The sequence below is a fragment of the Dermacentor variabilis genome, chromosome 8 (assembly GCF_050947875.1).
Source record: "Dermacentor variabilis isolate Ectoservices chromosome 8, ASM5094787v1, whole genome shotgun sequence".
Lineage (NCBI taxonomy): Eukaryota > Metazoa > Arthropoda > Arachnida > Ixodida > Ixodidae > Dermacentor > Dermacentor variabilis.
This window is the reverse complement of record NC_134575.1, coordinates 13,480,774-13,541,262: the sequence shown is the minus strand read 5'-3', so window position 1 is coordinate 13,541,262 and position 60,489 is coordinate 13,480,774. Positions and strand designations below refer to the sequence as shown.

The 60,489-nt window shown below is 46.1% G+C and overlaps 4 protein-coding genes and 1 long non-coding RNA gene across 5 annotated transcripts; 3 read left to right on the top strand and 2 right to left on the bottom strand.

Annotated features, from left to right (window-relative positions):
• The first annotated feature begins 13,493 nt into the window (after positions 1 to 13,493).
• LOC142590880 (uncharacterized) lies at positions 13,494 to 16,085 on the top strand. The gene is made up of 2 exons (XM_075703279.1): positions 13,494 to 15,048; positions 15,554 to 16,085. The coding sequence occupies exons 1-2, from the start codon at positions 13,537 to 13,539 to the stop codon at positions 15,806 to 15,808; spliced, it is 1,767 nt and encodes a 588-aa protein (XP_075559394.1). The 5' UTR covers positions 13,494 to 13,536; the 3' UTR covers positions 15,809 to 16,085.
• Positions 16,086 to 20,044: 3,959 nt separating this feature from the next.
• Positions 20,045 to 24,422, top strand: LOC142589668 (uncharacterized). The gene is made up of 3 exons (XM_075701200.1): positions 20,045 to 20,297; positions 22,216 to 22,327; positions 24,063 to 24,422. Exons 1-3 carry the CDS (start codon positions 20,144 to 20,146, stop codon positions 24,157 to 24,159), a joined length of 363 nt encoding a protein of 120 aa, XP_075557315.1. The 5' UTR covers positions 20,045 to 20,143; the 3' UTR covers positions 24,160 to 24,422.
• Positions 24,423 to 27,669: 3,247 nt separating this feature from the next.
• On the bottom strand, positions 27,670 to 29,866 carry LOC142590879 (uncharacterized). The gene is made up of 2 exons (XM_075703278.1): positions 29,799 to 29,866; positions 27,670 to 28,247 (listed from the first exon to the last, which is right to left on the bottom strand). Coding segments are annotated over exons 1-2 (348 nt in total). The 5' UTR covers positions 29,800 to 29,866; the 3' UTR covers positions 27,670 to 27,900.
• Positions 29,867 to 41,551: 11,685 nt separating this feature from the next.
• LOC142590878 (uncharacterized) lies at positions 41,552 to 47,121 on the top strand. The gene is made up of 3 exons (XM_075703277.1): positions 41,552 to 42,129; positions 45,247 to 45,743; positions 46,629 to 47,121. Exons 2-3 carry the CDS (start codon positions 45,362 to 45,364, stop codon positions 47,093 to 47,095), a joined length of 849 nt encoding a protein of 282 aa, XP_075559392.1. The 5' UTR covers positions 41,552 to 42,129; positions 45,247 to 45,361; the 3' UTR covers positions 47,096 to 47,121.
• A 7,438-nt stretch (positions 47,122 to 54,559) lies between these two features.
• Positions 54,560 to 59,669, bottom strand: LOC142590877 (uncharacterized). The gene is made up of 2 exons (XR_012830248.1): positions 59,585 to 59,669; positions 54,560 to 55,080 (listed from the first exon to the last, which is right to left on the bottom strand). It is a non-coding gene; the product is annotated as an uncharacterized LOC142590877 (long non-coding RNA).
• Positions 59,670 to 60,489: the final 820 nt, after the last annotated feature.

The window sequence follows — 60,489 nt, the reverse complement described above, 5'->3', positions numbered from 1 at the left end:
GTGAAACTCAATAACAGGTACAAAATTAAGGTTATACAGGTCTACGCCCCTACATCCAGTCATGATGACCAGGTAGTCGAAAGCTTCTATGAAGACGTAGAATCGGCGATGGGTAAAGTCAAACGATATACACTATACTGATGGGCGACTTCAATGCCAAGGTAGGCAAGAAGCAGGCTGGAGACAAGGCAGTGGGGGAATATGGCATCGGAACTAGGAATAGCAGGGGAGAGTTATTAGTAGAGTTTGCGGAACAGAATAATATGCGGGTAATGAATACCTTCTTCCGCAAGCGCGATAGCCGAAAGTGGACGTGGAGGAGCCCGAACGGCGAGACTAGAAATGAAGTAGACTGCATACTCTGCGCTAACCCTGGTGTAATACAAGATGTGGACGTGCTCAGCAAGGTGCGCTGCAGTGACCATAGGACGGTAAGAATTCGAATTAGCCTAGACCTGAGGAGGAAACGGAAGAAACTGGTATATAAGAAGCCGATAAATCAGTTAGCGGTAAGAGGGAAAATAGACGAATTCCAGATCAAGCTACAGAACAGGTATTCGAACCGCTTTAACTCAGGAAGAAGACCTTAGTGTTGTAGCAATGAACGACAGTTTTGTGGGCATCATTAAGGAGTGTGCAATAGAAGTCGGTGGTAACTCCGTTAGACAGGATACCAGCAAGCTATCGCAGGAGACGAAAGGTCTGATCAAGAAACGCCAATGTATGAAAGCCTCTAACCCTACAGCTAGAATAGAACTGGCAGAACTTTCGAAGTTAATCAACAAGCGTAAGACAGCTGACATAAGGAAGTATAATATGGATAGAATTGAACAGGCTCTCAGGAACGGAGGAAGCCTAAAAGCAGCGAAGAAGAAACTAGGAATTGGCAATAATCAGATGTATGCGTTAAGAGACAAAGCCGGCAATATCATTAGTAATATGGATGAGATAGTTCAAGTGGCTGAGGAGTTCTGTAGAGATTTATACAGTACCAGTGGCACCCACGACGATAATGGAAGAGAGAATAGTCTAGAGAAATTCGAAATCCCACAGGTAACGCCGGAAGAAGTAAACAAAGCCTTGGGAGCTATGCGAAGGGGGAAGGCAGCTGGGGAGGATCAGGTAACAGCAGATTTGTTGAAGGATGGTGGGCAGATTGTTCTAGAGAAACTGGCCACCCTGTATACGCAATGCCTCATGACTTCGAGCGTACTGGAATCTTGGAAAAACGCTAACATAATCCTAATCCATAAGAAAGGGGACGCCAAAGACTTGAAAAATTATAGACCGATCAGCTTACTGTCCGTTGCCTACAAAGTATTTACTAAGGTAATTGCAAATAGAATCAGGAACACCTTGGACTTCCGTCAACCAAAGGACCAGTCAGGATTCCGTAAAGGCTACTCAACAATAGACCATATTCACACTATCAATCAGGTGATAGAAAAATGTGCGGAATATAACCAACCTTTATATATAGCTTTCATTAATTACGAGAAGGCGTTTGATTCAGTCGAAACCTCAGCAGTCATGGAGGCATTGTGGAATCAGGGTGTAGACGAGCCGTATGTAAAAATACTGAAAGATATCTATAGCGGCTCCACAACCACCGTAGTCCTCCATAAAGAAAGCAACAAAATCCCAATAAAGAAAGGCGTCAGGCAGGGAGATACGATCTCTCCAATGCTATTCACAGCGTGTTTACAGGAGGTATTCAGAGACCTGGATTGGGAAGAATTGGGGATAAGAGTTAATGGAGAATACCTAGGTAACATGCGATTCGCTGATGATATTGCCTTGCTTAGTAACTCAGGGGACCAACTGCAATGCATGCTCACTGACCTGGAGAGGCAAAGCCGAAGGGTGGGTCTAAAAATTTATCTGCAGAAAACTAAAGTAATGTTTAACAGTCTCGGAAGAGAACAGCAGTTTACGATAGGTAGTGAGGCACTGGAAGTGGTAAGGGAATACATCTATTTAGGACAGGTAGTGACTGCGGATCCGGATCATGAGACTGAAATAATCAGAAGAATAAGAATGTGCTGGGGTGCGTTTGGCAGGCATTCTCAGATCATGAACAGCAGATTGCCATTATCACTCAAGAGAAAGATTTATGACAGCTGTGTCTTACCAGTACTCACGTACGGGGCAGAAACCTGGAAGCTTACGAAAAGGGTTCTACTTAAATTGAGGACGACGCAATGAGCTATGAAAGAAGAATGATAGGTGTAACGTTAAGGGATAAGAAAAGGGCAGATTTGGTGAGGGAACAAACGCGAGTTAATGATATCTTAGTTGAAATCAAGAAAAATAAATGGGCGTGGGCAGGACACGTAATGAGGAGGGAAGATAACCGATGGTCATTAAGAGTTACCGAATGGATTCCAAGGGAAGGGAAGCGTAGCAGAGGGCGGCAGAAAGTTAGGTGGGCGGATTAGATTAAGAAGTTTGCAGGGACAACATGGCCACAATTATTACATGACCGGGGTAGTTGGAGAAGTATGGGAGATGCCTTTGCCCTGCAGTGGGCGTAACCAGGCTGATGATGATGATGATGATGATGATGATTATGATGATAATGATGATGCTCATATACGTATGGACATCGCAGTCGATAAAGTAATCTCTACCAGCGCGATAACCGTGCGATTGTCTTTGTGTGTGTGCGAGTGAGAGAGAGTGAGTTAACAAGGTTAGCCTTGACGGCTGTGCCAGCCATGCTCCTTACGTGCGTGACTCATGTTGTTGGTGTGATGGCAAGTGTCATTAAAGTATAGAACGGTCGTGGTCAGCGTAACGGAATGTATGGATGGACGGCCGTAGAAGGCAAACCCAGTTTCGGGTATTTAACTGCTGCCGCAGTAAAAAAAAAAAAGCAATAAATTTATAAATAAATAAATAATACCAATAATAAAGTGAGGCGGTAAAGAATATGACACTGTAATATAGAGATATGGCACACGTACATGCTAGTTATGACAGCTTACTACTCGCAGATTTTGTTCTGCTTAACCTGGCTGCCTTTCTTTTCTTCACCTATCTCAATTTAATAAGATCAGTTGGCTATAGCTAGAATTGTACGTTTTCAGATTAATCCAATAAAATCAGAAAAACACTCGACAACTAAAGAAACTAGAAACACTACTTCGATTATCCGAAAGACATTAAATTTTGAGGGACCCTCAGTTAATTGTGGTCACGCGACCACGCCGTGACGACATTTAAACAAAAAAAATCGCTGTATTAGGAATGCAGCCGCAGTGGGTATACATGGAAGATTTTGTTCGTGCTGCACAGGCTAGAGAAATGACGCAACCAATTGCACATTACGTTTATTCACGCATTAGAAAGCTCACGTGCCTAACTTATGTTACAGCCACAGTTCAGGTCTTATGGTCTGATTCTGCAGTCATGCCCGCTCTCTGTTTGTAGTGAGCCCGTTTGTTTTGTTATCCAGAGAGTGTTTAGTCATTAGGGTAAACAAATGACCTCACTACTGGTGGCAGCCGAGGCTGCCCTGCGCCGCGCGAGCCTGCCGTGCACTCGTATATGGTTGAGTCCCCTATCGGCCAGGTCTGTGAGCAGACGATGAGCAAAACGATAAGAAGGTGAAAGCAAGAGCCAACGTTTTGACAAGTGTACTTGTCTTCTTCAAGGTCTTGAAGAAGACAAGGCATTGAAGAAGACAAGTACACTTCTCGAAACGTTGGCTCCTGCTTACACCTTGTTCTCGTTTCGCTCATCGTCTTGAATTTCCATCTCCCGCCTTCCCCGTGTTTTCCCTAGGTCTGTGAGCAGCATCTTAATGCGGCATACGCGTACTGAGAACGGCATCGCGCCCTCTGCTCAGCCCACATAAAAAGCGCCAACAGTTACACTGGGTTTTTTTCCTCCATCCAGCGCGAACGTTGAAAGGGCGCTTCTTCAATGTTTCGTTCCGTTAACAGCAGAAGAACATGCCCCCGCAGTGACTGATATGAAACATTTTGACACCACCGATTTTGCACACGCCTTTGGTTATATCACTCACAATATATTATTTGATAACTAAAACCACTATTTCAGGCAAGGAAGTATTGAGAGCCCAATATGGTTTAATCTAGGCTTAAATGATAAAGTCAACACTTCACACGATGCTAAATTTATTATGTATGCAGACGACACCAGCATATAGATTCGTCTCAGCTTATTCCTGTATACTGACTATTTGACTTGACCAATATGGTGTTAGGATATGTAAGTCATTGGACGTATATTAACATGAAAATGACAAAGGCGGCAATGTTTTACCCCAGAAGCAAAGAAGCAACCATAGGACAATATCTCCTGTGAAGATCTGTGAAGGTCGAAATCGATTAAAGTATACAAATACTCGATGTTCATTTATTGTTACTTACGATGGGCTGACCACATAAATTATCTCGCAAGGAAGCTAAGTTCTTTAACAGGCATACTTAATCGAAACCGCTACGTCTTCCTGCAGAGTCTGTGGAATTAGCTGTTTGTAATCCACTATTTGCTCCTTACATAAGTAATTAGCATTTAGTTTGAGGAGCGGCAACTGAAACAAATCTTACATGTCTTCTCAAGTCACACACAAAAAGAAAAAGGTTTAGCGAGTTATTGCTAATTTACCAGCTTCAGCACCCGGTGCCCAGCCCTTCAAAAAGTTTGAAGTGTTTCAAGTAAATAAACTATACAGGTACAAACTTTCCTGTTTACACTCTCTTGACATTTCAAAATTACAACTACAAGATCCGACGTATCACACTTAGAAATGCTGATCAGGGAAAAATACCGCCCTCCCCCCCCCCTCCTTACACACACAAATGCACGCACACTTTTTTTTTTTTAATTAGGCTGTTTTTCTGGTACGAGGGAAGCTAAAACGCGAATAACGCTAGAAAAGACGTGAATGCCCGAATGTTATTGCTCCGTACGTAAAAGAAAGCACCGCCAGAAAAGGGACATGGGTGGAAGCTTGGCCTATAGTTGGTTGTTCATAATTAAAACCACTTAGCGCGAAGGAGGAAGACTACGAGAGACGACACATACAGCATCGAGAAAACAGACAGTATGACTATCATGCAACTTTCCGCGCATATTCATTCATTCATTCATTCATTCATTCATTCATTCATTCATTCATTCATTCATTCAGTCATTCATTCATTTATTCAACATACTGCAGCCACGAAGGGCTATCGCAGGTGTGGGGAGTAGAAAATACTGAGATAGCAAAGAAAAAAGAAAGCAAAACTAAGAAATTGCAGCGGAACCCATCTCACGATGACTTTCGACGGTAATGCGCCAGCACTGATATCAATATAGCGACACAACGTATTGCCTCCGTCGAAACGAGCTGTATGCATGAGGCGTGTACTGCAGCGAGACGATTCCTCTTTCGTTCTTCACTATATAAGAGCACTCGGCGCCATCTAGCGCCGCCGCCTTGAAGCCTACGCGTGGCCTCCATATACACTGCTTGGCGCGCCGGTGCGTGCGAACACTGAGAAACACTGGGACGCGCGAACCAATACATATAATCCCGAACTCTGCGTGTAAACATCGTCAGACCAAGCGACCAGCGACGAGGATTAATACACAGACAACAGTTCCAGAAAGGCCCCCACAGAAACACCACTCTTGTCTTGGAAGCGCCGTATCTGAACAGGGAACCTGGCAATATTTGGTCTCTGGCTACCTGCAAAAAAAGAAAAAAGCTGTCTTCGAGGATTCTTTCCGTGTGAAGAACTCTGGCGACGTTATCCAGTTCCTGGCTACCGGAGCTTCTTGCCCCATGTCTTTGTTTAGCACTGACGTAGAGGAGTTATTCTACACTCCTTGGAGCATGTCACTCTGCTGAAGTCTGTGCGAGACTGTGTGTGGAATAACAATGATGAACTGCGCTTCCAAGAAAAGTGTGGTGTTTCTGTGGGGGCCTTTCTGGAACTGCTTTCTGTGTATTCATCCTAGCGAACCCGGACAGGGGTTCTTGAATAAAGTTTATTCTCTCTCTCTCTCTCTCGGTGCTGGTCGCTTGGGCTGATGATGTTTAGACGCAGAGTATCGGGAGTATGTACTGGTTCCCGCGTCGCACTATTACTAATGAGTAGGATTGATCATGATGTTGCGGTTGTTTTGGAAGGTGTGGTGCTAAGAAATTCACGAGCCATTCCATCTCGTGAAGGTAGATGACCAGCGAATCTGTTTAGCGCACGACGAAGAGGTGACTCAGAATATTGAACAAAGGTACGAACATATTTATTGTCCTAATCTGTGGTCATCGATGCTATATAGGTACGCAAACACATTCGTTGTTGTTGTTAAAAACTTTATTTAAATAGAGGTGTTCGGGCCACGTAAGCCCCTGGGCCCCCGCACGACCGTACTCTACTCAAGTGTTTATGTTCCGTAGGTCCATAACACTGGCAGCCCGGCTGGTTGCGATGGTCTGCGTTGCCGGGTCCTCAGAGCGGAGCACGGTCTCCCAGTCCTCCCACGATGTCAGGTGCTCCAGGCCCCGCGGGGGAGGGTCCGCCGGGCAAAGCGAGAGGATGTGGATGGCGGATGCGAACGGTTCGGGACAGAGGGCGCAGGCGGGGGTGGGGAAAGAGGGATGGTAATGGGATAGGGTGACAGGGGAGGGGAGTGTGTGGGTCTGGAGTTGCCTCCAATGTATCGCATGTCTGTTGCCCAGGGATGGGTGAGGTGGGGGGTAGATCTGACGCGCTGCTCTATAAGCCTGCGTCAGATCGCTGAAAGAGTGCATGCGCTCCTTCGTGAATCCCGGATTGGAGGCCACCTGAGCCCGGTTAATAGAACCTCGGGCTAAAAGGTTGGCAGCCTCGTTTCCGGGATTCCCGGAGTGCGCAGGCACCCATATCAGCTCCACATGGCGGGGTGGGGGTGCAACGGGCGAGTCCAGTATGCAAAAAGCAGGAACATGGACTCGACCTCGTGCAAAATTTAGTATAGCTGTTTTTGAATCTGTTATTATGTACCGAGCTTCCGTATGGGTGATGGCAATGGCAATCGCAGCTTCCTCTGCAGCTTCTGGGGAAGTGTGTGGGGGGAGGGGTAGTGTGATGAGTGGGGAGAGGGAGGAGTCCACCACGGCGGCAACCGCTTGCTGTCCCATGCATGCGGCGTCCACCCATACGGCGTCCGGTTCGGGACCGTAATAGCGATGGAGCGCCTTAGCTCGAGCTCGGCGGCGCGCCTCGTGGTGTTGTGGGTGCATGTTCCTCGGGAGCGGCTTAATAAGCAGCTCCCGGTGGATGTGGCGTGGGGTGGCGAGTAGTGTAGGGTCGTTGGCCGGTATCCGGATCCCGAGGGAGTCCAGGATGTGCCGCCCAGTGGATGTTCGTGTCAGGCGAATGTATTGCGCCTGTCGGTGGGCTTCTACAAGTTCCCCGATTGTGTTGTGGAGGTCCAGGCCAAGTAGTCGGTCTGTGGGTGTATTAATGGGTAGTTTTAGTGCTACTTTGTACGCCTTGCGTATTAAGGCATCTAGGGAATTAGTATCGTGTCGGGATAAGTGTAAATATGGGGTTGTGTAAAGCACACGGCTGAGGACGAAGGCATGGATGAGGCGGCATAGGTCGCGCTCCTTCATGCTTCTGTGGTGGGCTGAAACCCGGCGAATGAGGTGTGAAATCGCACCTGCAATCTGCTTGAGTTTCTTCAGGGTGGTGGTGTTTTTACCATCACTCTGGATATGGAGTCCCAGTATGCGGAGGGTTTCAACCTCCGGCACTGGGCGTCCGTCCAGCTCGATCGTGATGGGGGAGCATGGGGAGCAGCGATTACGAGTTCTGATGAGTAGTAGTTCGGATTTTTCTGGGGAGCAAGAAAGACCGATACTGGAAGCATAATTTTGGGTCAGGGTGGCTGCAGACTGGAGAGTGTCCTCTATGCCGCCGTCACTGCCGTGAGTAGTCCATAGCGTGATGTCGTCGGCATAGAGGGTGTGTTTGAGATGGGGTATGATTGTCAATTGTCGGGCCAGGGCGATTAGGGTGATATTAAATAAAAAGGGGGACAGAACGGACCCTTGCGGGGTGGCAACACGCCGTAAAGTAAAAGAGAGGGAGGTGAGTGGACCAAAGTGTATCTGAGCCGTGCGGTCGGTCAGGAACGCTTGAATGTAGGTGTACGTACGTGCACCTACATTCAGTGGCGAGAGGGCAGTCATGATCGCATGGTGTTCTACGCGATCAAAGGCTTTGGAGAGGTCCAAATCCAAGAGTGCCTTTGTGTGACCCGGGATAAGGGGGTCAAAAATGCCGTGCGTAAGTTGTAGCATGGCATCCTGCGCGGATAAATGGGGGCGGAAGCCCACCATGCTTTGAGGGTAAAGGTCGTTTTCCGCCATGTGTTGTGTGAGTCTCGATAATAGTACATGCTCGAAAAGCTTTCCGAGGCATGAAGTTAGCGAGATCGGGCGAAGGTTTTGGAGTGTAAGTGGTTTGTTGGGTTTGGGTATGAAAATGACCTTCGCATGACGCCAGGACTGGGGGAGGGTGCCCTCCCTCCAACACTGGTTGAAGTAGTCCGTAATCTGTGTGATGGATTGATCATCCAGATTACGAAGCATAGATTTGGTTACCTGGTCGGCGCCACGTGCGGAGCTGGTACGGAGAGTCAGGAGGGCCGCTCTGACTCCCGTCTCCGTTATGTCCGTGTCGAGTGTTGGGTTGGGCTGCCCTGTGTAGGGAGGCAAGCGAGTCGGTGTGCCTGGGGAGGTGTAAGTTTTTTGAAGTGTGTCTATAAGGCTGTCAGGGTTGTCTATGTGTGCGTGGATGAGTCTTGTTACATGGTGTTGTGCTGCTGTTTTTGTCTGCGTCGGATCTATAAGGTGGCGGAGGAGTTGCCAGGCCCGCTTGGTGGACAGGTTCCCAGCAATGCCGCCGCATATCTGGCCCCAGTTGGACCGACAGAGCTCCTCAGAATGTTGTTGGATTTGGGTTTGCAGCGCGGCCAGCCGCTTTCTAAGTGTCCTGTTTAGCTTATTCCTCTTCCACTGTTCTAGGAGGTGTAGGAGTTGACGGACGACCTCGCCGCTGCCACCATTTGAAGGAGTTGACGGTCGTAGAGAGGAACTCGGTGAACAGGATTTATTTACATTATTTACATCTTAGACAAGACATACATCGACAGACTAGCGTGACTCCCATATGGAGCCCGCAAGACTAACATACTGCAAACAGCTTACGAGCACACAGCTCACGAGTACATTTCTAGCATGACAACGAGCACACACTATAGCAGCCGATAAACGCTGCTTATAAGCTCTTGGTCCCCCCCTTGATTCCCAGTGGACGGAAACGTTCGTCCAGTCATCGTTCGACGTCACCGTTCGACGTCACCGTAGATGACCCGCCCTTTCGGAGGAGGGCTCACAAACACGTGTTGCACAGGTTTCAGTGCCGCACACACACGCAGGTGTAAAGATCCGGAGCCGACGTCAGAGGGGCTTCGTAGAACTCTGCTTCGTCCCGGGTGGCGCGGCCGGGTACCACATTCCTGAGCTGACCCCGCGCCACGTGGGTGCCGGTTTATTCGCAGTTCTCTGAAGTGCGTCCCGTCCTGTTGGATAGGAACACGTGCAGCGGGCTGAAATAGCTGGCACGTTGTCACCCCGTACGGTCATTCCTAACAGAGGCTGTGATAGGCCTCCCAGAGGTGGGCCAATCGAGTGTCTAATGTAGGGGTTTCTGTAGGGGTTTAAATGAGTTTTGTGTTGCATTGGACGTCACCCTGGAGTGATTTCACCCAGGTGTCGATATCGGAAATAGGGGTGTCAGAGCGGGCCGCCCGAGTGGTGCGGAGAGAGTCCCAGTTTATGAGTTTGTGTGTCATGTAAGTGTGACGGGGTTGTTTGTATGGGACAGTGACCTGTATAATGTAATGATAGCTGCCTAGTGTGTATTGCGTTCTGGTCCAGGTGACGCCTCGGAGAGTGGGTCAGCACCAGGTCCGGACTGGTGTCCATGCTGACGCTATTTCCGATCCGAGTGGGCGTCAGGAAGTTGTTGTGTACGGTGAGGTGGAGGTTCTGGAGGAGCAGCCAGAGCCTGCGACCTCGGTGTGTTGTTGTTTTGTATCCACAGTCTGTATGTTGACTGTTGTAGTCTCCGCCGACTAACAGGGGGTGCCTTCCTGCCAGCCGGTGCACCGATCGAAGTAGGGACTCTAGAGACGCCATAGGGTGTGATGGGAGGTGATAAATGTTGACAATAAATATGGATGGTAACGTGTGTTTATGGTGTATGATTCGCGTATCACCTCTGTTATCAAATGTGTCCGCCACGTAAGACAATGAATGGCCCACACACTCGCAAATGCGGCTTCCCCATTACGACGACAGAAAAGAGAAATTCTACCTGCGCTGGAATGATGAGTGGCAATGGAGCCAGCTGTGGAAGACGACGACGACGACGAACGCGCGAGCAGGGGCGCACTAGCGAGCTTGCGCGGTTGGCGCAGAAAATTTTTACAGCGAAGCGCTAAACAACCGCGCCCCGGTGACAGACCGTCCGACGTGGTTCGGAACCAAGGACCGCATGATGGACTGCAACGAAATCACGAAGGCCTACCGCCTGGCTCGCAGAACTTTCCCACCCCCGCACCCAAGACAGAGTCGAGCAGAGGCGGTACTACTGAGACAGCTCCAGACCAGATCGCTACCGAGCCCAGGACTGATGCATCGCTTGTACCCAGAGACATATCCGACCGATAAGTGCAGAGTCTGCCGGAGGGAGACGGCAGATTACACGCAGATCTTGTGGGACTGCGTTAAAAATCCAGAAGAAGCAAAATCAAGAACGATCCCAGCACGGCTCGAGGCAGCCGCGAAGAGCTACGACCAAGACGAACAGCTCTGGGTCCTCGGGGCGCGCGAAAGGCAGGGACCCAGTGAGCCGGCAACGGCGAGTGGAGACCCGCGCCGAGTAACGGCGACTTCGTAGCCGTAGGCCCTCGTCAGGGCGCGCGAGCGCTCAACTGCAGGCACAAATAAAGTTGGCTCCAATCCAATACAGCGAAGCTATTTATGGCTAGGTTCCAGCGGATCTAGTCTCCGTGGACATACATCAACTATTTTTCATACGTGGGCCATCCCGAAGATAGCGCAATACCGGGTCGTCCCACGGTGGAGGTGAAGCAGGCGCTAAGCACTCCCCATACCTGGGCCGATCCCGAAGATAACGCAATGCCAGGCCGACCTGCGGCGGAGGTGTAGCAGGCGTTAAGCACTCCCCATACGTGGGCCGATCCCGAAGATAGTGCAATGCCAGGCCGACGCGCGGTGGAGATGAAGCAGGTGTTAAGCACTGCCCATACGTGGGCCGATCCCGAAGATAGTGCAATGCCGGGCCGACCCACAGCTGAGGTGCAGTTCGCCATTAAGTGGCCCATACACAGGTCGCTGATTATCCTTCTTCACAGAGTGGAAGGGCAATTAGTTTTTACAGCGAATCTGTTTATGTGGACCCTGAGCCGTCGATATCGGACTTCGCTAAATAGTGGCCACGTGACATACCGGGAAAGGAAAAGAAGTGCTCAACAGGGGGAAAGGACTATCCCTTTTCCCCCTTCGAGAATGCTATCTTAACGTGAATCTTATACGGTTGTCACACGGTGCATTTTCAGCGATCGAGCCAGATCGGCATCGAATAATTCGACGATTGCTTCCACCTTGCCGCGAAAGAAACAAATGTTATGCTGGCAGTTTGCAGCCAACGAACAGTGCCCAGAGATTGAAACGTGAAATTAGAAGCGCGTGGCTGCCGTCACTTCTTGCGCCAGCAAGAAGTGCTGGCAGCCACGTCAATCGTCGCACCAATCCGACCGATCTTCAAAGCGATTGAGGCGTCTCCAAACGTGCAATCTTAAAGCGATCTTCAAAATCTTCAAACGATTGCAGGCCCACCGCTACAGTGGTGGGCCTGCAATCGCTGCAATCTTAAAGCGATCTTCAAAATCTTCAAACAATGCAGTGGTGGGCCGCGCTGCAGCGGCATCTTTGGCCCGAGCTGCGCGCCAAAGATGCCGAGTTTAAACGGCCGCGCCGGGAGGCGATCCCGAAGTGCGTGCCCGAGACGCGGAAACACATCGGCAGCGACGGGAAGTTAAACTCAGTGTAACTAAAACATCTTCGCTGTTTGGCCATCTTCACGGACTGGAAGGGGCGGGGATTTTTTGGATCTAAATATCCTAATTTGCTGTGACTACACCTGTTGGTCGTATTCACCGAGGTCTGTGAAGCCCATTCTGGATTTCGGCTCTAGTCAATCGAAGTTAGTGAAGAAAGGTATGGCCACATCTTGTTTAGAAGCAGCGGTGCGCAATTCTTGCCCCCATCAAATGACTGAAGCTTTTTCTAATCAACTCGCTCAGGAAGTCAAATTATAACCATTAAGTACTCTGGCCTCTCTCAGTGAAAGATTACTGAGGAAGTAAAGATTTGAAGAATAAGGTGTCGTGACGTGAGCGGTTAACGTTAAAGAAACGTCAGTCGCCAATATTTCATACCTGCGCACCTTGTCTCACCGCATGAAAAAGTTGGGTAACCGTTTCGGTGTAAATGTTGTCTTTTCTGCAAGAAAAAAGTTGGGCCGCATCAGCGCAGCAGTAGAAAGAAAAGTTGCAGGTGATACACAGAAGCGGAGTGATGTGATGCCAAACACCGCGGCAGTGTGGTTGAGTGGGGAAAGGGTGTAGTGTGTCACATTCCGCTGTCCTGCGGGAAGTGGTACATCGGCCAAACTGGAAGACGTCTAAATAACAAATCAATTGGTCACAGAACTTCTTTGAAAGCGCAGCCGTCGTCTAACTTGTGCTTACATTGCAAAGAAGGCAAGTGCAAACCGTAGCTGAAAGAAACCAAGGTGCTGTCAAGACACAAAGATAGGACAGCGAAGGAGACAGCTGAAGCATTCTTTATTGATAAGTCCGGTGACATGCGCGTTGCTAGGCCGCCGGTGAGCCTGAACGAACTCGAGATTGATTATTTTTGCATGTCACTGGGCCAGGGTATACATACTCGTGCGTGTGTGTGTGTGTGTGTGTGTGTGTGTGTGTGTGTGTGTGTGTGTGTGTGTGTGTGTGTGTGTGTGTGTGTGTGCGTGCGTATGCGTGCGTATGTGTGCGTGCGTGTGTGTGCGTGTGTCTGTGTTTCCAACAAAATACTGTTACTAGTCTGTGCTTTTCTTTCTCGTCCCTGTGTGTTCGTGTCATTCTCTGTTGAATAAGAAGTGCTTAGGTGTCCTCGCATTTTTGAAAATCTATCCTCCTTTCTACCACTTTCGGGGTTTGAATACGTACGCGTATATGTCAACGACTGCGCAGAATGCGATATATTGTTCACCTGCACGCATATCTACTTTTGGCGTGAGCAACGCGTGGGTATAGCATCGTATCCTGAGCATCGTATGGAAAATACTAAAGACTAAAGAGCGAAGAAGAAGTAGAAGAACCGAAATGGCGACGCCAAGCAGCAACGAAGGCCCGACCCCAGGACAACCAACTAAGATGGCAAGCCCGACCGGGCCTGCAAGCACCCCGATGGCGTCTAGGGGAGAGAGAGCCGGAGGCGCTAAGGATGCCGGAACCACGCAGGCCAGCGATGCGCCTGCGCCCACTGTTCAACAGCCAGGCACCGCGGAACACCGCGCTGCAACAGTGCCCGACAACCCGAGTCCTGGCAGCGCCAGCAGCGCGATGAAGGTCCACAGAGCTACAGACGACGTCGCTACCGATGGGCCTACTGGTGCTACGTCGACGAGCCATCCGACGACGACAAGGGCTCCACTCGCCGGCGCCCCGACACCCGAGGCTACGGATCGGGGCATAGCGAAAGCGCAGTGCGCTGAGCGGCCGGGACCTGCGCATTCTGGGAAAGCTAGCCCTGTCAAGACGCCGGGCGCTGGCCAGATAACCACCGCTACGGTGACGTCGGGAGGAGCTAAAGGTCCTGACGCTACAGCTAGCGTCGGTGCCGCGACGGCGCCCGTCGGTGTTGGTGTCGTCACTGAGGGAGCAGCTAGCCGCGTAATCTCTCCCGTCGTTACCCCTCCTGCCTTGGCAACTCCCAGCACGACCACTCCCGAAGAGTCACCCCCCGGAGCGACACCGAGCGGAGTGGTGACGCCTCCAACCAGCACAACGCCTCCTACCGTAACATCTCACGTGACATCTTCCGACACTTCTGGTCCGAGCGCCACAGGTCAAAAGACACTCAATGGTGCAACGATGAAAAGCCCCACGGAACCTACCGCTGCGAAGGCACCAAGCCACGGGAAGAGTCCTGCTATGAACTATGGCACGGTGAAATCTGGTGCCACTACGCCTCCCAACCCTACACATACGAGTGCTGCAGCATTGGCCGGGCCCACGTCACCTCCTAAGGTATTTAATGTTACGGGACCCAACGACGCTAAGGTAATTAGCGACGCCACGCGTCCCGCAACTGCGGATCCTGGAAATCCGAAGAACGACGTGGTGGCGGCGCGTAGTGTCGCCGATTCCGGTGGCGCGGTAAGGGCGGCGACGGTCGAAGCGGTGTTCGGAGCTGCTGAGACCGTGTCTACAAGAGCCACAGGTGCGTTGACGCCCGCAGCTACAGCCGGTTCCGCAACGAAGCCTGGCCGTGGGACGACGCCTCCCAGTGCGGCGGACCTCGACACTGCGGGGCCCAGTGGAATGACGGCGGCCAGGAGGACGGAGCCCGGTGTTTCGCGACCAGTTGCTACTGCATCCTGCTACGACGGGCATGCCTCACGGCCTAGCTCTTCGAAGGCGCAACACACTCCCGCAACATCGGCACCGTCGGTGAAGAAATCGGCGGCTATCAAACGTATCCTCGAAGAACTGGAGGACGTTGTCCGTGACCCGCCGCCGTATTGCTCGGCCGCCCCCGTGGATTCCGACGATCTGTTCAAATGGCGCGCCGTCATAGTGGGTCCCGAGGGAACGCCTTATGAAGGAGGGCTCTTCCGCGTGGCGATTACTTTCCCCGATGACTATCCTAATAGTCCACCCAAGGTACCGTGCGATATAGATACATCTAGGCGTAGACAGACGTTGACGATAGGTCGATGTAAAGTCATAGATGCACATAATATCTATATGTATATGTAGATGTATATAATAGGCTATATAGACGTGAAATATTCGAGTAGAATGTCAATAACGTCGTTACAGGGGCAACTGGATCATAAACTTATAATGTTTAGAGGTAATAGGCTGGCGGGAAATGTGCGTACCATGCTAAAGTATAGATTGTGTAAAAGATCTTTTAGGTGGAAGCATTCTATGGGTGAACGGGTGGTGAGAAAGCTATCAGGCTATGTCGCAAACTTTTGCGTGTATGGGAGTTGTCTTTATAATGATAATAAAAAGATTATACATCCATAGCTTGCAGGTAAGAGCCGCTTATTGTGCAGATTATTCTCAAGCATGTTCTGTAAAGCTGTGAATGGTTCTTGAACACGAAGAGACGTCCAAACCAGATGAAAATAAATCGTTTCACATTTTGCCTCCTGCCTAGGTCACGTTCGTGACCAAAATCTACCATCCCAACGTGAGCACCGACGGCGACATCTCCCTCGACATCCTTCTATGGAACTGGTCGCCGCAGATGAGAATGGACCAAGTGCTGCTCTCCATTTGTTGCCTGATGCGGTCGCCGGATCTGCAAAACGCAGTCAACGAGTACGCGGCCCTCTACTACAAGGAGGAGCCAGACATGTACGAAATAATCGCCCGCGAGTGGACAGTGTCGCACGCGACGCCGGGTAATTAGTGGACTACAAGAGTTCGGCTGGACTGGGCGTACACTGCTAGCATTATTTTGTAATGCAGTGCAGTGGCGCTGCAGCTGAGTCGAGTGCTGTGCGATAAACGAAAGGTTCCGAAAACGTGGCCTCCGAGATTCGGCAACTCGCGTAATTGAGCGAGCCATGTAGGCTAGTGTCCGCCGCCACGTTTATCGCGCTGTCCCATGTGTTTCGGGGGAAATTTTTGGAAAGTCGAATGTTTGAATTGATGCCAAAGAAATAAACTTGCACTTGACTCTACAACTCATCGTTTCGATGCAAATGAAAGTGAAATAATGAAGTGTATTTGATATGTGCATGTGATAAGGGACTTTCGAGGTAAATAGGCTTTATTCTCCGCCCTGAATGATTTCGATACGTAATCAGCTGTGACAAATGATTACTCCGAGAGCAACTCATGCCCTCGAGCCTGCTGGCACTTAATAAAAACATAAAATGTATATTGATGTCTGTTCTAGACAAGCTGTTGTTTTATATCGTGAAAGCCCGTAAATGAACCAACGGAATGCGATATTTAAATGAGGCGTTCCGCGCTTATCTCTGGACTGGTCGTGCAGATAAGCTAGCAACCAAAGAGGTCGCGGGATCAAATCCCGGTCACGACGGTCGCATTTCGATGGATGCGAAATGCAAAAACGCCAGTGTTCTTGATTTAGGGGCACTTTAAACAACTCCAGATGATCAAAGTTAATCCGGAGTCCCTAACTACAGCGTGCCTTATAATCAGATTGTGGTTTTTGCACTTAAAACCCCCTCCCCTCCTAGCCGGTGCGGACAAGGTGCTGCTCGCCATCACTAATCCGATAAGAACCCCGGATATGAAAAACGTGTTTCAGATAAACGCGGCCAACCACTGCAAAGAGCGCGAGATGTACGATATGATCGCCCGTCAGTGGACCTAGATATGTGCGACGGCAGAGCCGGAAGAGAATGAACAGGGCTTGTGGGCCACCGGCTATTTAAGGACGTAGGCTCCTGCGTCCCTGCGTGGCTCGATATTGCGCGCTAATACTTTTGCTATCGAAGAGACATCTTCGGAGTGAGGCCGGCGAGGTTGGGCACCTCGGATGAATTGGTAAAAAAAAAAAGGATAAATGAATCGCGCGGGATCTTTAATGTCATGTTCGAGGCTGCCACTGCCTGACCATGCACGCAAAGCGACACGGTTCGTTGTGTGTTTCGTGGCGTCAATCGCAGAGAACTGTGCGGGGAGCGGGGGGCTATATAAATAAAGGCGAGGATGATCCCGCGAATGCATCCTATACTTGCGGTCGCGTTTACAGGTGACGTTCTAGAAAGAAGCCACCAACAACCCGCTGGCCCCTCCCCCTTCCTTCCAATTGAGGATAAATTGAAAATATGCAAACCCGAAATGACGACCATTCAGCCACGCACGCAAATAAACGCAGTCCTGCGCGGTAACCCGCAATTTAGGTGGTGTATAAGGTTCATGAAAGGAAGTGCCATTTTCCCCAACTGTGACACGAAGCTGCAAAGGAAACCGCATGCGGGTATCCCAGAGTGAAAGCTTCGTAGGTGAAGAAAAATTTGTTTTGGTCCGGCGATCGAACCGTCATGGGCCAACGCCTTTCCGTGGCGGTCGCTCTTCCATCGTAGCTTTTCTTAGTAGCGTCTTGCTACAGTCGGATGGACGACAATTCTCTGCCTTTCAGACACCGCTATCCTGGTCGAAACGCGTGCATTATGGCTTCCGCTTCTGGCCATTACTTCAAGGTACATTTCTAGGCGAGTTTGATAATCCCTCGGCCTAAAATAAACGCGCGCCGCCGCTGCCGCAGGAAACTGCGGGAACTGAATAGAAGAGGGCAAGCAGGGGATGGCGGAAGTCAAGACAAGACGAAGCGCTCACTTGCAACAAGATTTTATGGCAGCGTGGTGCGGATATATCGTATACAGACTGTAGCGCAGTTTGCGCACATGGTTTCAGCACGAATTAGGCTACCAGAATTCCGGGAACAGCGACATTTGTGATGTCGTTCCTAAGTTGCCTTGGACACTTTGAGCGTTTGTTTGATGCAGGTTTTAACGCTAACAGCCTTTTTAAGCATTGTCAGACTAGCTTTCTTTCCTTGCGTCTAACCGCTTTCGCGAAGCACCCAGAACGCAATGGAGCGCCGACGTTCTCGAAAAGTACACGCTGATATCTAAGTTCTGAGGGAATTTTTGGAAAAAGAACCCGTACACATGAATCGCTTCTGTCGGTCCGATGAAATGAATCTTCATTTCGATACACATATCGAATCATTTACGTCGAGAAAAAATTACGCAGATCCAACTCGCATCTTGGAGTTTATACGTGAAGCGAAGCTTTCGGGAGGCGTGAATGTGTGTTAGCGTATAGCGTGAAACGGATGTGCATTCTCGAGCACCCGTACTACGCAATGTGACACACACGCGGCGACTAATCTCAGCGATCTATAGTTGGCGTTGGCATGATAGAAGTACACCTGCGATCGTGGCCATTGCACTGGGTGGCAAGAACGATGGACAGACATGCCGAACCACCGCGGAGCAACGAAGAACATCTTCCAGGAAAGCGTGGCAGTTTGGGCGAGTTGGTATGTCATAACTGTTTAAGGCTAGTAGCGCCGCTCAGGACGAGCAAAAAAGGAAAGAGGTAGGGGTAATCACAGGGAGCGGAAAACAGGGTGAGCGCTCACCCTGTTTTCCGCTCCCTGTGATTACCCCTACCTCTTTCCTTTTTTGCTCGTCCTGAGCGGCGCTACTAGCCTTAAATCTTCCAGGAAGAAATCATACAAATACGCTGGATACACGAGCGTTATGGCAGGAAGCTCTTGGCTGGTTTGACCTCCTTGATTTGTGTTTAAGTTTGCCCGATTATTGTCTTGTGGTGTCTTTAGTGTAAGTGCTACACGGTTTTGCCTCCTTGTAATAACGATGAAAAGAACGTTCGATCGTGGGCTTAATGGCTAGAGCATCGTTTTCGTTTTTTTACGTGTGCTAGCTATTCGTCAAGACACAGCAGCAGCATCCAGCATCAGCACCCAGCAGCGTTGGTCAAGAAAATCCTGGAGGGTTCGCAAAGAAAGCTTCGCTTTAAAAGCAGCTAAACTTGTAATAGCGCGAATATCCGCTCGAGTGCTGTCCCACTCTGCTCGGGTAGCTCCCCGAGTGCTCTATAGACACGCACAGTGCGCTCGCTGCGTCCTTTCTAGGCGCCTGCGGATTTGCACAGACGCAGATCGAGGCGCGCATGAACTGACGGGTGCGTGTGGCGTCGAGTCGACTTCGCCCTATACGGTTCCGATTCCGAAGGTTCTGCAGTCTAAGAACGTGGGAGGTTCCGGTGGGTACGTGCCACTTGACTTGAGAGCCGATCTTCAACGAACCTCGCCTCCTTGCTTGACGCCAACTTGGAACGTGCCACTGAGTATGCGCGGACTTCGCGGTGGCGCCGCCAGATGGCGTAGCGCGTCAAGAGGGAAGCACGAGAGAGGAGCCTCATCTGCCGTGCACACCCCATATACGCATGACACGTTTCACTTATGTGCGTACTTGGATAGTCATCGTAGATGAGTACTGCAATATTTTGTTTTCTTCTTTTCTGTCACCTTGTATTTTCGTTTCAATACAAAAACGCACAAGCGTTTTACTGTGGAAAAGATATTTCCTATTTAGAAATAATGCTACATTAAGATGAATGCCTTGTTTGTACAGGAGAGAAACCTTATTTTTTCTCTAGCAGAAATCTTTTTGCCAGCTCCCAGCTCGGCAGTTATAATACTTCAAGGCGGCCGTCGGTCGAGCACACAGTGTCGTGCTGAATACGCTGGCCCTAAAGCTATACCTCCGCCTCAAAGTTCTCAGTAAAGCAGCAAGTTTTTGCACAGGTCATCACTGCAGTGACTGGCAATTCGTGAGCCAATGTTCGAATACAACAGGGCGTGCTTACCAGCGTAATAACGAAGGCTGCTCTTAATTAAGGTGAATCCACTAAAACAAAAGCAAGAGAACAAGAACAACATCCACGACAGCAGCAGTGACCTTTGATTTCCTTTGTTTTTGCCATTTTGTACTTTGAAACAGGCTTAAGTGTATCTCGAGGTCGCCTTGTTAGAGCAGTGAAGCCGGATATACGTACTCGGCGTAGATTGTTGCGTACGACGCAGTCTTCAACTTCCTGGCGATAATGAGCTGGGGACTTGGAAGACGCCATCGAGTTTGCTTCTCTGTGCCGTTGCTGCATTCGCTCGCGGAGTAAAGGCTCGGCTTCGAACGTCTCCTCCCAGTTCTGGTCTGCGGGTAATTCCTCTAAAAAAATGATGTCCAGCGTGCTCGCCATGGTTCTCGTATTCGTCGGTGTATACGCCCTGGACACCGTGACTCCGAAGCCGCCGGAGACGGGCGAGCCCCAGCCCCCGTTCCCCGGTCCGGTGCCCATAATCGAAGTTAAGGACGTCGGAGTCATCGGCGGTAAGAACTACAGTAAAGTTATACAGACATAAAATATAGTAAAATGTAGCAGTTCAGTTCAAGGCACTGTGTATGCTTTTGTCGATAAAGCTCGCTTGTCTGCACGGACCCTGAAAACTCGCAGGGACGCTAAACTGAGCCCGTACTAATTTTGTTTTCTCATGCTCTAGCTTATCAGATACCTAATACCCCAAATGTACGCGTTTGCCTTCAGAGAACACGTCACATTTACTAGGTTCATACGATGTTGTCTAAGCACATGACAGCTCCTCACTTTATAATAGTGATTTGTATAACTATATGAAATTTCATTGTATTTTGTTCGTTCGACTGAATTTTCGTATCCGCATCCAAATTGCAAAACATGATTGGTTTTCTGGCGATCGTTATTGGCACTTCCAATGTTATATTTTGTTTTGCTTTGTGATTGGTATGTGAGTGGTACGCCCGTGATGCGTGAATGACATAATGAGCCGCTCGCTCCGTGAGGCTACATAATTCTTCGATTTAATTTTCCCTTGACGTCATAGATTGTGACCGCATTAACTTACCACCTAGCGGCAAACTAGTGCGCTCAGTTGTCTTCTGGTACGAAATGTCGCATCTCTGATTCGACAAAACGACACCTCTGATTCGTCTTTTGGAACTCGGCAAAGGAAGGAACGAACCAAATTAACCAAGTAGTAGGCTACTTATGTTATGAAGCTGCCAATCACAGATGACCTCAGGAACTTTCCAAGTTAGTTTTTTCACAGGTACCAGCACATCTGCAGCCTAGAAGCTTGCGCAAACTTGAGCAAAGGCTGAAGATAGTCTTTTGATTCTGAAAGCTAAGCATCACGTCGAAAGCAGCAGACTAAGCTTGCCGGTCCTTCCTTCCTTACGAAGAACTTCAGCTTCGAACGTCAGTAGGAACGACGACAGCCAAGCGAGAGCTCAGCGTTGGACTGTCACGTCAAGACGATGCTAAAGCATATAATTAGTACCTTGCGGCAGCTACTTGCTGGTTTACACGCGCTTTTGGCTACAACAGCAATGCATTTACTGCAGGCTGTAGATACCACGTTTGCTACTCTCCATTGCCTTAAGCTTTGTTACCGCATGTGTGTTACGTCAGAAATTTGTTTCACCTTAACTCTTTACCTCCATCATACACCTCTTATGACCCTATCTTTCTTATTTCCCCCTTCCCTACATCTGTAGTAGCAAGGCAGAAGCATAGTCCCTTAGGCTGACATCTTCACCTTTCTAACTACACACTCTAAATATTTGTACACCCTCAAGGGTGTCGGCTTGTTTGATGTTTACCCTTAGGGCTCTGAAAATTGTATTACACAGACAGCCAGCTCTAACTACACGTGCAATGAGAAAAGGCGTAGTTGTGAACTGTGTAATAATTCTGACCTTTTTGAATGCACAGATATATCTGACAAAAGAATTTGACAGCCATAGCTTCGAAAGTTTACTTAAGCCACTTAAGGCACATTTTGTGTCGTCTGTCGAAGCTATCATCAGTTCTGGTTGTCATATAACGTCGACAAACAAGAAAACTTCATTGGTCCCAACCAATAATTCCATCTTACCCTTCAAACGTGAGGGTGTTAGCCGTGGGACAACCAAACAGCCTTTGTACATCCATAAAGGTGTTAAAACGTTTAGCGTGTAGAAGCAAATCAGGGGCATATATCTTTTAGGCTGACCTCTTCCCCTTTTAAATATTAAATGTCTCTGTCTCTCCCTCTCTTGAGGGCAGCGTAAGGACATTTTCTTAAATTTCGAGACAGCGTAAAAAGGCTCCTCTTTGTTGTGGAAAATGAATTTGGTTTAACCAGAAGTCATATTTCGGTCAATAATTGGATATTGTGAATTGAATACTGACGTTATGAAGACAGGTCAACTCTTGGTGTTCCTTTTCCAGGAAAATGTTCGTACGGTGGGCTGATGCTGGAACCAACCACGTTGAACTTGATGAAAGAGCCCTGTGAGGCCTGGACATGCGACGCTGAAAACTTCACGCTTACCATTCAAAGGTTGGCTGATCTGTATGCGGCTGCGAATAGTGTTACATACGGCATGTCTTAACGTGAATCACCTTTAACCACTAAAATTAAGGGTTCGAGATAAAGTGGTGTTTTGCCAGCAAGAATGCGTAGGCGTGGTAGACGTCACAAGATGCGCGATGATCGACGACAAGCTGATTGGTGAATTGAACTTCACTATCTGACTTTTTCGCCTGCAACTCTGGCGCCCGCATTGCAACTGCAGCATATAAATCGATATAATTCGATCAATGTTCAAGGTATTTCTGCTTAGCGGGAATCCTCACGCCCGCGACGGTTGTTTTGTGACGAATATCTCAAACTTAATGCATGTTCCACGATTTTACACAAAGTGAACGCACCTTCAAAATTAACCGGCTTCAATTCCGCAAACGCAAAATACGAGCCGAAATGTCTTCATGGTTTTACTGAAAAAGGTTATTAAAATACTGCCAAATCAATTGCCCACTGGCAGTTTCTTGCAATGCGGCCACCACAATGAATTTTGGTCATCAAATTATATCGTCTTTGTCTCAAATCCTCCATGTTTAATTAGAGGAAGTCGTAGATGGAACGTATTTCCAGAACGAAACAGGAAAAATTATTAGAACCAATTTCGATTTTTGTTAACAGTATGAAGCGAACAGACGGTGAAGCTGTCCCGTGATCTTTATTAATAATAAATTGAGCCCCTCGGTTGCCCCTGGTTCTTCACGCTCATTACGTAGTGAAGGTCTCGATTCTGGTGGGCCTCGATGCCTTTGAGGTAGCTTACGCCTGCGATCGGACACCTGCGGTGCAAACATATGTAGCCTTCGAGATCGCCATTGCGATCTTGGAGTTATCAGCGAGTGTCGCTGGCTAACACTCTCAGCACTAGCTTTAGTACCCATAGACAAAGTTCACTTGAAAGAGCACGTGTCAGGCGGAGGTTAGGGTTCGGCACCCACTGGAGGCAATTTTTCTTCTTTTACACTTTCACTTACCTTATCATCAATAATGCAACATTTCAGTTAACTTAATTAGGGCGTATTTAATTTACCGTCCTTCTTTCCTTGTATTAATTCTATGTTGGGTTCATACAGAACTGAACGCAGATCATACGAACTAAAGCCACTTCACCTTGCGTTGGCTTTAGTTCGCTGTTCAACCAAATCAGGGCGAGATCAACATAACTGACGTATCTTTCTTACATGGAGTCGCCAAACGAAGGGCATTGTTTTCGCTGACAGTGACTAGCCTCACGTGATGGGTGATCACGGGCATGCCTAGCGACAGGTGCGCGCTTTGTATGAGCTTCGCGCTGCAAGAAACACACCTTGCAAGAGAATTCCTGAAAGCGTGCTTTTCTAATTGGCCTCTACAAGATACATTCTGAATGCACTGAGTTATTAAGGCTTAGGTAGAAAGAAATATCTCGAATCATTTAATGCGAACAAAGGTTTAAGAAACCCTCGGAACCTCTTAAAAATACCTTCTGGCAGGAATTTATTTAGACATCCTGTCTGGGGCAGGAATTTAGTTAGACATACAATCCTGTAGGGGGCCTCTTTCCGAACGTAACAAGTAAGTCCGGAAGCGTTCGGTTGTACAGAGGTCTCCTTGCGTAATCAAGTCAATGAATGAACTCCCCCCATTCTGTGATTAAGATTTTCAAAAAGGGGCGTTTGGAACAGTGAAAAAGAAAGAAAGAGAAGTCAAATCCTTGCTTTTTTTTCTTTTGCAGATGCGGGGATTTTCAAGTCCCTAAAAACTGCGAACTCGAGGCATCACTTGAAGCATTTCCAAGCTGCTGTCCAATACTCATCTGTGGAGGCATTTGAGCCCGGAAGCATTGGCTACAACGAGGCCAATTTGTTCACCAAGGCTGTAAATGGAACTACGAATAGACAAATAAATAAATAAAGATGACCGTTTACAGCATTTCCAATGAGTAATCATATGCTTTCCACTTTCCCCGTACTTCGCGTGTGGTTAAGACCGCCAAGCGGAACGTTTCCCGTAACTGTGGAGATGTTGACCAAATCAACCTTCTCAGGGGTCAACCAGTCTGCTTGTTCCTGTTAATAAACGGTATTTTTTGCTGGCTGCTGTCACATTCTTCATTTCACTGCGAACTTAAATTACGCATTCGAAGCAGGGTTTGCTGTGTCCGTCTGTCTGCCTTGTCGTGCCGACCCGCTATCGTGTCGTGGTCCGGCCATGGACTTGCTTCTCTTCAGCGTCGCACTCACTGCATATTGGCGAATAATAATCAATCATTTGTTTGAAGTGTCCAGGAATAAGCCTGAGGTCGAAGTTCTCGCGCCATGCGTACATTAAAAGCACAAAAAAGGACACTTCAGGATAATTTAAGTAAAAAAGAAACAATGAATAAAACCAACATTTATGAAAAGAGTACACACAATGTGACGTTGTTTACAAGCATCTGCCTAACTCCGACATACAGCGAAACCGGCATTTCGGGACTGGCAAAACAAGGGCTCCTCACTCTCTTTCGATTCCGAACACTCGAGTAATATGTGACTATATGTAATTCACTCAAGCTTATAACCTGAAGAATGAAAGGATTAATCAGGCGTAGCACGTGTGCAACCATGTCCTGATTAATCCTTTGTTTTGTAGCGACTACTCACAAAACAATCAATGAGTCTGAGCCATAGCGATATGAGTCGATAGTATTCTAATTAGCGCCCTTGTTTTGTTAAGTAAGCAAAATAAAGAGGCGCCCGAATATATTTTGTAAGCCGCGTCAATAAGCATAGCGGGGCGCAGGCTGCCCTGTCCTCGTACTTCTGTCAGTGGCGGGAAATGCGCTGAAAACGCTGAGGAAACCGGGCGCACGCACGGGCGCGCGAGCGCATTCGCGAAAGCAGAAAGAAGGTAGCTGTGCCTTACATGCATGGGGTGTCACGTGGTTCAAAGAATTATTGAAGGGAAAATGAAACATCCACCCAAACGCAGCTGAGTGCTACAGAGGAAACCCATACGGGTTCCTTGAAAGAAAAAGCTTCGCAGTTGAAGAAAAGTTCGTCCTGGTCCGGTACTCGAACCCGGGACCACCGCCTTTCCGGGACAGCCGCTCTACCATCCGAGCCAACCAGGCGGCTCTAGCAGACGGCACGGTGAAGAGTAATTCCTCAACTCGAAGCAAAGGCAGGATTTTGACGTAATAGCTCTGTGGAAACCCGCAAGGTGAAGAGAAGTAATGAATAAAGAAAGGTTGTTAAGAAAGGTTATATTAAAGAAATGTGATTAATAAATAATGGTTTAAAGAAAGGGACCCGTAAGGTGGAAGGGGATGTCGTATTTTCAGCTCCACAAAAAGCTGTCGAGCACACGTAAGGCTACCGATCCGTCTGGAAAGACTCGGCGAGAATGCGCGAAGAAGCACCAGTTCTTTAGACCAGGGTCTCCAAAAAAAAAAAATGGAAAGTTTCCTTCAGAGCACTGCATATATCACGAAAATTATGAAATATTTTTATTTCCTCCCTGGACATACGTAGCCGTGTGTGCAGCTCTATGCAATGCTTTCGGAACCACCATCGGTAGCTGTGTGCGAATAGTTATTTTTGAGACTGAATAGAACACTAATCGAATAGTGCCAGAATCGAATAAAATACCCAACGCTTCTCGAATAGCTTTCGAATAATAAACTGTCGTTATCACAACTGGTATGAAGCGACGTTCACATCCCAGCATTTTTAAAATTAGCAAGTTTCTGTCATTACATAGTATGTCATGAAGCATTGTTTATTAAAGAAACAAATGGAGCATTAGGAGCGAACAAGTAGTTTCTTCGCATGCACAGGGCTCTCCAGAGAACGCAAATGATCGCTGTACAGCTTAAGTATGGCTACCTGAGTGGTGTAGCCCACTACACTACGCAAGCTCTCACGTTTTATGTCGATACTACGCCAAGGGGGCGAAAACTTAGTGCTTTTGCTCCGATTTTATGTTTATTTAGGTACAGTTGACGTTTCGAAGTATTCGAAAAGTATTCGACAAATATTCGCACTTACTAAAAGTGATATTCAATTCGAAGACCGAACCGAATAGGACACTGTTCGATTCGCTATTCGGAACTTCCTAATATTCGCACGCCCCTAACCATGGGAACTACACCATAAAGCGTCATTGCGTGGCCTCCGGGATTGCACCGGTGCGCTTCGTTGCAATCTTGGAGGCCACGGTCGTTGAATCGTTACTACTGGTGCCGAGGAGCGAAGCTACCACCTCTTTGCGAAGTTGGGTAAATTCGAGTAGCTGCATATAAGCGATGTAGGTTTTTTATTCTACAGTAGAAGCCGGTCGGTGCGCGTTTGTGAATACGTACGTCATGCACGCGAGAGTGTCGTGGGAGCACACATTTGTCTCATTATCTATCTCGTGTCATACTTTCCGATCGATCGCCCTGGTCTAGGAGCAACGCGGGCACTCTACCGTGCTAATATGTCATCGCACGAAGACTATATATAGATATAACCACCGTCGTAACCCTATACGCTATACTCGGGTCCTGGAATCGCTGTGGGATTAAGGCTGTGAAGCAAGAATTCTCGCAAGACCAGCCCATTTTCCTGTTCCCAATTCCCCTAACATAGGCCAACGTGCCCCATCAACTTGCATTAAATATATATATATATATATATATATATATATATATATATATATATATATATCGTTCTTTTTGTGGCGCTCATACCTGAATGCTGCTCAGAGCTGAAACATTGTCACATGTACGTATATGCATACGTCCTACCCAAAACACCCTCGTAGGAAGGGTCTTCCACTTGTGATTATATTAGAGCAATTCTCTGACTTTAGTCAATAAAACAGACTGCACATCATAAGGGCATACGGTATGGAGAAAACCCTTGTCACGTCCGATGATGTGCTCCCAATGCACGATCACTTATTTCTATGTGTACATATGTGAAGCTTGTCCAATAAATTATTCAATTGCGAGTACGCGCCTTGTGCTGTCATTCCTATCTAATTCATCTTTTTGTTGCACTTTACGTAGTTCCGAAGATGGATGTAATTTTGAATACGTCGGTTCTGCCCTATTACCTTGTTTAGGCATCATTGCGCTTGGCGAGTGTTGGAAGGAGACCACCTGCGTATGGCCGAGTGCCTTATGGCTTCATTTTCTGCCCAGGAACAGGCCGTGGGCCGGTACGACGTAGTGATTACATTCTGTTGATTCTATTCCTTCGCTATCATCTACTGCTCTAAGACCAGCCGAAACTCGTGATAAGGTGGGCGGAGCGCACCATTCTCACCACTGACGAATAGCGAAAAGGAATAGAATCGCCATTTTAACACCCGCATGAAGTGCGGAAGGATTCGTTTCCTTCGATGCTATTTATTTTTTTATCGTCCATCGCAGCGAGTAGCCGAAAATGACGATATCGAAGACCTGGCTTGGAGCCAGCCAACCACGAAGGCCGAGAAGACTGGAAAAAAGAAAAGAACCCTCGCAAAACACAGCCCTAGGTGTGCGCATTGAGCGACAGGAGTTACGGCATCGGCGGCAGATGTCCCAGCCTTTCTTGCAAGCACTATTTCTTCACAATCCAGTCAATCGCCGTCGGTTTATTGCTGTAAGCGTCTCCTGCTCTGACCACATCGACAGGGCTAATGAAGGGAGGCGGATTCTTCATCTTGGGGAAGCGAAAGTCAATGTCGCAGACGCAGAACATCCCGTTGCACCAGGCCTGCTTGGCGCCGCGCCCGAAGCAATCCTTTTCGCACTCTTTGGTCGTGCAACACGTGACCGTGGAAATCGCCAGCAGGCTGCCTGTCACCACTGCGAGCCGAGCAGAGGTGACCACGGACAGGGGGCATCTTCGGCGAGGCGTGCCCCGCATTGCGGTGTGTCGGCCGTGCGTTCCCCGACGTTGGTCCACTGAAAGCAGCGATTAATGCGCAAGAGGCAGATGAGAGGAGGCTCGAGGAGTGGTGGAGAAGGGTGACACATCTCTAGGTACGGTAAGAAACCGTGGGTTACGTGAATTTCACTCTGTGGAAAGTTTTGACGCTATCTATCAATCAATCAATCAATCAATCAATCAATCAATCAATCAATCAATCAATCAATCAATCAATCAATCAATCAATCAATCTATCTATCTATCTATCTATCTATCTATCTATCTGCCCGTCTGTCTCTGTGTGTGTCTAGATATACATTTATATCTAGAAGTATAGGTATATAATTATCTAGACATACCCGCCGTGATGGCTTAGTGGCCAACGGTAGTGTGGCTTTGTTGTTGTGCCGCTAAGCCCGAAGGCGTGGGACTAAATCCTCGCCGTAGCGGCTGCATTTCTATAGAGAAGAAGTGCAAGACCGCCCGTGTGAAGTGCATTAGCTGCGCGTTAAAGAACACCAGGCGGTCATAACCTCATAATCATATCATAATCGTAACCCTCATAATCACATAGTGGTTTGGCACGTAAAGTTCCGGAATTAAATTTTTTTATCTATACATATACATCTATATATATCCAGATGTATATATTACAAATTTTCAAACTCGGAAACCTGTCAGCGTTATAGGTACATTGTACTAGTAGAAGTAGGTTCAACAGCCGCCTGCGTATACTGCGCACCTCTCAAAACTTCCTCAGAAACATTCGCGAAAGTGCCGCCATGGAAATTTAAGCAACAAGCTGCACGCCTTCTTCAAGACAGAGTGCACCAGCAATACTGCCGGTATTCCCATTTCCTAAGCGCAACCAACAAAATCTAAACGAGTTAAACGGCTGTGTAAAGTATAGTAATGGCCCATAGAGGCTATGGGGCATTTTCTAAGGGTCAGGTGGTACAAATGCAATAAATTACAAATGTGCAACAAAAATACACAGGCTGAGTATAGGTACGTTAGTATTCTAAAAAAAATAACGCTTTTGGAGACTATATATAACAATAAACATGACAGAATAAATATGACAAAAGTAAGACAAATCGGTAGTAAGTTCACCGGAACCCTTACGCAAATCTTCGCTATTTATTTTTCTTTTCTTTAGTATCAGCGGGTAATAAGTCGTAACAGACAGTCAATCAATACAACTTTGAGCGTATGGCACGTTTACAAACCTCCGATAAAACGCGAGGGGCCAACTGCGATTCACTGGAAACGATTACAGTTCCTTTCGCATTCGGCATTTATTTTTTTTCTCCTTAGAACAGTTTATATACACAACAAGCTCTATCTTTTCAAAACCTGATTCCTGAGTAATGCAATATTACGCAGAATTCCTTGCGCAAGCAGTTTAACAATTGGCATCATGCTCTGTTTGTTCCGTTTTGTATTCTATGAACATCGCAGCACACTTTCTCACAAAAAAAGAAAAAAAATAAGGGAGACGAGAGGGGAGAGAAGCATTGCTTTGTACCGTTTCTATTGGCGAACTCGGCGCTAGTCTTCACGCTTCGTGGAAGAAAATTTCTTACTTTCCTTGGTCCTTGAAACCACGAGTGCGAAATTGACGAACACGAAAGAGGCCCTATGCCCGGGCGAACTGTTCAGCCGAACGGCTTTTCTTATAAAGCGGCCTGGAATATAAAACGCCCGTACACCTAAATAAACGGGTAACGAATAGCGCAGATGTTTTATTTGAATGTGAAGGGCGTGGGTATTTGTGAAAATGAAGTAAACAAGCGTTTCTTTAGTTAGAATGTCTCCAAAGCGTTCTTTAAAGTAACGCAATTTCCCCTGAACTGCGTTTGAAGCTGTGAGAGCGGAGCGGTATAGCTCGTAGCCATGCAGGCGCTCGCAGGGACTCTCAGTTTGCGGCATGCGACGACTCAGCGTGCTACAGATTGTTTAGATTATTTTTTTTTATTTCACTTCGCCCAAGAAATTATTATTGCGGAGTTGGACGTGACTATCAGAAAATACGGTCTCTGAACCGTATAATAAGTGTGCAGATTATTTTCGTTTCTGATCCCCCCCCCTCCCCTTTCTGTTGTTGGCTCACACGAAACAGCGCCACCGTAAACGTTGGCATCGACGATTCAGTGCAATGGACGGGGAAAAAAATGAAGACTTTCGTTTGAAAATAATCGTTACAAAATACAGCTCCAGGCTGCAGAAGGAAACCGCAGTAAACGACCTCGGCAACCTCGCATACGATGACAACGCGTTGAGCTTTTATGAAATCGAGCCTGACTTCTGACGTGTTCGCCTTGCGCGGAAAATTCACCCTCTATTGACCGTAGTTTGTAACGATCCACTTCATCCTATGTTTACCCATTCCGTTTCACTTTATTTTCTATTCTTCTTTTCTTATCATTCGTCGCGTCGACTTACTGATCCCAGCGATAACGGCGGCGTGGCGTAGTCTGAGCAAATAACGAAAGGTTTCCCAGGTCTGTCGGTGCATTGCGAGCACTTCTTGTTGAGTCTGCGGCGGCAGATAAAACAATGGACCAAGTGCAACGAAATTTGGGTTGCGCAGAACGTCTAGTTCAAGATGATGTAGATAGCAGCCTCAGAACTAAATTTTACGCTTTATATAGAACTGGATGGGTCACAAAAGACTCGGAGAAGTAGACGCTTCTGATGATTAAAAAGAAAGAAGCTCTACGGTTCCCTTCTTCGGCGGCGGTTCGTACCTTGCGAGAACGTGTCATAACGTGTACCGAAGAGTAAATACAGGTATTCAGATTATACGCGGCGCACTTCTCACATCCCTTGACCCGATAAGATGTTGCTGTTGATGATGATGATTTACTGGCATACTCTTTGAAACGGGACGATGAAAAATAGTCCCCTAGCCTGCTTGTGTTAACAAGATCCAGATACATGCAGTATGCTACTGCTACACGCAACTGCTACATGTCGGGACACATGGTGGAATACAACGCAACTGCAATGCAAAGTTTGCACGTGTCGACGCTACGCGGCGCACATCGCACATCACGTGACAAGTCACACGTCACGGTGCTAATGAAGATGATGGTGAGGATGATGATGATGGTTAGGAGGCAGATTCATTGGCCTCCTCTTTGAAACGCGGCGGTGACAACAGTCACCAATCCTGCTTGATTTAGTCAGGTATGACATACACGTCTTTTTTTTAAAGTGTACTAGAAAGTATTCTACTACACTGTAACGATACGATGCTGCTGCTGCTGATGATGATAATGATTTATTGGCATCCCCTTTGAAATGGGGTGGTGACGTAATCACCAAGCCAGCTTGATGTATACTGTGCATACGGTTTTTTTTTTCATTATAGCGTTTTTGTTTACACCTCTGTAATCCTTTTCTTCCTCAAACCTTCTCTACCGCTACCTATGCAATTCCTACATGGCATGCCACCTGGTGTAATAATATGCAACTGCAACGCAAAGTACGCACGTATCGACGCTACGCTTCACGCATGTCACATCGCGTGTCTCCTCGCGTGCTAAGACGCGTTTATAGTGCATGTTTCCGCTGCAAGCAAGCAAGCGCTGGCGTGGCTCATGGTGTATGTAACTTATGCAAACTGCGATGTTCGCTCTGTAATATATTTGTACTTTTGTTTACTGTGTAGTAAAGAAACAAAAAGCGCTGGCGTGTTTCAGTGGTAGAGTAGCTGGCTCCCGCGTAGTGGGCCCGACTCCGATCTCGGTGGTAACTGGCTGTCTTTTTTCTCGTTCCCGGCGATAGCTGCGACGTACACCGGCGGCGGATAACATCGCCAACTGAAACGGCTATTGTAATGAGCCCATAACAGCTTACGCTGTAAAAGCCCAGAGGCGACGTGCTGTGACTTGTGTCATATCGGCTAAGCACCATGTGAACGCGTCGTCAGCTTAGGTGCTATCCAAAGGCTGCTATTAGGAAAATGAGACAATTACCAGTCCCGGAGCTTTGCCAAGATTGCTTCAATGGTATATGTCACCTATTTATAACCAATTTTGCCAAAGTGAAATTTCATTGCAGTTGGCTTTTAACAAGAGGAGAACTTATTGCAGCAAAGGCTGAGAGGTCTACGTAAGCTAGAATGCCTGACCTTAAGCAAGGTACTGGATAAGTCGACTTGCAAACTCGCCCAAAAATCAGTACCTTGTTAGTAAATTATGATCTTGAGCCAAAATCAGTAAATCAGAAGTTCCCAACTTCCCAGCATCTAGTAGCTGTTAACTAAATTTGGTGTCTTCATTTCGCTCAAACAAAAAGTGCACAAGCTTGTACAATCAGTAGGAGAAGTTCAGAATCCTGTCTGACATCGCATTTCCTACAGCTTTCGCCAGGCCGAGACTTGGGATTGTTCAATCGTGTCACAACAACCGATGATGCAATACACAACGCCCTCTTGTTTCTTATGAACGTGCCGGTGGAGATACCAAGATTGTAGAGGCAATAACACTTAAATAATTAAGTTTGACGTCACGAAACTGCATAGTGGGTTATGAAGGACGCAGTATGCGGAGGGCTCCTACGCGGGCGTATTTGCATTCCACCCCAACGAATCGTGGCGGCCGCTGCTGGCCATTGAACCCTCGACCTCGAGCTCAGCAGCGCAACGTCACAACTACTGCACCATAGCGGTGGATATTCAGTAAGATACCACCGTGGCCGCACGCCGAACTTTCAGTTGAGGACGTTAACATGTTAGATGCGCGGATTTGGGAACGCGTCTGCGAAGCAAACAGTTAGTGGACGAGGAAGGAAAGACAATACCGGCGCTGTGCTTGAACTCAAAATTTTATTTATTACGCAGAAACTGCGAGCTCTACTGAAATGTAAAAAAAAAACATTGCACACTATTTCGCGCATAACATTGTACATGACAGACGTATGTCAGTCTGCGAGCATCGATCGCCTGCGCTTGCAAGAAGCCGCCACGTAAATCTTCATAGACAACCACACTCCTTGCTGGACAACTCCGTCGTTGCACATGAGCCGCATATAGGTCGCGTTTCCTTTTGCAGTTATGTGTTTTTAGCATTTGATAGCTGTACGCTTAAGAGATGTTGGCGCCACCTAGCGGTGATATAGCATGAATTCGGTCGTTCCTCTTTCTTTTTTTAACATGACAACCATGCAGAAAAAAACCGCAAATGCTACTAGCAAAAACGACGAAGAATAACGTAAGAATGCGGTGAAATCAGTTACAAACTTTACAAAATACAAATTTCTCTGTGAAGGTTGCGAAAACGAAGGTTACAACTTAAGCGTAGGATCCTGAACATGATGAGCAAAACAAGAGCTGCTTGACGTCTCTTGAAATCTGTTTCTCCCGCTTTCTGTACGTTTCTCTCTATGTGCGCGCAGCTGAGGCTAACATTTGTTCCCGATTTTTGCGCTGGCGTACAAGCGCACTGTGCAGCACAATTGCGGAGCAGCCAGCTCAACCGCGAGGTCCCATTGGCCGGTATGCGAATGGTGACGTCGCTCTTCGGTCAGAAAGAATTTCGACAGTCTTGACACCCGGTGAAAGCGGGACCTTTTGAGCTTGTTGCGACACCGTGATTTCGCGGTACACTCGTCAATATACAGACAGCCAATCAAACAAAGAATGCGTTAGAAAAGCCACCATGACGCACTTTCTTGTCAGCTCCTCGTGGCCCGTTTGACAGGTGTGCGAAATAAAAAGGAAATGCCTGCGTCCTTTCTTTTCAATACAACAGCCTACGTGAGGCAAGGAAGACGACCAATGGGCCGTTTTCTGTGAGTGCAAATGGCGGCAGTATAGCGCCGGTTATGTGTTGTGTTGAGGATAATTTATGCACTTGCTGAGACGCACGAGAGAAGCGTGCCGTTTGCATACTATGCTGGCCGTGACAGGATTTGTAGAGAAAAAAAAATGAAAATGCGAAAGAAAAGAAAGCAGCTCTACCTTCCTCGAGTGGTAACAAACGTCCTGGCTCAGCTTTTAAGGACGAAGAGCGTGTTCTTCACAGCTGCGAGGAAACGAGCGTATATAGTTGATCACTCCAAGGTATTCTGAGCTACATGACTTGCGTTGTACTTCTGGCAGAAAATGATCATTGGTAAAACAAAGGAAAGGGCATCAACAGGTGCGGTCATTACTAAAATTACACATGGTGTCAAGAAATCTGATTTTCCTGGACACGGGGATCTCATACGTTAGTCCAGGATCAAAGAACTAGCGTACGGTGGTTAGAATGCCAACAGCGAACGATTCAAGTGAGTTAGGGTCAAAGTACAAAATAATCACGAGGTCGCCCAAGATTCCAAAAATCCTTAAAATATTGGTGTCTGTGCATGCTTCTAAGGAAAATCTACTGGCGAGTTTGGTTCAGTCGCCTTCTAGAACGCACCTGTAATTCACGTTGGCAACATTCTTGACCTACTAAGGTTTTGCCTTAGGTCAACTTTCATTTAATGAAATGGTGGACTGCATTTGCAGAACAAGGGACGTTTCAGCATGTAGCCTTCAGGTTGAGGATTGTTTTTGTTTGTGTTGATTGTTGTTGTTGTCCTTGTCGTCAAGTAAAGATATTGTTCAAACCCACTATGGGGTATTGGCCGAGACGTGAATGAATTATTGCAAATTCGCATAGAGAAATATTCTGTAAAACCGAAATTTCGTGTTAATAGTAGAAGAATAATTACAGTAAAAATCAGTAATCATTAATATAAAAGCTCAAAAAAGAAAGAAAATGAGGCAAATTTTATGGAGCAATCTGTTTGATTCAATAGGGAAGTATTTTGTTCAGCCACCATTTACCATTTTGTCTTGATCTTTCTATGAATCCTTTGCCTTGTTTCAACAGAAGAGTAGAGGGCGGTTGAAATAACTTTGATAAATACATATTTGCCAATAGCTTATTCAACAGCTTGACCAAATTTTGTAGGTTATTACTTAGGTATTCCATTCTGGTGAACTTGGAGCCGCGTTTTGTTTTGTTGTTGTACAACTGTTCGCTTGTCATAAAGCCGAAACATCACTGGTCTTGACAAAAAACTGATTTCATATATAATTATTCATCCAAGTCGCTTCCTACGAGGCAGAACTTTACACTTAATAAACGGTTGACATATCCTTGCATTTAGGTAGCTGTGACTTTCATAAGTGACGCAGAAGAGTGACACAAGCACCAATTTTCAAAACAACCCCATTTGGGCTCAAATAACTGACTGCCCGAATGGCGTACTCTCACGGAACACCTGCTTGCTGTCTACGGAGACGTCTAGACAAAGATCAATATTATACCTAAAGCTTTACAAAGTCCCGCGTATGTACAACACTATCGACAGTCCGCAAGGCAACAGAAAGACCAGCAAGGATGTGCAGAGAGGTGTTAAAATTCTATGCTAACCACTTAAGGCAAGGTTATCGCCAGCAACGAATATATTTTACTTTTAACGGCACGGGAGCTGTCATAGATAAGCAAGTTCAATACCCTGGCCTGACCGTGGCATCGGCTTCATATTAGGCTGATGGCTTCGTTTCTGAACTATGCGTTAAAAATAAGTGCCTCACGGTTGGCCATTGGCCTTTTTGTTTTTCGCAGGCACTAGCTCATGTTGGCTTTGCAACATTGACCCAGCATGATAACATCGCTTTCCCGCTCACTCACTCATTAACTCACTTGACAATACCAACGTTTGCAAAGCCAAGGCCTTTTTGGCGAATACTGTACAGGCCTTTTTCACGCGTCTCTTGACAGGGCATGGTTATACTACTCGTCTTGCGTGTCTTTATCACTATTACTGCTTGCAAATATTGGGACAGGTGGGCGAGTTGGTGTAGCAACATGATAATACAGCGCTTAAGACGAGCACAAAGAAAAGAAACAAGAAGGTACGCTGACTCAACCGAAGGTTATTGAGAAAAAGAAACACATATATGGATGGATGTTATGAGCGTCCCCTTTGGAACGGGGCGGTGGCTTGCGCCACCAAGCTCTTGCTATTATACTGCCCAATGTCCTACCTAGGTTAAACAATAAAAAAAACACTATGAACTCCCACAACCAAATTTTCTGATCCCCTATTTCGAACTGTGCTTTTGTGCGTCTCCGTTTTTTGTCGTTTCTCTACTTTTATTCCGCCAATCCTCCAATCGCCTCTTACTAATCCCTATTGCGGACATGTTTACTTTTCCACTGCTCTCACTGAACCCAAGGGCTTCAAGGAGGCCAGTGGTGCCTAAATCGACCGCTGGGTAGACGTCCTCACATTCCAATAAAACATGCTCTATAGTTTCCCTAGATTTACCGCAGCAAGCACATGTTTCTTCTTCCTTCTTATATCTCGCTTTATAGGTGCGTGTTCTAAGGCATCCCGATCTCGCTTCGAAAAGTAATGAGCTTCCCTTTGAGTTATCATAAATTATTTCTTTCCTGATTTCGTTTTTTCCTCTTAAGTAGTTACTCATGGCAGGTTTCTTTTCCATTGGCGCCACCCATGAGATTAATTCAGCCTCTCTGACTTTCCGCTTGACCTTCTTTGTTGCTGTGTTGCCCACCCCACAGGCCGCATACTTGTTGGTAAGCTTCCTAGTTCTTTTCCTCCACTGTGAATCAGTGTTTTTCCTGTGCAGATACCTCAACACCCTCCCAGCCCATTTACTTTCTTCCACATTCCCCAGTCATTCTTTATGATCAATTTTACTGTGAGCATTCCTCACTACCAAACTAGTCAAGCCCATGTCACCCTGCACAGCTTCATTTGTAGTCTTCCCGTGAGCGCCCAATGCAAAGCGACCCACTGATCTCTGATTCACATCGAGTCCTGATTGTACCCCTGATTTAAAGATATAAACCTTTCATAGGTGCCACCTGGTGAACAAGCAACTGGAACACGGAATACAAGAACTAAAAGACTAAACAAAGCATACGTAAGGCAAAAAAGAACGCGTTTACGCAGTTACATGCCTTGAAGATTGGAGGCCGCACTCAAATATATTTTACTTCTTCATTTGTTAGTGCAATAGATGTTTGGCCTACACAGTCACATCCAAGGCGATGAGAAATGCGTCAAAAATCTCTCGGTTAAGAGGAAGCTTTAGCTCGGGCCCAAATCCGACGTTGCCTATACAAATACTTGTAAAACGAAGAGAAGCTTTTCTGAGATGACCCCTCTACCGATAATGAAATTTGTTGCATTTGAGAGACACAATTAAATTCAAGTGACTGCTTGAAAAGGAATTTCGGATTAGTGCCTGAATTTTGTTAAAAAGATCTTCAAATATTCGACAGTTTGAAAAGAAATAGAAGCACGAAGTTTACAAATTAATAGCTCTCCGTCAAGAACAGATATCGAGGTTCTGTAAACGGCATTCATTAGATCATTCAAAGGGGACGAATTAGATATGTCAATTTATATTTTACTTGAATTTGTTACGTTGGATACAAGGGTTTTGCCCAAGTTGCATTTATACATTACTAAATTTTTTGAGATTCATATGTAAAGTATTAATTTTGTCCGCTTTGATGTACTATGAGATGCAATCCACAGAATTGTGATATCATTTTACGTTGCCGAGTTACGGAGTTGAAACTTCATAGTTTCGTTTTCTGAAAATTTGCGATTTTTGCCAATTTTAAATAAAAAAATCAAAACCAACGGTCACTAGATTTTAAGTTTTTCTTTCAAATGCAACAAACCTCGTCAAGTTTGGTGCAGGGTTTGCCGAGAAAAACGAATTATCCTTTTACATGTATTATAGATAGGAGCATCCGAGCTAAAGATTCCTCTTAAGTAGGTTACGATTCCAGGCGAGAATGTTAGTGTGACAGGAAATAAGAGTACAACCGCACTTTTTGCGACGGTTCACGAAGTGGGAGTACGGTTATCTAAACAGGGCATACTTGTGTTCTCTTAACGCATCTGTCACTGTGACCGATATACGTTTTTCCACAAGATAACGAGAGCTGTTGCACAACAGCAACTTTGTATGGGACAAATAACTGCTCATGCTTTGCACCACATCCGCCAACGCCATTATGTCAGCTCTTAGCTTTCTTCTAACAGAATCACAAACTCCAGACAACTCAAACGGTGAAAGAACACTGGGTTAACGCTGTATATGTTTGCCATATCATTTCAATTACGTGAAAACTTGTATGTACGGAATTACAATCGACGCTCTTGTACTTTTCTGCTTTTTGTTTTACCCAAGCCTGACAAGCAAGTGCAGCAGTGACGCAGTGGCCTGCTGCAGGCAGGCTATAACTTCTGAAAGATGATTTTCATGTCGTGGTCACATGATTTTGAGAGGAAAGAACGCAGGCAACAAAAGACGATGACATTCTTGAACACCTTCGAGTGGTTGGATAAAAACATTAGCAAGGCTTAACACATCGTGGCTTAACATCATGGTTTAACATCGTGGCTTGACACAGCCCCCACGACTTGGTGCAAAAGTTAAAGTTGAATATAGAAATCTCAAATGGCTGTTCTCAGACATTTTTTCCATGGTGAAATATAGCCCAAGGCCTTGCTCACGAAATAATTTTGGAATGTCAATAGCAGTTATTTTGTATTCTGTAGCCTTGTATATAACCAAATAATCATCTACTGAGCAAAAAAAGATTTTTGCTAACAAACCATGCAAGTTCTTTTTTATCACTCTATCAACTCCGCCCAGGAAACTATCACAGAGCACAGACGCCATCTTCTAACCATTAGGAACACCTGGCTTTTGGGTATATAGGACATCATCCCAACCAAGTCACGTGCTAAAATAAAACGACGGTAATTCAAGGAAGGATTCGATGGAGTGCAAATTTTGGTGTTGAAAAGCCAGCTCGTCATTTTGTTCTGTGATGTACAGTTCTGCACTCCCTATAACTTATTCGTGCGTGCGAAAATACTAGAAATATTCCATGTCAATACTAACTACTTTACAAAAACCAGGGTTTTCTTCCCGATGTAGTTCACGAGTTTTTTTTGAATTTGACATCAAATGCTGGTCGCTAATAGTTAATGCCGACAAATGCGTTTGGAAAAAACCGGCAACTACAATCTGTCAAGTATTCATTTCGGAAAAGATAGCTCTGAATGGGATAGCCATCTCTTGGGGTTTTGCCGAAAGGAACAAATCTAACTGGATTAAATTAGCTTTCTAAACAATGAAGATTAAGGTCGTGTACTGTTTCCTGTTTAACATTCCTGGTATCACATGACATAGGTTCCAGGGCTCTGCTAACTCCGTCTAGTCCCCTCGACGAAAAATTGTCGTCCAGTAAGACCAGAAAAAAATATTTTCTCTGATATTCAATCACCTACCACCGTCAACATGGAGACAAACACACAATACCACGCGACATTCAGCAATGGATACACGCCGACCCTATTCCGAAAAACATGCACCCAGACCACAACAAAGAACGCAGAAAGGCACGAGCTACCTCCCTCATCAAAGCTTATGCCAACACCGCGGGCTTCACCTTCGCCGACGCAGCTGAGTACCAAGATGGACGGCGCTTTGCGGCGGTTACCACAGCAGGCGGCTTGCTCCGACATGCTGCCAGCATCGTTACCCAAAATGCCGAGATGGCTGAGGAAGTGGCCATCGCCCTGGCCACTCTTGACCCAGCCTGTCACACCATACTGAGCGATTCTCGCGCAGCAATCAACAACTACATCAAGGGTCGTATTTCTCAGCAATCACTCCGTATCTTACAAAAAGCCCCGCATTCACCTGAAAATCAAATCACCCTCGTCTGGATCCCAGCACACGCCGGCGTTGTCCACCCGTACCTCACCAACCTCAACGAGGTTGCACACTCCGTAGCACGAGGACTAGTAAACCGTGCCGGAGACGCTGTAGGTGCACCCACAGAACGCGACCGCCTTACAAGATACAACAACGTTGTGAAATCATTTTACCTCGCAAGAAGAACCTTCCCCACCCCTCACCGCAAGTTAAACAGGGCACAGGCAACCACCCTTCGCCTGTTACAGACGAATACATACCCATCCCTCACACGCTATCACACCATATACCCCGACATCTACCCGAGCTAGACGTGCAAGGTCTGTAAAACTGAATCAGCAACACTCCCCCACATGCTATGGGAGTGCGAACATCAATATCCAGACCTTAATCCCGTGACCCTCTCGTCGAGATGGCACGCCGCATTGCGCAGCTCCCATCTCGACGACCAACTCTGGGCGACCCAGCAGGCCTACGAAGCGGCGAAGAGGCAAGAAGAAGAGGTCCCATCGTGGGAGGCCTAGGCCCAGCCGACTGAACTGCTGGTGCTCATTAAAGTTCACTCTCTCTCTATCGCTCTCTCTCTCTCTCTGATATTCAAGGTATGGTACTGTGTGAACACATTTCTTTTGCAATACGTATGCTTTTTTCAGTTTCCTTTAATGTTTTTTTCAGTCATGCTTCTGATGCTTCTCCGGTGGGTGGCTTGTATAATAAGATGTTATATGCGTGTTTTTTTTTTCTCTTCAATAAACTACTTGAGAGACAACGCGCCCTCTTGTTGTTTCTTTTCTTCGTGCTCCTCTTCGGTGCTGTTTCACCATTTTTTTTTTCAGGAAATGAAGCGCCAACGGTAATGGCACACTAAGAAGGAACAAAAGACACGTTCGCCACGCGCATAATCTGTGAAAACTAAAATGCAGTCACTGTTTTCTCTTTGTTTTCGTTTGTGTTTGCTTTAATTGACGCCACTAAAGACCCGCTGAATCTTCAACTGTCGTGAACAGCCAACTAGATATTTTTTTCTGTACATGCCAGTCGCATTAGCCATTCGCCAGCGCTGCTCATGTTAATCAAGTAGAAAGACTGCATCGTAAATTGTATTAAAGGGCTCAATGCTGAACTCTGCCGTCCAAGGTCGGGCGATCACTTTCGTAATACGCTGCCTTGTGCGATGTCAACCGCATATAACGCTGTTGTATTTGTACCCGCGCTAAGCAATTAGAATAGGCACCTCACGCTTCGTACAAGGCTTTTCTTTTTTTCACGCAGGCCCAGGCTGGGCCAATTTGATGCTAGGAAAAAGCTAGTGAAAAAAGTTTTATCAAAAATGAAGATGAAGAAAAAAGAGAGATCCTCATCTCGAATCTCTAACCTCCTCGCCTCTGTCGTCCGTAATTTCGCTCGGGCGCGTTCTTTTCAACGCAGCCCTTCTGGGAAGGGTAAGAGAGGAGGTGATTTAAGCGACATCGGGTGACGGCGCGGCTTTTAAATAGAACGCCAACAGGCGGCAACACGGCGTGCCGTCGAAGGCACGTTGTAATGAGTGAAATACGCCTGTTGCGGAAGCAGCCACCGCCTACTCGTCGAGGAGGCGACCCGTGCAGCTCACAAAGGCGTCGCGCGCGCCTCGAAAGAAAGGAACGAATGAGACCTTGTTTGCGGTTTTCACTTCTCGTCAATGCATACTCGTGCAACCACTGTGGGGGCACGCTATAGCAGAGTTATCAAGAGAAAGAAAGAACTGGAAGAACTGGTGCAGACTTGGATGCCATTGTTGCCAGCGTGTTTGCTTGTTTTTGTTTTGTCCCTCCCACTGTGCTTTGCTCACCGCGCACGCTCGCCCGCTCGTCGAACTCCCGAATCTGAGGCGCCGTCGGAGTTGTGAGGACAGCTCTGGGTTTGCGGGCGTGAGGAACACATACTTGAGCAACCTCACCGTCGCGGACACTCTATCGCGTGCATCTGGGATTTCGGCCCAAACTTAGCCCGCAACAGCCTCGATTCGTGCGAAGACAGTGCTCGAACCAGCCGGGACTCTGGCCAAGACAAGCCGGGACGTCGCCGTCGTCGAAGACGGCATCTTCGCTACTCGTTGGAATCGCGTCACTCCTGCAAGAGTTCGGCCACGCCTGTGCGGTTTTCGTGACAGCGAGGTGACGATAGATGCAATCAAACAATGTGTTTGACCATTGAGTATTATGGAACCACGTGGTGGCGTTTTCTATAGCTGTGATTATTAGTATGGTAAAACTAAAATGCCACCAATATCGTTGGCTAGTAGAAGAAATGTTTCATAGAAATGGATTGGCGATAGTACAACTTGAGTCGTTACGCTTGATCACGTAGCAGCCAACATATACTTGTAAGTTCAGACGTATTAATAGTGTTTGTGATAGAGCGGTGGGAAATCGGAGCGATTTCTTCGTAATTAACGTTCAAGATACAAAGCGAATGCCACGGTTCTTGCAGCCTTCTTTTCCGCATGCACTACACATTTATATATTTTTTCCGATATTTGAAATAATATTGGGGGTGGGGGGGGGTGAATTTATCCGATTTTGCTACTAAATACACTTCGTCTATTTACTTGCGTACATAGAATTTATTCTTCGTTTTTTGGGTGTATTATGCATCACAGTTACAAAATAGGCGAAGTGTGATCTTAAGAGGACACTCTACGTAAGAAGGTCCCTATCGAAATACATGAGATGGGCGAAATTGTGTTGCATAAGGAGTGAAAAGCGGGCAGGTTGGAACCTATCCATACTTGGGCACCGCACAAACAAACGAAACACGAGAAAAAGACGGGACAAGCGCTTGTCCTGTCTTCTTTATCGTGTTTCGCTTGTTTATGCGCTGCTCGCTTGGCATCCACTTAGTTAATGCATTGAAGTTTGTTACATTTAAGAGAAAGGAAGCTAAAATCTACCGACTGCAGGCAGCACAATTTTAAGCAAGGCTATCAATTGAAGGTTATTCTTTAGAGCCACCAACATAGAAAAGGTATACTTTTTACAACTCGATAACTCAGCAGTGAGAACGAGAATGCAATTATGTAAACCATACCTATTGCCACATTTAAAGTAGACAAAACTGAGACGTTATACACCACTCTGAAGTGTACCACTAGTTTGGGAGTAGGATCTTTGGAAAACCCTCGTAAACGTTTTAAAAATTTCGAGTAAGCTGCAAGCTCGCATATCCGGTTTCTCTACTTCGGATGGTTTAACACGTTCAGCTTACTGAACTGCGATTTTTTTCTTCTTTTTATTTCTTTTTTTTTTCTTTAAGCTTTACATTTTCGGAAAAATTTTTGTAAACACTTCATATGTAGTATTAACATGTTACCACAATAAGTAGAATTTTGCTTTGTCTCTCAAATGCAACAATGTCTTTATTTGTTTAGCGGCTGTCCGACGGGATCACTTCGGCGCCCCACATGTATTTGCATAGGACAAGTCAGAGTTGGCCCCGACATAATTAGATTCCTTATAACAGTTCCTGGGAAATGCAGCGATGGCCTGCTTTAAGAATTATTACGCAAATGCTTTTCCTCCTAGAGCTGCTGTACCGAGTCGAAATGTGCTGCCTTGACTGGGCGTGTGTAAATCATTAAAGGCCGAACAAACCACCCTTTTGAAAAGTAAACCTAAATTCAGCTTTCGAGAGGCGAAGTGTTCGTTGCTTTCTGAGTGAGTGATTTAAGCGATGCACGAAGTGCCAGCGAAATCACCGGTCGTCTATACCAAAATGAACACAGTTTTTTTTTTTTTTCAGAACAAATTGGTAAGCTCTACCTTGCTCGAGAAAGTGGGCATAGAATAGCAGAAGCAGTTTCTTATGAAAGGCCTTGGGGAAAGGCGTATATATTATAGCTGCTTCAGTAGCAACTATTACGTCACCTGAATAGACAAAGCACTAGACAACAGCTCAGAATGAGTCAAATAGGTCAAGATATTAAGCGACATCAGCTAGCATTGATTGTTTTTAACTACAGTGTAGGTATGAAGGTAACAATGTTACATAGTAGTTTATGCCGGTTTAATGGGATCCGCTCAGTTCGTGTCCTCCATTAACTACTGTTGACACGACGTGAAGTCCTCCAAACTAGTCATTTACGCATAAACGGCTGTTTTAAGTCGTAATCTGAAAATGAAAGCGGTCATATTTCCCTTTGTTATGAGTTACATGGCCCTTTTAGGCAGTGTCTGAACGGAACGAAAACAAAAACGAAAGCGATATGTTTGACCGGAACGATAACGTAACGGAAACGCTATTTATTATTTTGTATGGGAGTGAAACCGAAATATTTTCATCGGTTTTCGGCTCAACGGGAAGGTCAGCAATCCGGAACAACCGACGTCAGGCAACGTCAACATTACCCTCTTCTCGTTCCTTCGTCCTGTTTTACCTTTCCTTCCGCATATCAGTGTTTTGCGCTGCAGAAATTTACACCATGAGCATTAGCGCGTATCTCAAGAAGGGATAATGCGCAAGCGATAGCCGGTCGAGCGCTCCACTAATCTAAGCTCGGTCAGAAGATCCAGCTCTAAGCCTTCATATCGGCATCATAGCGAAATCCAGGACTTATGCGCTCAATAGCTTAGCGTGTAATTTTCGACGGGTACAACGCTTTGTTAGCTCATTTCCCATCTTCTTCTCTCCTACCTGCCGTTCCTTTTAGGGATAAATAAGCTAAGCGGAGCTGTCGAATGTTCTTACTCAGCAGATATAACTTCGAAATGCAACCTTTTTATACTAAAACCCTTTAGCGTGTACTGAACATCGTTGATTTAAAACAAAACAAGAGGGATGATTTAAAATGAGCTTGTCGATAATATTACTACTTTCACATTTCCAAATTATAGCCCTTGGTCCACTTTCATGGAAGTTATATAATTTCAAGAAAAAGACTACTGACAACTGATAATTGGACTTAGAGAGAGAAATACTTTACTGAGAGCTGAAGATGTTAGAATAGCGAAATGTTTATCATGCTACTCCAGATTTCCGTGGTAAAATATGCGATAAATACTGTAAATAAATGAATGAATTAATAATAGATAAATAAATAAATAAATAAATAAGAAGATGTAAGATATACATTAATAACTGCTCTAAAAACTAAAAGAAAGACTGTAAAATAGATCGTTAGAGAGTGTTTTCTATACTTCTTTTTATTGGAGGCACTGCCATCTTCGACTATATATGCATGAAGTCTGCCATAAAGACTACCTCAGTCTTCATAGCCCCGCCCTCCTCATGCACAGAGTCATGCGGAGGCGTCCGACCAGAGAGACAAGGCCTGAGTGACAAGGTTAAAGGCAAAAAAAATCGAGGAGAAAATCACTGCTGTTGCTGTACAAGGGACAGGAGCCAACAGCCATGAACAGGGCAGTGTTTCTGGTGCTGTTTGCTGCGACACTGACGCCGCTGCTAAACCGGGTGGCATGCCAGCCCCAATGTGACATGAACAATTGCGCCGAAGAGTGCGTGTCACTCGGGGCTCTGCGGTGGAGTTGCGAAGAGGAAGGGTGTCTCTGCACATTTCCACTGGAAGATGCCAAGACTCTGCGCAAAGGCGGTGGCGGAAATGGTGGTGGCAGTGACAGCGGCGGCGGTGGCGGCGGCGGCGGCGGCGGCGGTGGTGATGGCGACACGGGCTACGGGGACAATGGTGGCGGCGGAGGTGGAGGAAGCAACCGTGACAAGCAGAAGGACAAGAATCGTGGCGACGATGACGACGACTACAATTACGGCAACGATGGTGAGTCAAAGGACAGGGGTAGACCCAGCGAAGAAGGTGGCAGTAACAAGCACACCAAGGCTCCCGGTCGGTAGCAAACTTTTCCCAGGGTAGCGTTCTTCAAATTTTGGGAAGTCTTTCGCGAGCAGCGCTGACGGGAAGGACAGAGCAGAAAACGCGAAGACGGGTCCTTCTGGGACTTATGACGACAGATAAGCGCTAGTTCAACTTGCATGCAGTCTAACCTCGATTTAATGAAACCCGATTGTACGAAGTTTTCGATTTAAGCAAGTTTGGTTTAGAATCTCGTGTGCACTTTTTTCGCACTGTTTCGCTCTTTCTAACAAATTATGCAACTCAGGAAAAGGGCAGGACCGGAGCAGGACAGTCGCCGAGCGCTTGTGCTGTTCAGTCTTGTCCTGTCTTTTTAAGCTATTTCGGTTATACTCAGATTAATATGCTGTCCACAAAAGTGTTATAGTCTTTTCAATTTAGTGGCTTTCTGAATATTACAAAATAATCTTGGGTCTCATAAATTTCGTTATATCAAGGTTTATGTGTATGTTCTTCCGAGTGTCCTTGCTCCAAGGTAAGGTACACAAAAGTAGACAAAAATTTCGAAAAGAGAACAAAAAGAAGAACGTTGCAAATATTCTTGCAAATCAGACAGTTGATGTTCGTGAAATCAGCAAAAGGTTGTTTGAGATAGCTGCCCTATAATCTTGCAAGTAAGTAGAAATTTAAATCAACCACTGACCTTACGAGTGTTCTGCGTTTGTTAATGCTTGCTGTTTTGCAATTTCTCATGGGAGCTAGGACTTCCATATAAGATGTTATACGCGACTTTTCAAGCCGATCTTGGATGTATACGATTGATTCAACGAACTTGCAAATTCTCTCGTCTAGGTGGCGGTAAAAAAAGCAAAGGCACTACCAAGAGCCCAGCGGACAGCGGAAAGAAAAGAAAGCCGCCAGACCAGGGTGGCAAGCCTCCCGGTGGTGATGGTCCGGACGCCATCAAGGAAGATGGGAGTGGCGATAAGGTGGAACAGCCGCCAGGCGGTACGCAGTCTAGTAAGGGCCCCAACAAGCCAACCACGAGTGCGGAAGACCACGGCCAGAAAGATTACGGACAGAAGGACTACGGAGCCAAGGCCAGAGGTGCCTTCGAGGACCTCATGCCCCGAAAGGCACTGGAGCCGGACGGCGGTGCCGGTAGCCAACGTAAGGGCGGGAAGATGCACATGCCGTTCATTGTCAGAAGCTTGCACAAACCGCTGTCCCCCAAGCAGGTGATGGAGCAGCTCAACCGACAGAAGGGGGACATTCCCATGAAGGAGATCCAAGATTTCTTGAAGAAGGGGGGGCGTTAATAAACACGCTTATAGGGGAAGAGCGGGTTGACAAGTTTCGTTGCAGTATCTTCTCGAGAAAGGTAACAGAGGGAGAACTCTCACGGGTACCAAAGGTGAGCATTTATGGAGAGTCGTCAACGAAAATGTCGTGACGTCACGTTATTGAATAGCGATTTCGTGCGCAATGTGTTTACGAACAAGTTAATTTATTTAGTGCGGATATAACAGGAGTGCAGTTATCAAATACCGGAGGTACTATAGTCACGGATTGAAACGCGTCAATCTAGGGCTAACTAATAAGCATGTTTTCGTTTCCACCATCTGCAGTACATGTGACACCGGTACAATATTGGCTCGGACACTTAGAGCCACACCTTCGCTCCACACCTTCACACCATCATTAATGACCATATTTGTAGCGAAATTTTTACTTATTTATTTTAGAAATGCTGCCAACCTCTGATACCAGGCCTTAGTCGAGACTAAGTCATACAATGAAAAAAAGAAAGACAGAGGTATTAGTAATAATAATAAGAATATCAGCTGCGTGAAAGTTTGACGTAGCTCTCTCAAGTAGTTGTGCGTTTCCCGGTCGCGTTTCACTCCGTAAGCATAGTGCAGGCTTCCTTCTCACATACAGTATTTATTTGAAGACGAATGATAGGCCGTGAATTGTCAAAAGTAGCGCCGGCATGTATGTTTTTATGGCTTAATTTATAGGGTTGACGCTGGGCAGATCAATTTGTTTTTAATATGCATAAGCATAGTTGCGCGAATGGACAACTTAAAAAAGCATTGGCCCTAAAGCCTTCGGTGCACCTTATCTCTGTGGAGGCAGGGTCCCGGTTGGTCGTCATGTTGAACCAATTTGTTGGCTGAATTGTATGATGATAAATTTTGCAGCTTTGGAAGATTTACGATTAGGTTACTATTTCGTTTTTTTTTTGCAATTATTGGCAGTGATAACTCGAGTTAAGGTTCGATTTCCAGAAGAACAGTATCAGTAGTCAACACCGATTAATGTGCCTACCACCGTAGCCACGAATCAGCGACCAGGAAAACATTCCCGTTCATTAACTTTGGATAGCGCAGGAAGGACGAAAGACGAACAAATACACAAGCCAAACAAATAAACACGCAGGACAAGGGCTCGTCCTGTGTACAGGACAAGTGAACAAGAACACTGGACAAGCGTTCGTCTTGTGCATATAGGACAAACGAACAAATACACAGAACAAGCGCTTGCCCTACACATATATATATATATATATATATATATATATATATATATATATATATATATATATATATATATATATATATATATATATATATATGACAAATATGCTGGACAAGCACTAGTCCTGTGAATACAGGACAGGACGAGAGCTCGACCTGTGTATGAACTTTTATGAACAAATACATAGGTCAAACGCACCCGCCGCGGTAGCGTAGTGGAACACACAGGATAAAAGTATAGAGGAGAAGCAAGTATAAAGGACAAGCGTGTATAAAGAACAAGCAACTACACAGAACAAGCGCTCATCCTGTGTATGCAGGACATGCGAACAAATAAACAGGGCAAGCATACAAATAAACTGGACAAACAATCTGCATGTATGCACAGCACAAACGAATACACAGAAGGAGCGCTTGCTCTCTGTTACAGGGCAAATGAACAAATACACAGCACAAACGAACGAATACACTAGACGAGAGATTTTCCTGTGTATACAGGACAGAGGAACACCGGGGTTCCCCATAATGCGGTGTACCTCTTAAACAGATCGCGGGTTCTGGCTCGTAAAAACCCTGAACTCTTTCCGATTTCAAATAAGCACCTCAGAAGAAGACTTACAGACTCATTAGCAATTTACTTTGTGAGTCCATAGTCGGGAACACGCAGTTGACTTCGCTGCGTACGACTAGGCAGTTGCGTATACGGAAACGCAAGTTGTGCTCATTCGCTTCAGCGCGTACGGATCGAGGGGCACAGTGCGTGAGCTGCACACATCGAAGCAAATTGTTCGCATTTATTTCAGCATGTACAGCAGCGGGGCATACTTCTTCAGTTCTCAAGAAAACTCTGTTTATAAGAAAAAAAAAACTCTGTTCGTTCCGCTTTTTAAGTGCTAATATCTTAGTGTAAATTTTCATCCCCCCCATCCCGCTCCCATGTGTAGTGTAGCAAACCGGTTGAGCTAAACTGGTTAGCCTCCTTGGCTTTCCTTCTCCACTTTTTTTGTTCCTTCCTTAGTGTAAATTCAATGGGTGCTGTAGTTGCTTACCTCACTATCACGTTAGAAACTTTTCTCGTAATATAAACAAGCGAATCAAGGAAATAAAATTGCAAATTCACCAACTCGAAAGAAAACGTTAATTTGAAGAAAGAACCTGTGAGCAAACATTATTTGTTCACACACACACACACACACACACACACACACACACACACACACACACACACACACACACACACACACACACACACACACACACACACACACACACACACACACACACACACACGCACACACACGCACGCACACACACACACAAACGCACACGCACACGCACACGCACACACACACACACACACACTGTGTGTGTGTGAACAAATAATGTTTGCTCACAGGTGCTCACAGGTCTTATTACCAGGTCTTATTACCAGGAGGTGTATTCTCTTATTTACTGGATTTTCATTGATTCATCGATTCGGTAGGCGCCACTGAGAGCGTGCCTTCTCTCGTCTAGACCTACAGATTGGATATGTGCCGCTGTGATCAAAGTACAGAAACCTTAAATGTAGCTAGGCATACGTGGCCCCTCCCTGTGCGCACACCTTCTGTCACTATTATTCTCTCGACAAGTGGGCACAGCCTGCGAGCAGTGCTGAGCATAAACATAAAAAAATACATGATATTCAAATTATGGCACTGGTGTTGAGCAAACATAAACTTGAAAGATGTTTCACGCGGTATAGAATGAACGCAAACACAATTGTACGCATCGCCATTAGTTGTATAGAAAATAGAACACACAATTACACTTCACTAAAGCTTCACTAAAATGTAGGGCCATCTCACATGCGTGCTCTCTCGGCGCTCGCTTGCTTTATCGAATTGACTGCGGTACGACGAGCACGTTTTTGCTCGAACTACAATGTCTTCCAATCGAAAGTTTTTTTTTTGTGTGTGTGTGCAGAATATTTTTTCTTTGTTTGCGTTTTGCCATACTTCACTCATGTACAATACACTTTCTTTACCCCGCCCCTCTTCTACATACGCTTCCCCCGCAAAGGTCCTGAGGGCTATCTAAGAAGCTATTTGAACACGCACGCTGAATGGACTTACATCCGTGATAAATTACTAGCACAATCGCGGAGCACGAGAAACGCTTCGCTATTCTACTGACAGCTTATGATCGATATGCGCACAGTGCTAGAACAAGCAATGTCGCTGGAGCCAACATTTCGACAAGAGGAATTTCCTCCGGGAAAATTAGGACGTCCGGACACTTCAAGCCTCGATTTTCGTGTTAACCTCTCTCTCTCTCCTCATTTTTTTTTGTTCTTGCAAAAGTATGCTTACGCTGTTAGCTTTTCGTTTTAGTGCTCGTTTCAAGACGCCACAACAAACTCAGCTCCCCTCAGTTACATCAACTCCGAACCCACCCTCGGAAGTGGCGTCACAGTTTCTTCGATGTCAAGCTCTTGGGGTCATAGAGTTACTATACTGATTCTAAAGGACAAGCTACCCATAGGGCCCATGCATTGAAATCGGGAACCGCAAGACCGCCGTCATGTCGCTACGCGCCGAGGTAGCCAGCTCCTGAGATGCTTGCTAGACTTGGTGACAGTAGTCAGTTTTAATCTGGCAACCGTAGCAGCGTAGCAGCATGGCGTATCGCTTGTAGTGTGGTGATGTGGTGTGGGTGCAGGCGTGTGTTTGGTCTTTATATAAGTTGGTTCTTTATTCTGTGTTGCGGGATGGTGTGGGCGTGGTCAATGCTGGCCGTGCAGGTGGCAGTTATACAACCTAAGGATGATCCTGTTGAAGTTTCCGGCGGTATGCGGTTTTCAGCGGTCACGCCTGTTGCAGGAGTGTCACTCGACGAGCTTACGAGTTAGGAGCGTGAAGCTGTGGTCAGATTCCTCATTGGCGTTCCGTAATTCTCTTCGCACGGCCGCGGTCGGTTGCAGAAGCCGCTGGGTGCTTTTTTCGTTGTGGGGTGCTTTTCTCGTCACGACGATAGATATTTTTTTTACAAGTACTGATCTAGCTGTAGGGCACATGTAACCGATAAACGAAAGTCTCAGGAGAGCGCCTGAGATTATAATAAAGCAGGCGGCGCAGGAACTCCAGGACACTCAAGGGAGAGGGGGGGGGGGGGGGTATCAAAGCTCGAAGCAGAACAGTTCGTAGGTTGGGGCCGCTGAGGCAGGTGTGTGCCAGTATGTGTTCGCACAGAGAGCTCCCCTAGCACGCGCAGCGGTGCCTCGCAAGGTCGAAATACTTTAAAGGCACCTGCGCCCATGATTTTTCTTTTGCCTCGGTGCAGTGAGCACGATTAACCAGAATAATATGGAGGGCATCCGGTGCAGTCGCGAATGCGAGTCATTGCATGTGTATACTACATACGTCGCCAGGCGTATGTAGTAATACAGTTAGTTGTGTGAACTTTATGCATAATACGCTTTGTTACGGTACCTTAAATGAATGGGTCTAGAGGACGGTGTTGGTACGTTTTTTTTTTCGTACCGTCGGGACCCTCGGGTTAACCGAGGGGCCCGATTTCTTATTAGTCATATCATAAGAAGCCAATAAACACTGACACCAAGGACAACATAGGGGAAATTACTTGTGCTTAATAAATGAAATAAAGAAACGATAAATTAATGGAAATTTAAGTGGATGAAAAAACAAAAAACAAACAAAAACAACCCAGTTCCCACCTGCGGCAAGTTGTTTTTTCATACAGTTAAATTTCCATTAATTTACCGTTTCTTTATTTCATTTATTAAGCACAAGTAATTTCCCCTATGTTGTCCTTGGTGTCAGTGTTTATTGGCTTCTTATGATATGACTAATAAGAAATCGGGCCCCTCGGTTAACCCCCTTTCTTCTCTTATATTGTATATGTGAGAGAAGTATAGGCCTTTTGCACATGTGGATATAAAAAGCTTAATCCAAAGTGCAATACACAAAGCAGCTGCTACAACAGGAACTGCATTGAGGGCCACACAACACATACGTAACTAAAAGTGCAAAATATAGAGGGAAGCTTCAAAATACGCTCTGTAGCACTGCAATGTATAACATGTATGTGTACACTAAATGTTCAAAAAATCAATGCATCAATGTTCCATTTGCCCCCTTCAAGTTTATTATTAAGTTCAAGTTTACTGAAGTTTAGTATGAGCATATGTACAAGAGGAATCTGCTGACACACCCACAGTCAAGGTGGCTGGTTCGAGGTGTGCTGGCTGACTCAGTGTAAGAAAAAGAAAGAAATTGGGTGAATGTCGACACCAGTGCCACTGCTTCTTGCTTCTGACCTGCACGTGCCTCCGCGGCATCTTTGTTGGGGGAGACTGCACAGGTGAGCTGGCGTGGCGAGGCATAGGAGTTATCCGAGAGAAAGAGTATCTTTCACATGGAGAAGTAGCTGTTCATATTGCCAGTCGCTTTCCCTCAAATGCTTCCTTGGCGACTCGGGTGACACACCCGCAGTCAAGGTGGCTGTTGGGGGTTGTTAAGAACGGCCCGCTGAGGTGCAAGTTTTGCCAGCCAGTTGCGACAGCTGCGTCAACTTTTCTTGGAAAGCCACCGTCATCCTCTAGCCAAACGGCGTCACTAAGTCTACTGTGTGCGGTGTGGAAAGAGCATCCCAGTGTGGAAAGAGCAGTGTGGAAGAGCATTATCCCAGTGTGGAAAGAGCATCACGAAATTGTTTTTATTTTTGCGTGTCTTGTTTTTTTTGGTTTGTTTCTGAATTTATCAAGCAACAGTCTCATGATGCTTAAGTGACTTATGTAATGACAATCATCAGCTTTTTTTTTTGGCAGAAAAAGAACGCATTTCCTGACCCATTGTTTGCCATCCCATCACTCGCATAATTTTGCAGAGTATTCTACCTATATTGACTTGCTTGATCTCCACTAAAGAGTCTTGCATTTTCAAATACCATTCTTTCCCTAAAATCATTCGACACTTCTCATAAGTTCTGTAGCTTGGGCTTCTGAAACTATGCATTCACCATTTTTGCTTGTTGTTTCCAACTAGAAATGTCTTCTTTAATGTAGAGCTCAAATTTTACCTTTGGAACACACAGAAGGGCTTGTAATTGCATATCTGCATAACAGGGGAACATGTTTCATTAAACATTTGCAAAAACCAATAGAATATTGATGAATGCAGCTTGCAGTGTGATTTGACTGAATGAGCCATAAAAGTAACTAATCTGACTTGATAAATTAAAGCACATATTAGTGTGACGTACAACATATGTTACACTAACGTGCTGGGTTCTCTTGCTTATACAGCAAAATAATCGGTACGCGAGAAAAACATTATTTTTGCATACCCCCTGTACAAACTGATTTAAGGAAAATGAGCTGGAGCTGTCAACATGATCTACCTATTTTACCTGCGAGTATACTCAACAAAAATGTGTCCCAGCTGCTTAATGGAAATTGAGATTATGTCAGTATTGCATATATGTGCCTGGTGTCTAAAATAATTGAATTTTGAAAATGCTCGTAAGGATCTGATGTGCATATCTGCAGTTTAGGAATGCGTGTAGAAGATTCAGCATCAAGTGCAAGTGAACGGCCCCACATACCCGGAGTCGATCATGCAAACAGATTCGCTGCACACATTTGTGTCCAGAAAAGATATGCCACATGAAATGGCATGCAAGGAAGTACTGAAAATATTGTAATGTTAATAAAACGCCTACGCTATTAATATGTGGGTTCATGCACTCGATTCCGTCCGTATTAAGCACTCGCCTCTTGATTGCTTCGTGGCACAGAAATACTCGGCATCAGGCTGTTTTTCTGCTGTGGCCTTTGTAGAAGCATGATTGTTCAAAGTGCAACAATTAAACATATTCTATGACTTGCTTGTGGATTCGCCAGTACAATTCCGGTGCGCTGGTCCGCCTGTCCGGCAATTTCCTACTGAAGGAAAACCTGCAAACAAAAACACCTCTCCGCATGTAAAACAAGAAATTCTCTACTTTAACACTTCTCAAACAATTGGGATGCATGATAGGAGCTGTCTACTCGCGTGATAATCTGAACAAGGAAATACATTCATTTACTTATACGTGAAAGTTTATGCCAGAGCACTTCGGGGCTTCGGTGGCACAAAAGGCACGAATCTGCCATAGCGTCAGATGTTGACGCGCGATCGCATGTCAAACCTAAACTGTACGAAATTACTACGCATAAAAAAAAACAGAAATTCGAAACCGAAATTCGTGTCCTCCTTTATTGCATGAATGTGTACATCGTGATTTACACAAGTCACGCGCTTAGCAAGCGCTTTCCGTAAACTTAATATTAACGCATCACCTTCATAAAGCCATCAGGTATGCGACAAAGCATAAGGTGACCTGTACTTGTTTTCAGCTATTTCATTGGTTACGGCGCTTGTGACATACACCATCAGTAATAGGGAGGCGCCCTAGCGGTACCCACTCTCCCTCGCTATTTCTTTCTCTATCAACTCTACGCTTGGGGTGGCGGAAGCATTTGCACACTTGCAGCACACCGGCGCCCCCTGGTATGCAGCACTCGCCGTACTCCCAGGCGGCCTTCTGGCACTCCTGCGTGCACATTGCTCGGTCGCACGTGCATTGGATGGCCGGTAGAAGCGTTGCCATGACGACGAAGGCGCCGAACAGCAGCGCCGCCCAGTCGCAGTTGCGGGCGACGTCTCGCCGCCGTGGCAGGAATGGCTTTCCGTGCAGCATGTTGGCTTGTCTTCCCGCTGAATCTGAAATCGAGAAACCGAAACTCAGCGCACGACCGACCGCCAATATTTAGCACAAATTAGTTATACAAAAACCAACGCATCTGCAATGCTGCGCTGAGTTTGATGCCTAAGAATTTTTGTTTACGTTCTTGAATCTTAACGCAAAGCCCACAGTAGAGTTTGTGATTGGAGCGAGTTCTCCCGCCTCCTCCACTTCCGGATAGTTCAACACATCTACCACTTATTGCTTAGTTATTATATTATTTATTTCCTTGAATTAACTTTTCCTTAATTTTTGAATGAATATGTACTCTTCATAATTAGAAATCTAGATAAACAGGTTGTTTTAATTTTCCTTTATGTGGGATGGTGTGTGGGCACTGTGATCTTGAGAATGATCTGGGTGCGAACAGCGTTCAATGCCACTGTCTGCGTCCTTCGGCAACGCAATATCGTGAGAGATTGTTTGTGCCCTGACGTAAAACATGCAGCCGAAAAGATATTGAAAGGTAGGTCACTGATGTTCTGTGCGCATGAGTGAGTGAGTGAGTGAGTGAGTGAGTGAGTGAGTGAGTGAGTGAGTGAGTGAGTGAGTGAGTGAGTGAGTGAGTGAGTGAGTGAGTGAGTGAGTGAGTGAGTGAGTGAGTGAGTGAGTGAGTGAGTGAGTGAGTGAGTGAGTGAGTGAGTGAGCGAGCGAGCGAGTGAGCGAAAAGCAAAATAGCGCAAGGAAAAAGAGAAATCAGATTGGCCCTGGCCGCTCATTTCCAGAAAGTCCAACTTTCGTGAATCGATATGGCTTGGAAACAAGAGCAACGAGAGGAGCTTGTGTTCCCGTTGCGCGTCGATCTAGCGTACACATAAAACAGGCAGGGCTTATCGAGAGATGACGTGAAGGCGTAAATAGGATAGTGGATATATTAGATGTGTACTTCGGACGCCGCATATCCAATGAGTTTAGCTCGCCGCATTCTCGCTTACAAAACACGTGTGCACGTTCTCATATAAGCTAGTTGACTCGGTTATTCATAAGGCGAGTATACACGATCCATGTGGAGTTCGTATCATTTTCAACGAATAATACAGTAAACACTGTGGGAACTGGCATCCACTCAGCCCCGCAGGCTGAACAGCCGCAGAGAGATCGACGCTAACGATGAGGCTTCAAAGGGCCGTGACTGCACCATCATTATTATCATCATTATTATTATCATCATCATAATGAAACAGAGCTAGGGTGGCTAGAACGGGCCCCAGCTATAGAGCGCAAGATTGGCAGGGAAGAGCTAGCAGAAGTTCGCGCCTGGGACTTGCCCACAATACGTCGACTTTTTAGCTTATGAGAACGCAGTGAGGCACTTTCAGCCTGCGTCCTTTAACCAGAGTCATTTTACCCTTCATTGACGGATGACGAGGAGACGAGCTCGTTGAACGCTTTCTTTTTCTTTTCCTTTTTTGTACTGGTTTAAAGACGACTTGAGCTCCTGTGTTGCTGCGCGCTTCTTCCAGATGACGTGCTTTATTTTGTGCTTGCTTTGAATAACAATAAATGGTGCAAGGAGCTGTTGAAGAGTGAAGTTGGGAGCATAGACTCTCTTCTGAGAAGTAAAGTCCACCTCCGTTACAGTGTAATTTTTTTCTCTCGGTAAACCTCGCCTTTCTGACAGAAATTATTTACGTGGTCTTGCTTTATATGGCTATCACGATCGTTTGCACGTGGTATTGGCAGCACAGAAAAATTTGTGTTCAGTGATGCCCACTTTTGTTATAGTTTAAAACGTTTTTTCTTTTCTGGCAAAATTCATTTTTCTGATAAATTTTTCGTGTGGCTGCGTTTCATGTTCTCATCAGACTCATCTCCACGCAAAAAAAAAATCAGTCTTCTTGGCAAGCTTTCGTTTTTACCGTATTTAAAAAGTTAATTAAAGCACACTAATATATCATGTGGCGGCACAATATCGCCATGACGTATTGTGGAGATTTCCTAGCACCGAAGTGTGCCGGCAGAGCTCGTATTTCAACAGCTGCTATTGATGTGCATGACAACGTCGCCTGCTTCTGCGAAGCTTATACACTGCTTGCATGGTCCCAGTGTCGTTGTCTTGGCCAGGAACAATCAGTCGCTGCAAATTGCGTTGTCATCCCCGTATTAACGTACTGAAGTTTAATTGTAACCAGCCACAGAGACAAACGCTCACGGGATGCCCACAGCTATAATACCTCGGCTGCCTTTAGTATGGGCCTGATGGCAACGTGGCAATAGTACTAAATGATAATGGGCCTATAAACGCCCCTAGTGTGAATAGACGATTGCGCTAAATTAAAAAGAAAGAAGGGAAGAGAAAAGAAAACAGAAAAAAAGCTCCCAAGCCATGCAGCGCAGTCAGCGGCGGGCATTGCAGTAATCGTGAGGTTTCGTCTACTAACGTCTGCCCAGTAGATAATGGTTGCTACGACTGGGAGAACCCTCCGTGAAGGCGATATCTTCTTCCGTGTCACAGTAATGCCGCGTGCAGGATTTTAGCAGCTATAGAGTTGGCACCAGCCAATAAGGAACTGTTTTCACAGAGCTTCTCTCACGTAACAGCGGTCCGGATTCAGTCACCACCCCTGTTCTGACCAATCGTGGTAGCCGGCGGGTCAGGGCTCTGACCAATCAGGGGCTCAGTTGCGCTCCAGCAGATCGGAATTTCTGCGTCAGGGGCCATTCGCTGATGGCCCGGCGCCGACTCTATAGCTTCAACAGCATTGGTGCGCGGTTTTCAAAGTGAGACACAGTAACAACAACAACAGCAACAACCAAGTCTGCATAACGCAAGAAAAAGGGGGCGCAAGGCGTGCAGACACGGACGCAGGAGAAGACAGGTGGACAACACGAACGTCCACTTCTCTTCTCTTGTGCCCGTGTCTGCACGCCTTACCCCCTTATTTGCATCATGAATCCTTACAAACTGGCTCAGCTTTCTGTCGTACCAAGTATGCATAGTCGTGGCTCTGTTAACGAGCTTTTCGTGTTTCTTCGTGTGTCACGTTTTAGAAAGTTGAAGGTGCAGACGACACAAATGGCTCCATGCCATAGGAGCAGAAGCATACGTGGCCCTCGGAAGTGTTAAGCTGCTGAGACAGCTGCAGCTTCCGCCGAAATGTGAGGCGCTGCTGAGATTGAGTGCATCCTATACAGGTGGACGCGAAAGGAGTTTATTTCGCTCGCGTCTCAACGCGGCAGTTTGAGAGGCTCCTTTTACGGCTTACGAGCAGCCCGAATAGGAGAGAACAACGATCACTCTGCGCCCATACGGGCGTTAAACTATACACCCGTGAAACAAGGCGTATCTGGCGCAACGTTAAGGTGCTAGTACAACTTGAATCTCGTTTATTTTACCTTCAGTGCTTTTCGCGGGAAAGCTGCGACGTTAGCCACATTACACAAATGTACGTAAATGTAGTACAAACCATTTCCCCTTAAGAATCGCAGTGTAAGAGATCTAAAAAAATATAACGATACGTTAACACAAGTATAACGCAAGAAAGATGTTCCAAGTACTGCTAGGTAAGAACAAAAAGCCAGATGAATTTTCTTGCAATATTACCTCGTTAAGTTTATCTCGTCAAGTTATATACAGATGGAGCAAGACTAGTTATGGCGTGTGTAAAATAGCACTAAATCCGCAATATTTACAGTACCGTCAGGGAGCTGGTTCTACTCATTGCAAGTTTCAGGATGAAACATACTCGAGAAGGTTGCATTTGTGTTGGGAGGAACAAAAACTTTATGCGCACGGTAAAGGCGACGTGATACGTGTGACGGTTGAACTATGAAAAGAAAGGGAATGAACTGGTTGTGGTAGCACAGCTTATGAAACAGAGTGACATGTGATATCTTGCTGCGGTTCCTAAGCAGCGGGGGAGATTTAGTGTTTACGTTCGTTAAACTTGCTGTACCGTTTTGTAGTTACGGTGAAATCGTAATCTTTAAAACAAGAAAATGGCGGTGCTGGTCACTCGAGACTTCGAGCAGAAGGAGCTAGTTTACTTACACGTGACCGACCGCTCACCGTGATCGATTTTGTCAGAAATCACTAGCTCCATGGCGAATTATTGTAGTAAAACCTGGGACGCGTGATAATAGCACCTAATGTAAACATTAGAATATGTTAGACTATTAATTATTTCGCGCTAACATGTACAGAGTTCGTACAAATTGTGATAAGAATGCCGAAAAAAAAAAAAGCTGCATCCACAGCAACTTCACTGATGCTGATTTCCAGCCTCCTTCACCCAGCAGTAGACAGCACCAGTCTGTACATTACTATCATGAAACCAACAAGGCAAGAAGAGAATGCAGATTAGAAAAGTGTATCGCAGCGGTTCATCCCTACACAAAATCAACGATAATAAAATCTGCCATAAATAGAGCTTGTACGGTACAATCCGGCGGCACATTCACTAGAAGAGAGAGAAAGAAAGAAGGAAAGAAAGAAAGATACAGAAAAATTGAAATTCAAATTTGACTTAGATGTTCTGGTACATTTTTGGTGACGTCGATGAGCCTGCGCTTTTCCAGTTGGGCGAATTCGGAGGGTGAATTGCCAGAAAAGCTGACAGTAGGCAACAATGAACAGAAGCAGTGGCACGCGTCTAAGCGAGCATGCGTCAGAGACAAGTTTAACGATACGAAGAACTGTTCTGAAGCCCTCCAAGCCCGGCAATTCCAATAGGGCAAGTTGTTCGGAGAGCACACGTTTTCTTGAATGCTTCTCTTTACTGTCTTTATGAAGCAGGTGCTAAAAAATAGATTATTGTCGAGGTAACGTACATATGTACTTTGCTCACAGCAAATGAGCGGCGGAGTTGCCTGTCAATTCACCACTCGCACACACGTACACGCAAATGCACACATAAGCACACGCACACACATACGCACACGCACATGCGCACTAGCCACGCCCACTAAATACTTATTGCTATACTGCCTATCTATGGTATAGTTGAAAGTGGTGAGTTTGGTCTGGTTATACAAGATTGACTGAAAATAAAAACAAGTAAATGGTACGAGGCAGAAAAAAAAATATCATAACACGGCAAATGGGCAAAAGTACACAAATTTAGCTCTGCAGGCAACGGAAACTATCTCTCAGGGAAACAATGGGCGTATGTGCACGAACTTAGAATTATAAACAACGGAAACAAACCTTCCAGAGAAACGAGTATTGTTTCTCTTGAAAAAAAAAAAAGACACATCTGTGGAGAATGTATACACCCATATATACGAGCATATAAATCGAAAACATACTTTACATAACCAACTAGTGACAGTAAAAATGCAAGTTAAGAAGAACTGCCCTTATACAGTATTCAATGTAAGAAAATTAGATTACAGAAGAAACAAATTTAGCACATTTGTTCGTCCACTGAGCCAACATGCAGCCTGCT

Bases quoted from the DNA above. Each gene is read 5' to 3' on its own strand.
- LOC142590880 (XM_075703279.1), top strand. From the start codon at position 13,537: ATGGCAAGCCCGACCGGGCCTGCAAGCACCCCGATGGCGTCTAGGGGA. The intron at 15,049-15,553 runs GTACCGTGCGAT...CCTCCTGCCTAG, and splicing joins ATCCTAATAGTCCACCCAAG to GTCACGTTCGTGACCAAAAT.
- LOC142590878 (XM_075703277.1), top strand. From the start codon at position 45,362: ATGAACAGGGCAGTGTTTCTGGTGCTGTTTGCTGCGACACTGACGCCG. The intron at 45,744-46,628 runs GTGAGTCAAAGG...TCTCTCGTCTAG, and splicing joins CTACAATTACGGCAACGATG to GTGGCGGTAAAAAAAGCAAA.
- LOC142589668 (XM_075701200.1), top strand. From the start codon at position 20,144: ATGATGTCCAGCGTGCTCGCCATGGTTCTCGTATTCGTCGGTGTATAC. The intron at 20,298-22,215 runs GTAAGAACTACA...TTCCTTTTCCAG, and splicing joins GGACGTCGGAGTCATCGGCG to GAAAATGTTCGTACGGTGGG. The intron at 22,328-24,062 runs GTTGGCTGATCT...TTTCTTTTGCAG, and splicing joins TTCACGCTTACCATTCAAAG to ATGCGGGGATTTTCAAGTCC.